Source organism: Amaranthus tricolor, chromosome 16 (genome assembly GCF_026212465.1).
Source record: "Amaranthus tricolor cultivar Red isolate AtriRed21 chromosome 16, ASM2621246v1, whole genome shotgun sequence".
Taxonomy (NCBI): Eukaryota; Viridiplantae; Streptophyta; class Magnoliopsida; order Caryophyllales; family Amaranthaceae; genus Amaranthus; species Amaranthus tricolor.
Genome location: NC_080062.1, coordinates 7,112,327 through 7,183,818, shown reverse-complemented (window position 1 = coordinate 7,183,818; position 71,492 = coordinate 7,112,327). Strand labels below are relative to the sequence as shown.

The 71,492-nt window shown below is 33.7% G+C and overlaps 6 protein-coding genes and 1 pseudogene across 10 annotated transcripts; 3 read left to right on the top strand and 4 right to left on the bottom strand.

Moving 5' to 3' along the window:
* Positions 1–12,607: 12,607 nt before the first annotated feature.
* LOC130802770 (probable glycosyltransferase At5g25310) lies at positions 12,608–14,997 on the top strand. Its single transcript, XM_057666831.1, is given in 4 exon segments — positions 12,608–12,676; positions 12,678–12,705; positions 12,708–12,781; positions 13,669–14,997. Coding segments are annotated over 4 exon segments (831 nt in total). The 5' UTR covers positions 12,608–12,613; the 3' UTR covers positions 14,335–14,997.
* Positions 14,998–15,610: 613 nt separating this feature from the next.
* On the bottom strand, positions 15,611–17,232 carry LOC130802481 (ACT domain-containing protein ACR2-like). The gene is made up of 2 exons (XM_057666500.1): positions 16,942–17,232; positions 15,611–16,048 (listed from the first exon to the last, which is right to left on the bottom strand). The coding sequence occupies exons 1-2, from the start codon at positions 17,230–17,232 to the stop codon at positions 15,611–15,613; spliced, it is 729 nt and encodes a 242-aa protein (XP_057522483.1).
* A 1,972-nt stretch (positions 17,233–19,204) lies between these two features.
* Positions 19,205–30,325, bottom strand: LOC130802769 (uncharacterized). The gene is made up of 10 exons (XM_057666830.1): positions 28,823–30,325; positions 27,704–28,156; positions 27,309–27,610; positions 23,444–24,184; positions 23,085–23,363; positions 22,732–22,893; positions 21,704–22,636; positions 21,409–21,624; positions 20,468–20,728; positions 19,205–19,928 (listed from the first exon to the last, which is right to left on the bottom strand). Exons 1-10 carry the CDS (start codon positions 30,243–30,245, stop codon positions 19,554–19,556), a joined length of 5,145 nt encoding a protein of 1,714 aa, XP_057522813.1. The 5' UTR covers positions 30,246–30,325; the 3' UTR covers positions 19,205–19,553.
* Positions 30,326–35,440: 5,115 nt separating this feature from the next.
* LOC130802765 (CDP-diacylglycerol--inositol 3-phosphatidyltransferase 1-like) lies at positions 35,441–43,403 on the top strand. Of its 3 annotated transcripts, XM_057666825.1 has the most exons (12): positions 35,448–35,692; positions 39,012–39,130; positions 39,260–39,344; positions 39,450–39,499; positions 39,745–39,784; positions 40,979–41,023; positions 41,115–41,180; positions 41,262–41,376; positions 41,462–41,518; positions 41,646–41,744; positions 42,721–42,802; positions 43,084–43,403. In XM_057666825.1, the coding sequence occupies exons 2-11, from the start codon at positions 39,070–39,072 to the stop codon at positions 42,796–42,798; spliced, it is 696 nt and encodes a 231-aa protein (XP_057522808.1). In that variant the 5' UTR covers positions 35,448–35,692; positions 39,012–39,069; the 3' UTR covers positions 42,799–42,802; positions 43,084–43,403. The 3 variants fall into 3 exon arrangements, with proteins under 3 accessions (XP_057522809.1, XP_057522808.1, XP_057522810.1); XM_057666826.1 differs by lacking the exon at positions 42,721–42,802 and having other exon boundaries at positions 35,441–35,692; XM_057666827.1 differs by lacking the exons at positions 35,448–35,692; positions 39,260–39,344 and having other exon boundaries at positions 39,378–39,499; positions 42,721–43,403.
* Positions 43,404–43,518: 115 nt separating this feature from the next.
* LOC130802768 (uncharacterized) lies at positions 43,519–49,889 on the bottom strand (annotated as a pseudogene).
* Positions 49,890–50,029: 140 nt separating this feature from the next.
* Positions 50,030–53,558, bottom strand: LOC130802766 (vesicle-associated membrane protein 711-like). 2 transcript variants are annotated; one of them, XM_057666829.1, is made up of 4 exons: positions 53,118–53,554; positions 51,638–51,828; positions 51,324–51,487; positions 50,030–50,494 (listed from the first exon to the last, which is right to left on the bottom strand). In XM_057666829.1, exons 1-4 carry the CDS (start codon positions 53,332–53,334, stop codon positions 50,404–50,406), a joined length of 663 nt encoding a protein of 220 aa, XP_057522812.1. In that variant the 5' UTR covers positions 53,335–53,554; the 3' UTR covers positions 50,030–50,403. The 2 variants fall into 2 exon arrangements, with proteins under 2 accessions (XP_057522812.1, XP_057522811.1); XM_057666828.1 differs by lacking the exon at positions 50,030–50,494 and having other exon boundaries at positions 50,581–51,487; positions 53,118–53,558.
* Positions 53,559–57,575: 4,017 nt separating this feature from the next.
* Positions 57,576–68,540, top strand: LOC130802764 (protein transport protein SEC24 A-like). 2 transcript variants are annotated; one of them, XM_057666823.1, is made up of 14 exons: positions 57,576–57,807; positions 58,401–59,516; positions 59,648–59,786; positions 60,167–60,357; positions 61,095–61,202; positions 61,287–61,490; positions 61,636–61,867; positions 62,641–62,790; positions 63,063–63,219; positions 63,480–63,607; positions 63,698–64,020; positions 64,106–64,291; positions 65,417–65,666; positions 67,137–68,540. In XM_057666823.1, exons 2-13 carry the CDS (start codon positions 58,476–58,478, stop codon positions 65,648–65,650), a joined length of 3,093 nt encoding a protein of 1,030 aa, XP_057522806.1. In that variant the 5' UTR covers positions 57,576–57,807; positions 58,401–58,475; the 3' UTR covers positions 65,651–65,666; positions 67,137–68,540. The 2 variants fall into 2 exon arrangements, with proteins under 2 accessions (XP_057522806.1, XP_057522807.1); XM_057666824.1 differs by having other exon boundaries at positions 57,582–57,807; positions 67,134–68,540.
* The last annotated feature ends 2,952 nt before the right edge of the window (positions 68,541–71,492 follow it).

The following is a 71,492-nucleotide window of genomic DNA, read 5'->3' as shown; positions in this document are numbered from 1 at the left end:
GGTCTATAAACTTTAAATTTATCACTAGTAATAAATGCATATACAAAAGTGAAAAATAAATAGTATATTAATATGTTTATATCGGTCTGAAAATTTAAAAATTGCCTAAAATAAACTACAAACTTAAATATTGGGGTAAAGTTTAATGCTGAATCGAATGTTGAGTCGATTTGGTTCAAGGGTTGGTGTTGGTTTTTAATGAAAGTCTCGAATTTTTTATAATATTTAATTTCGATTTAAAATTAAATTATATGATTGAATTAAAATTTAAATTTGATTCAAATTTATATGTCAGACCAAGTCAATTTAAATTGTATCCCTAAATATACCTTTGTCCTCATTTACTTGAGTAATTTTATATTGTACCTTTGTCCTCATTTTCTTACCTTGAGTAGTTTTCATTTTTTAATTCTTTATAAATCATGCTACTACGTTTTCCTCCTCTCAAATGCCCGCCCTTTTCCTCTCTTACATTTCACCAAATTTTAGAGAGAAAGCTGAAAAGAAGACATCAATGGAGAAATTGCAGAAATCTGGATTTTATCAACGTCAACAATTACTGTTACATTGATTCTCACATTCTTCTTTTATTAGGAATATTAGGCCATATATCTCGTGCATATATTTCAGGAGTATAATTAGTGATCTTGTGCATATTCTTAGGAGGATAATTAGCTACGTTAATTATGGTAAATATTAACTTATTTTGTTTAGGTCTAGCAGAGTAGGAAGGTTGTACTCTATATATGTAATTCTCTCTCAAATTAATGGGCAAGCAAGTAATTCTTTGGCTTATCATGGTATCAAGCTACATGTCTCAAAACTAAAACCTTTGTTTTCTTTATGATTTTCGACATTCTGTACAGCCAAACAAGGCCTTCTTGTTCCTCTCTCTGCAAAACTAAAATCTAAATACTTTTTTTACAAATCCTGGTCTTCTTTGGCTTATCTCGTTTTACACAAGAATACAGAAAGCCATTTTTTTTTCCTTTCCCTTCTGCTCTTCTGCAACCCTTCTTCTCCATTTTTTTTAAAATCAGTAACCCTTCTGCTCTTCTTCTTCTTTGTTCATTCGATTATGGGGGATCTATCTTCTCCATCACCATCTTTAAAAATAGAACCCAATTCACCATATTATTTAGGGCCTCAAGATCGACCCGGTGATTTTATCACTCCTACTCGTTTGAGTTTGGATAATTATGATGCTTGGGCGGCCGATATTCAAACGGCTCTCGAAGCTCGCCGGAAGTTTGTATTTCTAGACGGTACAATCACGGAGCCCTGTCCTCCTTGCACCAAATCCGACTGGACCGCTCTCAATGCCATGTTAATTTCTTGGATTACAAATACCATAGATCCGAATTTGAAGGCAAATCTTTCAAAATTTCGTGAAGCCAAGCCGTTTTGGGATCATCTTCAACATCGTTTTTCTCAAACAAATGGCCCAAGGATTCATCAACTCCGTCAATCTATCGCCAAATGTGAGCAAACTCGTTCTATGTCTGTGTCTTCCTATTTCGGTACGTTACACTCTCTTTGGCAAGAACTTGAGAAGCATGAACCTATAATTTCTTGCAATTGTTGTTCCAACTGTGTCACTGGTCAATTACATGAGGCTCGCCGTAACTATTCTCGGCTTCATGATTTTTTAATGGGCTTGTATTCTAAATTTTATGGTTCACTTCGAACGTATATATTGTCTCTTGATCCACTGCCCAGTCTCGATCGAGCCTATTACTTGGCAGTCCAGGAGGAACGTGTTCGTTCTTCTTCTGCCAACACTGATGCGGTTCCTTACGAAGCCGTTGGCTTTGCTATGCGTTCTGGCTCCTCGCATAACAGGAGGCGTGGCTCGACTTCATTCGCTTTGCCTCGCTCTTCTTCAGCTTCTTCTGGTCGTGGTCGTAATGTTGTATGTGGTAAATGTACCCGAAGTGGTCATGAAACTTCGAGTTGTTGGTCGGATCTTATTTGTGGTTTTTGTAAGAAGAAGGGTCACCCCGAGCATCGCTGCTTTGAACTTCAACGGGCTTCTTCCGACGCCCCTGCTGGACAGCCTTCTGACAATTTTGCAGGTGCTGGCCGTGGCCAGCCTCGGGCTCATGCTACTACTGCCTTACCTTCTTCCGTTGCTGCTGCTGATTTTTCCACTTCAATTGCCCAAGCTTTCACTCCAGAACAGTGGAAAGCACTATCTATTTCTGGTTTACTTGGTAACACTCACATAACTGCAAATAGACTTAGTGGTAAGTTTGATTCTTCTGCTTGGATAATTGACACTAGCGCTACGCATCATGTCACTGGTACTCTTTCTTGGTTGTTTGATACTAGTACCACCGAGTGCCCAGTTTGTTTATCGGACAATATTGTACTGCATGGTGTTCTCTTTGTTCCATCTATGGATTGCAACATAATTTTTGTTATGCAACTTATTGATAATTTACATGTTTTTGTTCACTTTGATTCTAATGCTTGTGCTATCCAGGACCACACGAGGAAGCTGATTGGAACGGGAGTTAGGAAGGATGGATTGTACTATTTCAGCCGCCCTGGGTTCATATCTATTGTTGAGGCTTCCTCAAACTTGGAGTTGTGGCATCGAAGTCTTGGGCATCCTTCTGAAAAAGTGGTTAAGTTGCTTCCTCATATTTGTAGTAATAAAAGTCATTTACCAAAAGGCTGTGAAGTTTGTTTTCTTGCTAAACATTCTCGAGATAGTTTTCCTTTAAGTACTAATAAGGCTTCTCGTATTTTTGAAAAGATACATTGTGATTTGTGGGGCCCGTATAGACATGTTTCGTCTAGCGGAACTAGATATTTTTTGACTATAGTGGATGATCTTTCAAGAGCTGTTTGGGTTTATTTAATGGATGATAAAGTAGAGGTGTTTTCCGTTTTTATGACTTTTGTAGCTATGGTTGAACGTCAATTTTCCCAAACTATTAACATTGTTCAAAGTGATAATGGCACTGAGTTTAAATGCTTACATGATTATTTTAATGCCACTGGGAATTTGTTCCAAACTTCTTGCATTGGTACCCCTCAACAAAATGGCCGAGTTGAACGGAAACATAAACATATCTTGTGTGTAGCACGTGCTCTACGTTTTCAAGCTCAATTGCCCATTTATTTTTGGGGTGAATGTGTGCTAGCAGCTGCTCATTTGATCAATCATACCCCTACTCCCATTTTACGAAATAAAACTCCGTTCGAAATTTTGTTTCACAAACCCCCATCATTTGATGCTCTACGGGTATTTGGTTGCTTGTGCTTCGCTCATAACCAACACACAGGGGGTGATAAGTTTGTTAGTCGGAGTCGGAAATGTCTTTTTGTTGGCTATCCTTTTGGGAAGAAGGGGTGGAGGTTGTATGATTTAGACTCAAAGAAATTTTTTGTCTCGCGAGATGTGAAGTTTTTCGAGGATATTTTTCCTTATGCTTCTCAGGATATTAATATTGATCCCCATAGTTTTCATGATGAAGTTGTTCATAATGATTTCAATGATATTGCTGTGACTGACTTTGATGATGAAGCTGCGCATGACGAGTCTATGCCTTCACCCACACAACACTCTCAGCCCATTTCTTCCCCTCAAAACACGCAACCCACCACCTTGTTACAGCCCACCCAAGAAAGATATGATCCCTTGGACCCCATGAATCATCATCAAACATCCTCCATGTCTTTTGGGCCGCATGATCCACCTGAATCTCCTTCTTTTGGGCCGACAGATTCTGCTCACAATCAACAAGATGAGCACACTTCTAATTCCAGTTTTTCTGCACATAATGATGACACTTCTCCTGTTTCTTTGGGTAGGGGTTTACGGCAAAAGATTCCTAATGTTCGGTATCGTGACTATGTTACTCATGCTGCATTCACGAATAGTACATCCTCCTCCTCCTCCAATTCTAATTCCTCCTCAGGTACATCCTACCCTATAGCACATTACATTCATTGTGACAAATTTTCTGTGAATTATCAACATTTCCTTGCAGCTATTGTTAAGGGTCATGATCCCAAATCCTTCAAAGAAGCTATGCATTATGTTGAGTGGCAACGATCTATGCAAGAAGAGATCAAAGCTCTTGAAGATAATGGCACGAGGTCTCTTGTTCCTCTTCCTCCTGGAAAACGTGCCCTTGGTAGTCAGTGGGTCTATAAGACTAAGTATTTTTCTACTGGAGAGGTTGAACGTCTCAAATCACGTTTAGTGGTGCTTGGTAATCATCAACAAGCAGGGCTAGACTACAATGACACTTTTGCTCCAGTAGCCAAAATGACCACTGTTCGAGCATTTCTAGCGATTGCCGCTTCTAAGAATTGGGAGTTGCATCAAATGGATGTTCACAATGCATTTCTCCATGGTGATCTTCATAAGGAGGTGTATATGAAATTACCTCCTGGTTTTCACTCATCGGACCCTACTCTTGTTTGTCGTTTGCACAAATCTCTATATGGCTTGAAGCAAGCTCCACGGTGCTGGTTCGCTAAACTTGTTTCCGCTATGAAAAAGTATGGTTTCTTACAATCCTATTCTGATTATTCTCTTTTTACATACACTGTTGGGATTGTTCAAATTAATGTCCTGGTATATGTGGATGATCTCATTATTTCTGCCAACGATTCTGCTGCTCTCCAACTCTTTAAATCCTATGTTAGTGACTGCTTCAAAATGAAAGACTTGGGATCTCTCAAATATTTTCTGGGGATTGAAGTAGCTCGCAGTCCAATGGGGCTGTTCTTGTGTCAACGGAAATACACTTTAGATGTTATTTCGAAGGTTGGCTTACTTGGTGCTAAACCCAATCCGTCTCCTATTGAGCAAAATCATCGTCTTGGTCATGTCACCGACCCGTTTTTCCATGATCCTGAGCAGTATCGCCGTCTTATCGGTCGTTTGATATACTTGACTGTGACTCGCCCTGACTTGGCTTATTGTGTTCATATTTTGTCTCAATTTATGCAAAAACCGCGTTTGGAACACTGGGAAGCAGCTTTATGAGTTGTTCGATATCTAAAGGGTACCCCCGGTCAGGGCATTCTACTTCGCTTTGATAGTGACCTCACCTTGGAGGGTTGGTGCGATTCAGATTGGGCAGCTTGTCCTCTTACTCGTCGCTCTCTTACTGGTTGGCTTGTGTTCTTAGGACAATCTCCTATTTCTTGGAAGACTAAAAAACAACAAACTGTTTCTCGTTCTTCCGCCGAGGCTGAGTATCGCTCTATGGCTGCTATTACTTGTGAGCTAAAATGGTTGAAGGCTTTATTATTAAGTCTCGGGGTTCATCACCCTAAGGTTATTCCTCTCTTTTGTGATAGTCAATCGGCTTTGCACATTGCTCGTAATCCAGTCTTTCATGAGCGCACGAAACATATAGAGGTTGATTGCCATTTTGTTCGAGATGCCATTAGGGATGGTTTAATATCACCTTCTGATGTTCCCACTTCTTCTCAGTTAGCTGATATCTTCACTAAGGCTCTTGGGAAGGCTCAATTTGACACTCTACTTTCCAAGTTGGGTATCTACGATCCTCCACCTTGAGGGGGATATTAGGAATATTAGGCCATATATCTCGTGCATATATTCCAGGAGTATAATTAGTGATCTTGTGCATATTCTTAGGAGGATAATTAGCTACGTTAATTATGGTAAATATTAACTTACTTTGTTTAGGTCTAGCAGAGTAGGAAGGTTGTACTCTATATATGTAATTCTCTATCAAATTAATGGGCAAGCAAGTAATTCTTTGGCTTATCATCTTTGTTACACTATTCTTCTGTAGTAGCCATGTGAGAGTTTCAACTACAAACATCGATCCGATTTATAGCGGTATTAAACTTCAAACGCCTTCTGTTGCTGTCGCTCAACTTCGGAGTGTATCGACTGCTTCTGATTTTTCTACGACCATTCTCCTCTCTAACTCTTCAGCTCATCGCAAATTTTTTCCGGTTTAATTCTATCTTTCGCTCAATCAAATTGCAGTGATTTAGGTTTTGTTAATTTATATATAGATGCTCTGTTCTGTTCGATTTTGAAAATTGATTACTCGAATTTGAATTGAGCTTACTATGAACGTGATGAGTTTAATTGTGACTTACATTGTGAAAATTGAATTTCTATTTTCTCGTCCTACTTTCTTCTCGATTGATAGTGTTTGATTTAATGTTTAACGATTTCGAAAGCTGTTTTTGATTTTCAATCGAATCTATTATGAAAATAGAAATGTTTTTGATTGAGAAAATTTGAATTTCTGTTTTCCTCCAACACCATCTAGGAAGCAATGCATCATTTTACTTCGGGAACCATGAATCCATGATTCAATCACTTATATGAAAATGTAAGAATTTCAGTATTTCTATCAAAATAGCTACAATATAAGATACGATATTTTGATGCTCTGCTTAACAATTTCAAAAAATCAAAATCTTAATATCTGATACTAATATTAGCGAAGTTAAGTTTGATTTTATAATTAATTAGTCTCTGAAATTCGTTTGTAGACTTATGCTTGTTCATTCACCAACTGTTTAATTTTTACAGCTGCAACGCTTTCAATTTGCAGCGAAGAATTAAAACAAACTTCCTTCGAACATTCACATAATCGCTAAAGAACTTCACAATCGACATTTTTGCGCGAACAAAAATTTAAAAGTGAATATTTACTCCATTATTGGAAGCTTTCAAGCTACAACCGCCATTAATTCTTGTTTATTTTGCTACATTATCATCTAAAACTAAAAGCCTTCACGTTATAAAATGTTGAACATTTAGAGTATATAGACCTAGATTTGTATATACTACATACTTAGTATAGTAGTGGGACTAAATAAATATATTATAAGTCCAAATTAAATGCCTCAAAGAATTTGATGAATCATTACTTTGTTTCATAAGCTTTGCTTGGTGAAGCATTACTTTGTTTCATAAGCTTTGCTTGGTGAAACATTACTTTGTTTCATAAGCTTTGTTTGGTGAAACATTACTTTGTTTCATAAGCTTTGTTTGGTGAAACACTTTTGTTTCAAAATGAGGTATTGTTTGATGCATAGCTCTATAAATAGAGGTTGCATGCCAAGGGACATTCCATCCCAATTTCATATGATTTATGATTTCTCTCTTAAGAATACTCTCATTCTTGTTCTTCCTTTCATTAGATAATATTGAGAGAGTAATTAACTCTTAATATCATCAAAGTTCATAATTCACTACAACACTTGTATTTACTTTTTCAATTTCCTTGTGCTAGGATTTTGTTGTGTAGATTGTATCTCATTGTGAATTTCATTTATCATCCCAAGCACCTTTGTGGGAGAAATATCACAATAGGAAAGTGCATGAACGCCTTCTACTCATATCAAGTTTCCGAGCGACTTCTCTGATTGTCGCAACCTTATCTTCATGGTGTCCATTTGGTGATTTACAAAGCAAGGAGTTCCATTGCCATCCACACAAGGAAAATACAAATCGATTTGTTTATTTGTGTTTGCATTATATTTCCAATATAAAAGACATCATAGCAAAATGATTTAGAATGAGTGATATTTCTTTTTAAAATTTTTTTTTTGATAATTCATGTATTGCAGAGGAAAACAAAGGAAAGAGGAAGAAAAGAAAGGGTTAGCATCAAGAGCTAAAAGGAAAAAGGGAGGTGGAGTATAGGAAGGATTAGCAAGAGCAAGAACGAGAGGGGGAGGGGGAGGAGGAGGAGTAGAGGAAGAGTTAGCAAGAGCAAGAGCAAGAGCAGCTATTCGAAAGGGAATTAGAAGAAGAAACCAATCATTATCTATCAATGCTTCAGATTCCATCTCCATCTACCATAATCCCCGCACTTTTTTTCGGTAATTCTCTAAATTCTTCTATTTTTTTTTTCACTTTCTCATGGATATTTAGGACTAATTGCATTATTGCTCATTGTATTTGGGGAAATTCTACATGGTAACATTAAAGTTTTACAAAATATAAATAATAGTATTTTTGTAAAATTTTTTCACATAATAGCATCCAATTTATGCACTATCTAACTGAAGTAGCATTATCAGTTAAATTCTTACCTATTTCTGTTTAATTCACAATTTTGACGTTTCTACCTTTACTAAGTGTTGGTTATCTTTATAATTTGCCCTAAACGATTTTTAAGCAGTAACACAGCTAGCTTTCTTTCCTAAACGATTTTTCTACCATTTTCACCTTCTTCGAGCACCATATTCAACTAAATAAAAATGATTTAGGGCAAATCATAAAGACGACAATAACACTTAGTAAGGATAGAATCATCAAAATGGTGAATTAAACGGAAATAGGCAAGAATTTAACTGATAATGCTACGTCAGTTAGATAGTATATTAACCGAATGCTACCATGTAAAAAAATCTTACAAAAATACTATCACTCACGTTTTATAAAAATTCGATGGGCGAACTATAGTACAAGTGGGAGGAACTCTCCCTACAATTAAAACTTTTTAATATATATATATATATATATATATATATATATATATATATATATATATATATATATATATATATATATATATATATATATATATATATATATATATATATATATATATATATATATGATACCTTTAAAGCTCATATAATAGTAGTTGTTTAGTGGTGAATTTAGTATTTTTATAACTAAAAGGTTAAGATTTAAACATTTACTTCTCTTATTTTTTAACTGATCAAGTTTATTTAGATTCTAAAGTTTTACACCTTTTAAATTTTATCTCAAGTTTCATTGCGCTACATAGACACCAAGCAATCTTAAGTCCCTTTTATTACATCAGCCTTGACAAATTAACAATACATATTTCATGTTTTACAAAAATTCTCGTGATTATTTTTATGTTTAGTTTACGTTTTCGTGTAATAACAAAAGGTCTTTTGGCCTATAATAATAAATGTGATGTATTGATCTCAAAGAAAACTAAAATCATCATCATCATATTCAATATCCCACCTAAAAGCAGGGTCTGGGTGAGAGAAGGTGAGGGACAATTCATACCCGTACTCCCTTCAGAGGGAGGACTAGAGAAAAGCGGTCCGTTTTACCGCCAAAAAATAAGAGCCCTGCAAAAGGAGGATATGAGTGGCAACGTTGTCTCAAGAGTGCAACTATCAGCAGAAAACGACAGCACAAGCAGAAACTAGATCTAACCAAGAAAGAAAATAAAATGAGAAAAAAAAGAAAATAAAATAAAAAATAAAAAATAAAGTAAAACCATGATAATTATACAAAGAAACAAAACAAAGCGTGTAAGAAGCAATTAGACCCTAGGGCAGGGAGGTAATTAAAGAAACTACTAGTAGTCTAAAATATGGATCTGACGTCTCCAGCTACTCCTATTCCTAGTCAGGTCCACGGAGAGGCGCAACTGATTTAAGTTGTTCTTAATTTGCTCCACCCACGTTTTCTTAGGTTTTTCTCGACTTCTCTTACCCTCCACTATAATGCTTTATACTCTTTTGGAAGTCAAAAACTAAAATACATGTGATAAATATTGGGTTTATGTTTACCATTTGTTTTTGGCTTCAAACTGCGACAGGGACATTGGTCCAATATGGCCCCAATGGTCCATCATATATTACATTGGATTATTCCAATGCCAGTAAACGTCACTCACTTAGGGCGTTTAAATAGTTAAATATATGCAATCTTACACTTGTTAGGGATAATAATAATAATAAACAGATTGTTTTTTATTAACCTTTGGTAACAAACATCATGTATAACTTTATATAAATAAATGTGTTTATGATCAGATGCAGAGTAAAAATTAACATTTTTTAGTCCATTATAATCTTTCGTTGTTCATAATAAAGTTAAATAATCAATTTGCCTGGCTTCTACGTTTCTAACCCAGGAATGTTTTGAAGTTCACTAGCCGCCAATGTTCACAATGTTGTACTAGGCTACTAGGCACTAGCTAGTTGCAAATGGACATTTTACCTGTATTTGGATATTTGGTAAGTGTTAATATTAGTGTTACGGCCCAAAATGCATGTAGGGAATGTACCAAAATAATTTAATTGTCGAGGTTGTGGTCCTATAATATGCTTAGTCCTTCGCTCACGATAATGCTAAAGAAAACAAATATAGGGTAAAAAGCTATTAATTATTCCTATTCATTTAATGTGTTTTATTTGACTTTTTTATTATTTTTAAGTAATTAAATAGGATTACATGCGAAATAAAAAGTGTAGTGTTTTTAAATTTTGATAGTGGTAAAGTGGGTTAGTAAGTGCAAAAGCATGAAAAGGTCAAGTTTAGTAAGAGTAAATAGGTAAAATTAACATATCCAAAAAATAAAACTGAGACATTTAAAGTGACTTGACCCGATAAAAAAATGGGGTGAATCGGAGAGAGTATGTATTATCACATAGCATTTTCTGCCATAGATGCTGCTAAGAGTATTTTGGATGAATGCATCAAACTATCTTAAGTAGTTGTTATCATCTATGAAACTGATGGTTGGATGTGGCTAATTTAGTGGAATTATAGTCTGGATGCGATGAGAGGGAAGAATTTTGGATCCTCTAATGGTGAGAAGAGATGTAGGAGAAGAAGGAAATACAGAGTATACACTCACACAAGTAAAAAATCAATACTTAAGTTTTTACGATATGTAGCTTTTTATTCTTAATGCAACCCCCACTTATATAGGGAAATATGCGTACCTATCACTTTTCCGATGTCATGCCTGTCACTTTCCCATGTCATACCAGATACGGAGATACCACCTTTCCCATTTCATAAATTGGCATGGCATGAAATAGATTATAATCGGTTTTCTTTTCTTGGTAACCACCTTCCCTTTTGGACTTAAGTATTTATACTTATTTTGTCCCACTATTTTCATAACACTTTGGTATGGGCTTAAATACTCATTATGCTCTAACGGTCCGTTTGGTTGATGGTAATGAAATAATGGGAATAAAATGTTGTAATGGCAATAGTAATGAAGGAATGGATATGAGAATTGGTAATGAAGATTCTTTTATTTGGTGTACATGACTAAAGAATGGTAATGGAAGATAATATTCCATTAATTACATTTGGTTGTTAGTAATAAAAAATGGTAATGACTCTTAGTTTATTGTATATTTGTATCTAATAATTATTCTATCTAATGATTCTTTTATTAATAATAATATTTTTTGGATAATTACATACATTACCTTTTTTTCTTCATTATTTTTTTTCTTCGGCTCGAAACAACATTACCTTATTTTATTACCATAGTAATACTTCATTACCATTACAGCCTAATACCAGGTTGTTTGATGGTAATAAAAATGACCCTTTTTGGTAATTTCATTACCTTATTTTATTACCATCCATTACCATTGAAGGTATCCAAACAACCAAATTTTTTATTACTTAATTTTATTACCATTACCGCTCTCTAATACCATGTACCAAACGGGCCGTAAATGTCAAACAATATGTTGTGTGATGAAGAAACTTAAAGGCCAAAATTCATGAAGTTTGATAACAAATTAGGGCAGCAAGTGAAAAATTGTATTTTCTTCAAGATTATTGTTTGTATAAGTATCAAATGTTTAAATTACTATATAACAGAAATTTTTTCCATGACTTAGTTTAGTTGATATAACAAATTAGGTTTTGCTGTCATTAGCAAGAACACCTCATTACACAAATTTTCTGTTCATATTACAGTTGAACTAGACTCTTGATCGATACGTACAGCTTGTTAGGAAAAAGCTATATATACTCAATATATATCAAGTACTGTTGCTATTAGAATCATTATCAGGGTCACTGTTGAAGCAGTTGAACCTTTTGAAAAAGATTAATCTTTATTTTTTGGTGTAATTAGCATGTCACCATCTTTGTTATTTCTTCAGTGATTGTGATCTGAATATGTTATGTTAGACAGCAGCTAACTAGCGCGCTATCAGGTTTATTACCATTAACTTTATTTGAAGTCATAGATGATATCCCATACAAATCAGAGTTGGGTGATTTGAAGTCTTATTACCTAATAACATCATGTAACTTTAGATATTAGTACCTCTCCATCCTCTCTGTCATTACAAATTACAGTTTCCACCATGCTGAAAGATAATTATCTAGTAAGTTGTGAATTCGTTATTAGTCGTAGATCTTAATCTGTAAGTTAAAGGGTTTAAAATTATTGAAAAGGTATGATTTGAATTATAAAGCTCTAGTTTAAAAATTATACTTTTGCCCACTAAGCTAATATATTCCATTATTTTTATTGTAATTGTAATGTAATTGTTATAGTACATTTTATTTTTATATATCAATCCAAAACTTTTCAGGGACAAGCTCCCTTTATCCCCAATGAAGGTCCACCTAGCTGTGATGGCCTTTTATGGTCATCACAATTCACACATTCACACTATTCCCCGGCCACTAAACATGCATGTATAACACAATCTAATACTACACTCATCTACAGATATATTGTTTATCCCTTTATAATAATACTATGACCATCCACACATTTTTCTTTTGAAAGTGATTTGTAGCAAATTTAGCATGACATATTACGAAAATTTTAAATTTTGTTTTTCTAATAAATTTTAAGGCAATTTGTACAGGAGGTATCGAGAAATGGAAAGAAGATTGAAAGTATACGTGTACGAGGAAGGTGATGTACCACTTGTTCATGACGGAACCATGTAAGAACATCTACATAATTGAAGGTGATGTACCACCAAGTATCCCTTCTGGAATCTCACTAAAGGGGCTGATCACTTCATGCTCAGTTGTCATGATTGGGTAACTCCCTTTCTCTTTATAAATTTTATTAACACCACGCTTCTACTTATTACTTAACATATAACAATAATGTCAAACCTTAACCTTATCCCAAAACACCAGACTAGTTACATGAATCAATAAATTATTCTACATTAATTCTCCTTTCTTCTATTTTCACTCTTCCCCTTTAGGAGCCTTCTTTACTAATCATTAAAGCTCAAACTTTTCTATTTTCTTAGTGGTTCACCAAAATAATTCATAGTTGCATATCCTTTACCACCTTGGACAAAAGTTTTCATCTTATCCTCAATACCCGCCACACTTCTTTTTTCTATGCTTTTATTTAGAATTATGTTCTTCAAAGCTAAGTATAATATAAAGCTTATATGTTTTCATCATTGGAAAATTTGATTAGCTATGAACAATCAACTGAAGTGAGAACATAAATTCTTTTCATTACTTGTATACTTAATTTAATATCAGAACGGTTGTTTTGATAGCATTCAAGAAGGGACGGGAAGGGAAGAGAAGCCAAGTTGGTTATATGGAGATCTCCTTTTTCATGATCAGATCTTGGTTTGAATCAAGGGAGAGGCATTTGTCTTATTCTTTGGTCCTTGCCTCCTTAGAGTTGGCCTCTTACAGAGATTGGGAATGTCACCTCTTGAATCTTGATCATCGATCACCTCTTGGTTGGTTTTACCCTTCATGGTTCTTTGTCAGCTAGGATCACGAATCGGGGCTTTACCCGATGCATAATCCGATCCCACCTATACTGAAAAAAGGGGAAGGGAAGGAAAATGATGGTGTGTTTTTCATCTAAACATAGTATAACTGTGCTTTTATATCTTACAGTTCTTGCAATATAGAAACCAAATTGACCAAATATGTGTCTTTTGCTGCAGGGACCTTATACCTCACGTGCAAATTCAAACCTATACAACAAATCTATAAGGGTTCTATGCAATGCAAACACCTCCGAGGGCTTTAACCCACAAAAAGATGCAAGCTTACCTGAAATCTACCTTTTGGATGGCAACATTTCTCCAAAACTTATCTCTAGACGGCGAAGAAAAACTACTCATCGACCATACTTAGCTTTCTTCGCTGGTTGTCTCCATGGTTCAATAAGGCCTGTCCTCCTCGACCAATGGAAAGGATGAGACCCAGCCCACCAAGTCTATGAATACCTCCGAAAGGGCTTGGATTATTACACTATTATGCTTCAGTCTAAGTTCTGCCTTTGTCCAAGTGGCTATGAAGTTGCTAGTCCAAGAATAGTGGAGGCCATTTATGCAGATTGTGTGCCAGTTATACTGTCTAAGAACTATGTTTTTCCTTTCAGTGATGTTCTAAGATGGGAAGCGTTTTCGATACAGGTGGATATTGAAGATATTCCTAAGTTAAAAGATTTATCAGCTGTTTCTGAAGAGAAGTACAAAAAGCTTATTGAAGGGATCAAAGCTGTTAGACAACATTTTATTCTCAACAGGCCTGCAAAGAGGTTTGATGTTTTTCATATGATTTTGCATTCTGTTTGGCTTAGAAGACTAAATTTGCAACTTAGGTAATATTTTGATATGATTTTATTTATCTGTCTTATAATTTCATGTAGTAACATGTATTCAGCAGGAAATACTAACTGGCTAGTTTTATTCCATTCAAAAATCATGTAAAATTGCACTTTCTGTCCATATGTAGAGAATTCTCTAAAAAGGAAAATTGTGTTCTGTATTCAGTCTATTAAAAATCTGCTAAAAACTATGATTTACTCTGCTCCATATATGTTAAATTCGGTTATCATAGTAGATGAAGAGTGCTAATAGAGTATATAACATAGAGTAGCCTTGGAGCTTTAACCAAAAGCTTAAGCTGATGGTTAAAGCCATATATTTACTACACCCCCTCTCACGGAAGTTGTTTGGGTAAAAAGTTTAGATTCAACACATGCCATCGCTATACTTGTCACTCTATATTTCACTTGAATCGAAGGTTAGATGATGTTCGAACCCGTGATCTCTTGTCACGTTGGCCTTCGAAATATGTCAAGACAGTAACTTAGCCAAAAGGATAAGTTGATGCTTGAAGCTATGGGATATATTGTATACTCTATCAAAGAGAAACACAGACCGGGTTACAAGCAATTCAGATTTGGTGAACTAAAATGTATGTGACTTTAACAATCAAGCTTTTATTTATTTGCATAGAAATGGATGGAAAGTGGAAACTTAACCTATGACAGGTCTTTACCTATTTACATGAACACAAAAAAAAAAAAAAAAAAAAAAAAAAAAAAAAAAAAAACTCCCGAATGATGTTGAAAGTTAGAACAAGTTAGGACATATCCCTTAAGTCATGAACGAATTATTAGGACAAAACAAGTATTAAAGCTTTATGTCCAAAGCATTTGCTTGTTTGAGCACTTTGTACAGACATGACTTCTCGTGTAGAAAAGCTTTGTTTCGTGATGCATTGTGTTGTTATTACATTCGGTTGTAACTAATGATAACTGGTATTTAATCAGTTATTTTGCATGAAACCAATGGATGAATGATTGCTTAATCATATAATTGGTAACATTATATTACTTCAAATATAAAAAAGATTTACAAACAAATCACTTAAAAAGCGTTGCTCAGAATCGGGCTTGAATAGCACCATTTAATATTTGAGGCCCCTTATTTTATTCGGCCCTAGGCAGTCGGCTATCCCGAATAGCATAAGAACCAGCCTTGAGTATAATTGACCCTTAATATAGCAACACTAGAAAAGCATATGATTTAACGAGTTATTTTACTATAATATAATACGAAACTAAAAAAAATTAAAAAAAAAAACTATAAATCTTTAGCGAATTGAAGACAACATAGGATAGATCATAGAGAAACATTTCCAAACCTGAAAGGCATGTCCATCTCGAGTATTTATGTAACCATGAAAGATCACATATTCCATATCAATGAGTGTACACGAAGTGTCGAATACGACCCTAGCACGGTCCCTGCACTCTACACTAATAATCGAGTAGCCCTTTTCATGGCATCCTTCAATGTATATAATTGCTTTCATCCCGGCCTCCTCGTCACCCTGATGTTCGAGTGGAGATCTAGGAGAAGTCGAGGGCTCGAAAGCTGGCGAATCGAAATCTCGATTCGACAGCATAAGCTGGTGCAATCGCCTCTCAACATTGGTGATCATTTTTATTCCTTCACCAATAACATTTGATGTCTTTAATTCTTGTTGTTTTAAGTCTATTTCAACTAGGGTTGATTTTGCCCCGAGTACCTAGATGTGGGTACCCAACAACCAATGAGAAGATGGAGATTTTCTGTTCGAAAAACGTATCAATTAGAGTTGTTAAAAATTGAGTCGACATGATATAGACCTCAATATATACTTGGTTATAAGTTTTTTGTAAACATGATATACAATTTATTAAATTTAGCATGACGAAAGATAACAAGTTTGTATCTCATCCATGATCCACCTTTCATTTCAAAGTGGAGTACTTAGATTCATGTATAAGAAAACAGTTCTAGCCCAAATGGCTATCATGTGAGGAGGCATAATAGAGTGTATACATAACGTATTAGGTGCCTTCAACCATCATGAGTTTGCTTTGGTTGAGTTGGTTCCTTCACAATTATTTCTCCTATTTTTGTTTATATAGCTAACCTTATACCGATGGATTAAGACTTTAATATTATTGTAAACATATGAATCGATGGATTAAGACTTTAGCATTATTGTAAACATATGGACAAAGTTAATATGTATTTCAAGTATTTCGACACAAAAATGCTTATAGACCTAGCATAGTAGTGAAATTTGCCTCCTACAAAAATTTAAATTTGATTTTTTTTTTCTCTATTCGGCCTATACTTTAGCAACAATGTTAGCGGAAAAAAAATTCTTGGCCACATACATTGGCGACAAAAAAGGTGAAAAAAAGCCTATGACGCCAACGTTGCAACAAAAAGCTTATTGTCACCTTTTTTGTCGCCAAAGTCGGAGACTGAGGCTTTTTATTTGTTGTCAAAGTTTTTTTAGTGTCGATTGTCACCACTACAGAACGAATCAATTTCCATTCTTTTTTCCTGACTCAAAAAATAAAAGAACTGGCCTCCGAAGTACTTACAGAAACACACTAGACTTATCAAAGAACATGAATGCAATACCATTGTAAGGTGTTCTTCAATAGAGGCTAATCGATTGGGATCGTCGATGGGAGAAAGAGAAGATTGATCGGAGAAATGGACAACGGAAGCCAATTGAGCATTGTGACACCAAGCATGAGCCTCAACGATATTACAATAAAGATCAGTAAGAACAGCTGAGATTTCAGAAAGGAGTCCTGGTCTATCAGTTGTCATTTCTATTGCAGTGTGTTTTGATACGAAGCTTTTGCTTGTGCTTGGCTTCACTAGTGTAGGCTTTGACTTGACTCTTGCTGATCCAATGCCCTGCATTCTATGTAGACTTGTGTTATTGATCATTTATTATTATTATTATTATTATTATTTTATTCTCGTTGCTATAAGATAGTTAAAAAATCATTTAGTTTTTTTGATTAAATTTTAAAATTTTAAAAATTGTTTGTATTGGGTTAAAATTAGTCATAATTGTGTAATATTAAACTCAAATAATAAAAATTGACAAAATATTAGTAGGTTACAACTCAAAAATATTATGTAAAACTAAAAAACTAAGAACGTCACACATCAATCTATCAAGTTATTTAGGTTGAAAAACCAAACTCAAACCTATTTATTTATTCTAAATTACTTGCAACATTAGAAATATTGCACTATTTATTAATCACTCTTAGTTTGTGATTAGTTTTAATCTATAAGTTAAAACACAGTCAATTGAAATCTTGTTTGTGATTAGTGCATTTGACTGTTTGAAAAGTCAAATGTTATAAGTATTTTGGAATTGAGGAAGTATAATTTACACTCTCTATTCCTTTAAATTTGCTGTTCAAAGTAATATTTTTCCTCATAATATATCACTTTCAGTAGCAAACTCAAAAGAATATTACATTGTTTTTATTTATATATGGTTGAAATGTTAATGCAACACGTAAGCTCTACATCAAGTGCACTGTGTGCATAACCCATGTGTTGCACATGTTCACATCACGTATAGAATACAATTAACGCCATTTGGAGTGAGCATAAAAATTAAATGGTTGATTTATGTACCTGTTGAATTTTGTTGAGAACTGTTTGGTCCCTAAGCTTGTTACCATTTTTATCCTACAACACCAAATGTGCAAACTATAATTACCCAATTATAGTAAGAAATCAACCACAATCAAGATAAATAATTTCTAGTTAACTTTTTTAATTTTCTTTATATATATTGGGGGAGAAAAAAAACTAAATACTACTTTTAAGCAATGTATATTTGTGGATGGAATTTTATTTGTTAAGAAATTTATAGTTAAGCTTTAACGGGAAATAATTGTTATTTAGGATCATATTGATTATATCCTCATATTTTCCTAATTTTTAGGATCTCTGGGAGTTAATAAATCATGTTATTTACGTTGGTATATTATTATCATTTTAAAAACAAATGTTGTTACATTTAATGAATTATATACATTAATAAATTAAATTAATTAAGTACTCCTAATATTCATTGATATTGACTTTTACTAATTGGAACTAAGATTTTTGATATTTTTCTCAAGTTAAAACAAATTTTTTGATATTTTTTTCAAGTTAACATATAATTCCATAAACCGAGCAAAATGACTAAATTTTTTCATAATTTTTTTATGAAGTTAACTAAACAGCATGATCTATTAATGACCGTCGATTAGCAATAAAAAAGCAGACTATTGCTTAGAGTCTCAAAACTTTTAGAGTCTAAAAAATTTTATGTTCATTTACAAGGTTAATATTGACTTGATTTAAATTTTAAATATAATTTACTATTTACTATTAATATCCACAATAAAAAATTATAAGTATTATATTATTTATAACAATAAAGTTTTTAGTTTTTTTATCTTTGATTCCGGAGCCAAAATAAATAAGACGACGGTTTAGAGTTGTAGATGAATATTGTATATGCATTATTACTCCATAAATGGACATTACTATTTTGACCAATAATCATGATATTACGTTGAGAGAAATATATTTTTAAGGTATTTATTGAAATAAACTTATATATTCCGTTCGTGTTAATACAAAGTTTTTTATCATACAATTTTTATAATTTGTTATGATGCGTAATTAGAAATATTATTGCTTAAAAATTTAATTTGAAAGGCGTGTCAAAAAAAATAAACAAACACCACACGAAGGGAGTACATTTTCAAAGCTTTTTACCATTTTTGTTCATTTTCATTTATTTGTATTTAGAGTTAATTCATTAGAATGAAAATAACGAAGATCCAAACGAAACAAAAAGAGTGCAAAATAATGAGATACCAAAACTTTTGAAGCTTTTTGAATTAACCTTGTGATGTAAAAAGGATGGACCAAAATATTGTAGGCATTTGCAAATGCTAGTTCCATTGAGACTCATTCCCCAATCTCACTCGCAATTACAAATAAAATCACACCCACATTTCTTCCATCTTCGTGCGTTATACGTATGTAATATATCCCCCGTACCCGACCGAAGTGCTAGAGATCAAATGCCAAGGATGAGGCATAATGAGTATCAACCCCGAAAAAAAATGAACAAACCTCGTTTTTACCTACATTCACCTTTGCAAAAGTCGAGGAAGAGGGCCATCGAGAAAATTTGGACCGACGATTTCTTGGCTATTTCAAGTATGCTTGAAAATCCAGGGACCCATTGCACCGTTCATATGATGACCGTTGCTATGAACCCCGGCACCGCTTGTGACAAGGTCAAGCGGCAAATTAACAGACGTTGATGGTAGAGGTGGTGCGGCATGTTGCATTGCATTTGAGAATAACGCATGCGTATGTGGAAGGGCATGTGGGCTAATTCGAGGACTACCTGCTGAAGAAGCCTTGCACTGTTGTTGGAGGGTGCGGATTTGCCTTAAACCGGCTTCATGGATGCCAGCCAATGTCTCGAGCTCCTTCATTGAAAGAGCTTCCAAGCCAACGCCATATAGAGGAGCATGTCGTGACATTTCTTCCTGAAGAGAAGCCTCGACGGTATGGATGTAATGCTGCATGAAAACGAGAAACTAGTAAGATTAAATGAAAGAAATGAAATCAAATGGCAACCGGCTTTTGAGACCTAACTTTTCAAAGGCTTTCTGCATATACTCCATAAACCAAGGACGTGTTTTCCCGATTACATTGTAAACACTAGGTGTTGCTTTTTAAGGGCAATGACATGTAACATTAACGGAGCTCGACCGGAACTTTAAAGGGCTTTAAGCACTTGATTTGCTCTTTTAAATTCTATGTATATCTTTATTCTTTAACAAATTCTTAAATGAGATGGTCTCTATTGGGCTGGCCCATGCATATTTAGTGTATTAAAGTGATCATTTACAATTTTAAAGTGATAATTGGCTAATTTTATAGGTCCGCCTCATGGTGATGGTGAGACAGTCTCATATATGACGAACTCTTAATCTTTTATTTAAATTAAATCTAAAAGCTTGAACATGAGGCAATATTGTCATTGTCACAAAATCATCCATCATAAGCATGAAGAAATTTGAAGTTGCTCTAAATCATCTAAAGTTGAGTCATATACCTCGCAATCCCGCAATTTCAACTCCATTTCATTAATATAAGCTTCACAACGAGCAACTTGCTCTTCCTTCTCTCGCTTCTCCCCTTCAGTTTGCCCAACTGTTTGTGTTAGCCTTCGCACTTCATCTTCAAGGGACTGCCTAATCTCCTTTTTGGTAACACTTTCCGTAGCATATCTTTTCAACTCTTCATCAAATTTTTTCCTTGCAGCTTCAGCGTTTTTCAAACGTTCCGCAAGAGTATTTTTCTCCTTCATTATTTTCTGCAAATATGTCACAAATCGCAAGTCAGAAATAGATCAAAGATTTTGTACGATCGAAGATATAAATCACATCAATCTATGGAAGAAATAGATCACATCAGTCCATGGGTTCAGATTTCAATGCACGTTAAACACTTTGGCAATATTAGCGTGCACAACAATGTCAAAGTCCGAATCCCAGCAATATTGGGTCGGCTTATCAACATGCAAAGACAAAAAAATACACTCCCATCTAGTTCAGGATCTCGAGTAAAATTTCACAGCAGCATCTGCTACACAACCAAAGTATTTAAACTAGTTACCTAGTCAATATCACACTAACATGCAAGCATCACCGAAACTTTTTTTGGCATTCTTAACACCATGATCAAAACAGAGCACATCCGTCCAATATAAGAGAATAAAATAGAAATTCCACACTAATTAATGCATTATCAGCAACCTAAGACAACCACTATTATAAATATAATTTTAGAGCTTTGTCACCACAACGCTTGTTCATAAAACATACTATCATATGATTCAGTAATCTCCTTGCGAATCGCAAATAAAAAAAGAATTATGGTCAGGTTTGGGCTATTTTACAATCATTTTGAGCGAATCGTGAATTCAAAAATCGAATTAACTAGCGAATTATGTTACACTGAATTTCAGCATAACAAAAAGACATAATACTGCACCTTCATCTCATCGCGTTTCCTGGACTTTAATTGAGCTAGTTGGACCTCAGCATCATAAAGACGATCCTGCAGTGCCCTTTTCTCGCTTGTTAGCTTTGTGATTTCCTCATCTCGCTCAGCTCGAAGCCAATCGAGTTGACTTTCAGTATCCTGTAATTGTTCTGAAAGTTCCTTCTTTTCACGAGCAAAACGGTCCACCTCAGCCTTCATTTCAGACTGGAATTTTTTCAAAGGTCAATTATCAAAAGATAGATAATCCTTGCTCAAAAGATGTTGACAAATGCACAAGAAATACCTTAAGACGACTATTTGCAGACTCGTAATCATTCAGCTTCTGTGATATAAGAGCCTTCTCTTCAACCAAATTAGACTTATCAGCTTTCCATTCTTCACGAAGTCTGACAATTTCATCTTCACTAGAACACAGTTGATGCCAAAGTGCTGCACGATCTACGTTTGCAAGTTCAGCAACCTCCCGCATCATACTCAATACCGGTCTAATGATTTCTTGCTCCTCACAAACAAGAAGTATCAGAACTTCCATATATAAATCAAAATCTTGAGTGGCATCTGTACCACAGGTTACATGATCAACCAATCTCTTCAGGATCCGCCCACGATATGAATCATCAACATACCATTTGAACAAAATAGTATAAAGCAACTTGACAAAGCCTTTTACACGTGGATCGCTGGAAAGCGCCAACATCTCTGCAAGGCCAAGGAGTGTCTCAAAGTCATCTTGGGTGGCTCTAAGTAGATCATTGATCTGTCTCTCTACTGTGATATCCGTAGTCTGTTCTGCAATGTATCTAGCATTATAGCCAGCTCTCTGAGAATGTCGTCTCTCTAAAACCATTGCTACAGATGGAGCCATTATGGCCCCACGAGCTACAGCTCTCTCAAAGATCTTTGACGCATCAACCGCAAGGCAAGGTATGGATAACATTTCAATCAGTAGGTAGATATCAGAAAAATGGTGACTACCACAGAACGAACGCTCATTCATCACATTTAAGATTTCAGAAGGGGGGCCATTTTCACCAAAAAAGAATACCCCATTAGGCAACGATGAATAATTTGCACCACAATCATCATCAGAATCAATATCTCTAAGTATAGCTTCCGAAACATCTGCCCAACTATGTACAGTCCTAGTTAGAAAGTCAAGAACACAAGGAGAAACATCTGGTCCCAACTGTTTTAGCCTTACACGGAGAGACCTAACCTACAAAATTGGAATAGAAAGCATTTATACATGAAACAGAAGCATGTGCACAACTATAGAGTAAGTACAAAAGGGTGTGGAAACAAATTGCTCACAGCTTCTGGAAGACGATGGCAATGCGTTGCAGCCTTCAATATAAAATTTATTGTTGCTGCCAGAGGTTCGTCATTTGAATCTTCAAGAAGTGCAACAGACTGAAATAAAATATGTTCCCAGACCTCGCTACCGCACTCCAATTGACTTAAAGCACCAAACACCTAGTAATAAAGCCATATTCAAAAAGATGTACTCCCTTTGCTTTAAATAGATGTCCACTTCACAATATGTGACTCACACTAGAGTCACAAATTGTGAGGTGGACAATCTTTCTTGAAAACAGAGAACTTCAACAAAGTTTAAAGTATTTTGACCACAAAAGAAAGAGAAGCACTCAAAAAGATTATCTTACAGTTAGCCTCAATGCAGGTTCCGCATCGGGCTTCTGAAGCCTTTCAAGAAGCGCAGACGCCGCAAGAGGATGCTCGGAATGCTCAACCAATTTTGGAACTAAAGCAACAAGTTCTGGTTGCAAATGCTTTGGTGCTTTATCCAAAACAAGAGCAATCTTTTGGGCAGATTGAGGTCTTCGCCTTGGCTCGGGACAGCCTTGAGGCACAGCTCCATCCAGAGCTCTCAGAGAATTTACAATTAGTCCTAACAGCTCCTCTGATTGCTCGGGCCACTTGGACTTGAGATGAAATAAGAAATCAAAAATCTACTTTTCCAACACTAAGTTAAACAGATTTTTTTTATGAGAAGACAATTTACCTTCGAGCGGAAAGCAGTTTCAGGTGGTCCTCTAGCAGAAGTTTCAGGAGGGTGCGTAGGCTGTCCGGGAACAACCTTTTCAACCACATCAGTGTTCGTAGCCCCCATACCTGCGTTTGTCCTTGTGCTTTGAACAGCTGCAGCACTGGCACATCCACTGACTGATGAATCCAATCTCTCAAACAAAGGGTGTTCCATTTGCTCGGCTGCTCTGTTCTCCCTTCCCTGCTGTATAGAGGAAGTAACTTCACCACTGTCTGGAGAATCCTTTGAGTCTGCATTGCACACATCATCACCAGGACTTTCTTCTAAAGGCCGGCAACATTCAACCATTATATCCAAGAGTAAATCAATAATTGCCTGCTGCAATACTTTTACGCCCATTAACAAATTCATTAAACTAGGGGAAGCTTCCTCATTCTTGGAGGCCTTCTTTCCATCATTGGAACCAGAAAGCTTTGTAGGAAGGAGTAAGCGCTTCACTTTTTCAGGATCATCAAGATAAACGCGAAGCCCAGTTAAGAAACCAGCAATAGCACCAGCATCCATCAAAAGCTTCTCTCTTAAAGTGACTTGCGGCTGTGAAGGATTGTCCCCATATGTAAGATGAAACCCCGCTCTAGATAAAAGGTTTCTAAATATATCTTCTTCATCACCACTGATTACTTCACTGTCTTCAGAGTCAATCAGATCATCAGGGTCTGTTGTCAGAGCGTCCTGATCATCCTCAGAAGCAAGAACCTGATAAAAGTTGAGATTGGATTGCAATAGGTTACGACATAACAAGTAAAAACCAAGTTTATTCCAACAAACCACCTCTTTCTAACACCACCAAGAGAAAACCTTTTAAGTAAAACCTTCAAAAACCAGATATACTATTTCATAAGCTTTTCCCATAAGACCTTAAGCAAATGATTGAAAAAGCAGTAATTTAAATACGGGAACCAAGCATTTTTCCCCCAGTCTAACAAATTTATTGCACCAAAAAAGCCCTTCATCAGTAGAGTAAGTCAACCCAAAAAAATCCAGCAATGATGTAGAGACCAAGCAGATAAACTTTTGAAATACATAAAAGTATCGCTCTGCCACCTTGAGAGTTTAGCATCATTCATTCACGAAGATATATACATCCTACATCCCCTTGATTTTGCTACACTAAGCAAATTGAAGAGCTTATTGAGTATAGTGTAGCAATTCAAAGGGAGAATGGAAGTATAGTATTATTTTTGAGTCTCTCTATAACTTGCAAGCTCAAGATAATTAAGCAATGACAAGCAAAAAGTACAACAAGGCCTACATATTTTATTAAAAAAAATGCGTTAACGGTCACGATCGTTGTGATGGAACGGTGATGTGGTAACAGGAGTGATGTGCTTATTCTAATGCCTAAATATCGGTCAAAGTCATAAGATATCCCGTGATACACTCTAAAATGCGTGTTTTTTTTACATCTTTACAATGCGGGAAATGTCTTTCTTTAATTTTGAAAACCTTTATAACACGCCCAAACAATGCAATGCGTCCTTGTTTTACACTATGGCTCACATAAATTTAAGAAAGTTCTGACTTACGAAGTCTAATAAGTAAAAGATGTTTTCAATTGAAAAGAAAGAAATGTAAGTCAGTTTATGAACGTGATATGAACAGTTATCATTACTAATACTTCAGTAATCAGTACCACTACAACCCAGGTTAAGATAAGAAAATTATTATTACTAATACTTCGGTACCAACTACCACCCAGACAAACTTGACCCTTCTGTAGTATATAAAAATTGGGAGCACAGGGACTCATAAGTTACGCTAAGTTCTCAAACTTTTGGCCATTTTGTCAATCCACATTTACTCTCACTAGATACAAACAAGACATGCTATTCCTCGTTATCTTAATAATTGCACCACTTCTTCCTTGAACACGGGAGCTTTTGGCAATAATTGTACAAATATCAAGAAATTAAAAATGGCGGAAATTTGTAAGCTTTCCCAAGCAAGCAATAGTAACACAAGAGACACAAAATGCCAAACATTGTAATGCAAATAGAAGAGAAGGCACTATAATCAATGCCAAATGGACCCACGCATTGTTCCCTTGGAAAATATATTACTCCCAAGAACTCATCCTCAATAGCTTAAGCTAGCCAAAACAATTGCTCAGAAATTTAGAGGACCTCTTCGTATACATTAAAAGAAATGTTTGTTATCACTTTGCCACAAGTGATCCTTCCACAACAAAAATAATGTCAAAAACTTAATTCCAAAAGATTGGGGTTGACTATATGAACCAATAAATCATTATGTGTGGTCATCCACACGAATGCTTCCAATTCCATTCATTCGAATTTCTACTATTTCAGCATGTAAATCTAAATTCCTCATTTCCCACATTATGATCCCTCCACTTTCCAATTATTTTAACACTTCCCATTTTAGTTCGTTTATTGCTCTTTTAAAGTCATTTACTCATTTTCTTCCAATGTAAGGGTTTCTTCCACTCCCTATACCTTTCAAATGTTTCTTCTCTCTTTTGTCTCTCCCCTTGCTCCAAAAGGTGTAACATCCTTACCTTCAGCTTTCAAAAGTTTAAACCTACAAAGTTCCCACTCTAGAAATTTTCTTTAATAGTGTAACCCTTCATAGAATAAAGACAACAGTATTTTAACTGTAATATGTACAATGAAAAAACTAATACGAGTGAATTCTGATAAATCCACTCATCATTGGGCAGTTACAAAAAATACTTAAAAGAGTCATTCCACATTGTGATACATCTGTCGCCAACTTTTAATCCTAGAAGTTTCCAACTAAAGATGAAAAGTATCTAATGAGTAAAAAAGGAATAACTCATTAAGAAAGGCCTTAATCTTTTCACCTTGAAAAAATCTTTGAGAGAAAAAAAAAAGATATAAACATATAATTAGGGTCATAATATTGGATAAGGGCTACCAGTTTCATTTTATAACCAAAAAATAGCTCATATCAATTCCAATTATTCCAATTCTGGTACGGACCAATAAATCCGATAAGTTCACACAAAAGGCCTCCAAATGAAAAGAACGAAGTCTAAGCCAGCTTGTCAACTAGATAAAAAAAATTACAAACCCTAATACTACAATAGTATGAGGTGAATTTGACCCTACAGAGTTAGAATATGGAAACACATGTAATCATAAGCTAGGATGAGTCCTCAAGATTTGGGCATTTAGGCAGTCCATATTTATTCTCACTCCAAAATAATACTAGCTTTACTATAGTCCGCCTCCTTCAGGTGGTAAACAAAGACCAGGCAGAAGAATCAGAAATGGAATTAAAATATTAGCCTAGTAGGATTCAAACCTTGGAAAACTATAAAACTTGGATGACCACATTACAGAGCAACAACAGGAGCTAAAGATATCAATAAAGAGGTATGCGTCAAATTGCGTAGCTAATTTATTCCTTAAAAAGCAGATTTACCTGAAGAGAAAATATTACCCCATTTGAGGAGTCGTAGTTACTACTTTTACCCCCTCCCCCACAATGTTACCCCTAATTCCATCCAAGCATGCCATGGGAATATATAGTTTTTTTCTTCCTTTTCTTCGAGGAATGTTTGATGAGGATGGGAGCAGAAAATGTACATTTAAATACAGATATTTCCCCTGCATCATATACTTTTTTTGTTTACAATTATGACAGCACAATCACAACAAGCAAAGCTTCAGATTGAACCAATAAACATATATTTTATTGGCTATAATTATTCAGTGTTTCTATTACCTTACCGATAAGAAAAAAATAAGAGTAGGTTCCTACGTTGGACAAAACAGAGCTAGAGTGCAAAATCAATTTATGAACACAGAAGAAAAGGATCAGATTGCCCATTTACCTCCAAGTCAGAGAACTCGAACCAAGGACAGCAGTCCAAGATTTCACATACAAAAGCCACAGTATCGCGCAAAAGAAACCCAGCATCTGGTTCTAACATTTCAGAAACCTTCATAAACTGGAGGACAGAATTGTTCCAAGTTTTGGTGCAAATTGAGGACTCCTTCCAAACAGTCTTGGCAGGATTCTTCTGGTTCACAACCGCCATCCTGTATCTAACCCAAAAATTCTTATCGGGATCACTTCCAACGGATTGATCGCTCTCAAGATATATGCAAATGGTGTCAAAGGACTCATAAACACCTGCACCATGAAAGTTAGGCCAGCAACTAATTAGCATCAAAATGTAGAACAGAACATTAAATAGGAAGAAAATCTAGAAGTTTATGCACCTACCAATGCGTAGCTCACATCCACCAGCCTGAAAAAATTTGCTAAATATTTTCCGAGTTTCCATTATCTCTTTGAAGGACAAGAAGTTTTCGACTTTCCAGGTAAATGAACTTTTCTTCCTTGAGCAATCAATCTCAAAACTATTATCAGAGAAGTCCTCCATGATGGATGTTTCCTTCAAAATTAGAACCTCAGCAGAGAATATAACACTGTCCTGCACAAGGAACCCGGAGTCTTGATCAAACAAGCTTGTAAGTGTAACAAACTCACGCCATCCCCAATCCTTAGCAGCTTTGGAGTAGCGATTCTGAGACTCCTTCGTCACAGATTTCTCCTCCATCTTCTGGTTGACAACCGATAGTCTATGACTAACAAAACAACTCCAATCACTGGAGGTATTTCGTGAATCCGTAACCTCGAGAAATACAGAGAGGTGACATGGAGGTTGAGACTGCCCTGGTATCAAAAAAGTATAAGGTTTTTGCAGCAAAATAATATGAAAATACTATCAATATAATCGAGAACCTAGTACTCTGAGGAATGAAACTTAAGTTACCAACAAAGCTAGCAATTTACAATTGCATTAGTCTTTTCCAAATAACACAAAAAGGGCGGGAATTAGAGAGACAGAACCTTAAACTACAGTTGGGTCCAAAATGCTTTCCTCTAAAATTTTTAAACATAAAATGACCCATTTAACTTATGCTCTCCTAACGATAGTTTATAATTGCCCGCTGATTTGGACAAAAAGTGCTCTTTGTTTTAGGCAATTGCTTAAGAACACTGACACATGACTCACTAATCTCCTTGCGAATCGCGAATAAAAAAGCAAATTATAGTCGGTTTTGGGCTATTTCAGGGTCATTTTTTGCGGATTGCAAATTCAAAAAGCGAATTGACTGGCGAATTATGTTACCCTGCTTAAGAACATACTTCATATGATATACATGTATATTGTATAAGGAAGGAATTTATGACTAGGAAAATGCTTCCCCATATCTTTGAAAAAAATAACAATTCCAATCAACATTTACAGAAATTGTATAGGGAAAAAGGTATTCCATCAAACAAAACATAGCCTACATATGCAATAGCAAATATTTTTTAAAAAAATGCTCATACCTCGAGGATAAACAATAAGGCGACAATCACGATTACCAATTTGAAACCTCCTGCTCTTAATGCATAGTCCGGTAATCTTCCTTTTCTTCAAAAGATCCTTCAACCTGGTAAAATTATCAATCCTCCAAGTAAACTTCCCACTATGAGCATCTGACTTCCTCGAGCCACCACTCCCAGCCCTCGCTCCAAGAGCAATTCCACTCTTAGAAAAACTACTAAACTCCTTTATAACATGAAAAGAAGTACTAAAAACAGCTGTATCATCCACCAAAAACCCAGCATCCAAACCAACAAAATCCGACATTTTCATATAATCATTCCAACCCAAACTTGTATTATCCCCACTCTTATTATCAGCCGCAAACCTCCCATATGAATCCCTCTGCAAATGATTCAATCCTGGTTTCTGATTCAATACTGACATCCTAAACAAACACCAACAACTCCTCTCCGACATTGTCATATTCCCTCCACTATTCTTCTCTGTATCCTTACTCTCTAAACACATTGACAAATACTCCACTCCATTCACTGAGCTCTGATACACACTAATCCTCAAATTACACTCCCCTGCAGGGAAAACTGGACTCATTATCTTCTGTGTTTTAATCATTTCCTTAAACAAACTAAAATTATGCACCTTCCATGTAAACTTCCCACTTAAAACATCAGACGACGACAAAGACCCTACATTCCCTGCCCCGCTAACAACCCCTCCTCCACCTCCAACTCCACCGCATTGCAGCTCACTATTACTACCATTATTACCATTGTTATTACTATCTCTAGTAAAATTAACAGTTTCATTTAGTATCAAAATATCAGCCAAAATCAAAATAGAATCACCACAAAAAAGAAACCCAGTTTTAGAATCCAAGATAGAATTACAAGGAGTGAAATCACACCAACCATGAGATTTCTTCTTACTACTAAACCTATGCCAAGAATCTCTATGAATAGATTTTGAATCATCAACAACATTAACAAGAGATAACCTGTAACTTGTAAAACACTCCCATCTAGATGAATTTGACGGAGATTTTGTTGGGTCAACAATTTGAAGATAAATTGAAATATACCCAGGTAAAGCTTGAGAATCCCCTTTAGGATAAATCAACAAACGACAATCAAAACCACCCACTTCAAAATACTTGCTCCATAACGCTCTAGCTTTAATTTTCGACAAATTTGCAACCGTCCATTTACAAATAACAGAAAAATCTCCTCGTCTTTCGACAATAATGGACTCTTGACCACCACTTGCTGTTGATGGTGCTGATAAATCCTCTGTAGAAGACATGGCTGATGGAGGATCGATTGTTGTCGGCGCCATTAATGAAAGACCAGCTGCTTCCAATGAAGAAGATGATGATGATGATGACGATGATGATGAAGACGATAGGTTTTGTAGTTGCTGCTTCATATCTATGGAGGTTTGTTTGATTTTGCTAAAATGTTCTTTCTTAGGTTTTGGTGTTCTTGTTTATTTTCTTACATTACAACAATACTAGTACATCCTTTTTTGGGTCTTATATATTAATTTTTTTTTTCTTTTCTAATTTGTGTTCTTTTTTTTCTTTTAGAGGAAAAATGTAGGCATTTTGGCTTAAACAACTACTTTTCACAATTTATGTGTCAGCGATCAGACCCTTTTTATACATAAATTAAATAGTTTAACTAATATAATTATATAATTTTTAAATGATACAATTTTATGATGAAATTATCTCTATTGTATTAGCTTATATATATTTAGCATGTAGAAGTGATCACTTAAAATTTTAAAGTTATTAATTACAAAAATGGGCTAATTCATGTGTCCCATACAAGACGAGTTGATACAATTATTAGTATATAGACTCCTTATTTTAATGTCATCTTACCGGAAGACGATCTTTTATAAGAATGGCTCATTACCTTTTCTTTTAAAGAGGAATAAAAGACATCAAATCTAAGACCTTACAAAAATTTAATATTTACTCAAACTAACATAAAATTCAAATATTATAATAACTAAAAATATTAAACTATAAATGTTATTAGGGGTAATTTTGGGGTTTTGATAATATTGTTATTAATGGTGTAAAAGGGTAAGCTCTAAGAAAAATAATAAACCATATTTATTAGAAGTGTAATAAGTGAATTTGGTGAGTGTTCTTGCCTTATTGGGTGTTGAATTGGTGTACTCAATAAACTTATGAGCTAAGCCATTTGTATATTGTGGATGCAATTTATTTAATTTTTTTGGTTATTAGAACTTTAAATCATATGAAAAGGAGATTTGAAAAGATAAGTAATAGTGTAATTAGATTTAATGAGTTCAATCGAGTCTAGTTGAATTTGAACATACGAAATTATTATTATATAATTTAATTTACAATAATTATAGTTAAATTTAAATTCAAGAATGAAGTTGGAGCTTTTACAAGTATAAACTTTTCTAATATAAACAAGATTTGATCCCACATCATAAACAACTATGCTATATAACTTTATGAGGTATGACAATTGTCTTGAGACAAAATGCAAGTATACTTCATATTATTATTTTCCTAATATTATGATAGTATTAAATAATTCCTTTTTGGGAAAAAGTTCATAAATTTTTAATTTAATTCGAGTATTAATTGCAATGAATCAATATAACAAAAATCTATAATATATAACCATTACTAAAGTAAGTTTTCAAATCTGTATTTTCTTTTTAAGTAAGCTCATAAATTGCAACTTACAAATTACTAAAGTAAGATCTTAAATCCACATTATTAGGTGTTAAGGACTATTTCTTTATCTTTATATTTAGTCTTTGATCCATAAAATTCCGTCTAATCCATCTCTGAAGGTTTGTTTGGATTTTGGAAGATCAAACAAAGGGGAATTTAAGTGATATAATTTTTTTGTTTGGATAATCAAATTTGAAGGGGTGATATAGAAGGAGGGGATTTAACAGGATTAATCTGAATGTTATTCATATCCAAATATATCTTCAAAAGTAAAATTTGAAAATAAAATAATTTTTTCTTCTCCTTCCTTAAATAAACTAGAGCACTTTTTCGTATCAACCTCTGTTCGTTTCATTTCCTTTCTTCCTGTTCTATTCCCTTCCTTCCTGTTCTATTCCCTTCTTTTCATTTTACTCCTAAAAGTGTGCTTGGATAATATTTTAAAAAAGAAGGGAACGAAGTGGAGTGGAGGGGAGGGGAGTGAAGGGAAGGGAAAAAATTAAAGAGAATAAAATATTGTAAGTTTTAATTGTTTCAATGTTAAAAGAATTTGTTCATTTAGTGTAAAATATAAGATACTTTCCCTTTAATTCTTTTCCCTCTATTTTTCCCCTCTTCTTTTGATATCCACAACAACAACAACAACAAAAACAACAATGTCATAGTCTTTAGCCCAAAGATTTGGGCCAACTACATGAATCAATATATCAGTTTATTCGATAGTCGTTCATATGGATTCTTGTTCTCCATTCATTTCAATTTTCTACCATCTTAATTTGTAAGTTATCATTTTCCTCTCCTATCCTCCAAGTCATCTTTGGTTTTCCTTACTCTCTTTTTTAGATTCTGAGCTCTAACTTTCGAATTTTTTTAACATTTGCTAATACCCCATCTTTGGATATACTCAAATCATCTTAAACAATTCTCATTCATTTCTCTTAATATTTGCAGCTCCTAAACCCTTTCTTATATCTTTGTTTGGAATTCAATCCCTCAAGGTACGCTCACTCATTCATCAAAGCAATTTGCATTTTCGCTATTCTCATCTTCATACTATGATCATTTCTAAAAGTTTAACATTATGATCCATATAGTAGAGTTGGTTCAATGGTCATTCGATAAAACTTGACCTTTATATTTGAAGGCAAACCTTTATCACATAATATATTAGTAGCTGCTCTTCATTTTTGCCACCCACACTCAATTTAGTATTATACCTTGTTGGATGTCCTTACTACATACTCTGAAATATGTACTCGAAGTATTTAAAGCATCCATTTGTAGCAATTTCTTTCTCTTCTAGCTTTATAATGATTCTCAATATCGCGTTTGTGCTAAAATTACACTCTATATACCTTGTCTTACTCCGACTTAATTTGAAACCTTGTGATTTCTCTCCTTTTAATATCTTAATGAGAGCTATTCCCATACTTTTCTTTTTCTCTATTTTCTTTCACTCAAATATAATGTAAATTCTCATCTAAACAAAGCATAAAATTTTTTCGTTGCTAACCACATCCTCCATTTTTGTTTGATATATGCACACTTTTCTTTTTTTTTTTTTTTTTTTTTTTGCATACTTCTATTTACCCTACTTGCAAAGTATACCCATTAGAAGTCATATGGTAACAATTGGTTTTTAATATTTTTAAAACTAAATGTAAATCCCTTTTCAACTATTCATTTCTTCGAATAACATTTTAATTTAGGGTGTCAATTGAAAATTTTATCTTTTTATCATGGTAATACTAAAGGCAAAAACTATAATCATGGCAAAAATAATTAGCAATGGTCTTGTACATAGATTTAATGTCTCTAACTATTTTATTGCTAGTCAATTAATTGTTGATCCTGAAATTTTAAATTTGCGACACGTTTTCTTAGGCCTATCACAACTTCTTTTCCATCAATCATTTTAGTGAATTCGATATTTCTTTGCACATATTGAAACCATATTAATCTACTTTCTCGCATTTTTACGGAAATTGGTGCAATCTATACTTTTTTTCTTAAAATCTAGTTTTTAATGATATCCATTTTTGTGATTCCACACATACTAGAAATATAATTAAATTGTTTTTTTTTTGAACTTTTTTAACATCAAGAGGAAATATCTCCAACAAACACGCACAATGAGAAAATGAAATCCACTATAATATAGGTTTGGTATTATTGGGATTTATTCAATTATTAGAGGCTAAAATGTAACAAAAGCGTTGAGATGGCCGAGTTGGTCTAAGGCGTGGGTTCAAATCCCACTCTCAACAATTTCACTTTTTTTTTTTTTTTCTCAAATTATTTTAATTGCTTTAATTTCATTAATTGTTTGTGTGGCAGCCTTAATATTGTTTAAATAATGTATGTTTTACATTTTTAGTATATGTATAAAAATATATTTTACTTCTATTCACAATCTAAGATATATATCATTTTTGACTTGTCCAAACACTCAAATTATCGGATGTAAATCTCTAGCTAGCTGTAATTTGCCTATTGATTGATAAGCATTTAGAATGAGGATGAATTTATTTGATTGGGTTGATGGGAAAAATTATTAAAGACTTATTCATAATGATAATAATAACATAAATAATAATCATTTCCGGTGTTAAAAAAATCTTACCATTTTATCAAGCATACTAATCACCTTGAATGTGGTTGGACTTTAAGATTTACAACAATATTCGGTTTGTATTGGAATTAAATTAAAATTTAATACTACTTCTGTTTTTTTATTATAGCTGCACTTTACTTTATGCGAAAGCTTTTTGAGTGAAATGTAGCAATTAATAAAAAAAAAAAAAAAAGACCTTAACCTTTCAAGTTAAACTACCAAGATCAACAAACAATATACGTAGACGGCTTATCGTTCACATTCCTTAATTATGGAACACATCAACCATGGTGATAAAGAGCCAAATATTCATCATATACTCGTTTTCTTGTCTTTTTATTTTCTCTTCTCATAATCGAATATCCATTGTCAGAGATCAAAGGATCATGAAACACCACTCAAAAGAAAGGCAATTCATTATTAACAAATTTTAGGCAATATGATCCCATCTATAATCTATCTATAATGACTAGTTACAAATATTTCAAAACAAAAATAATACTTCCTCCGTTTTATGTTAGTCGTAATATTGGTAAAAATAACTCTATTTATTTATCACTCTTAATTTATGATTAATTTTTAATCTATAGGTTAAAATATAGTCAAGTGAGATCTTGTTTGATTTGTCTCATTGCAAAGATTATTAATATTTAATTTTTATAATTTTTTATTATACATAATTAGAGATATTAAAGATTGAATTAGTGCATTGAACTGCATGAAAAAGCAAACATTACAAGTAAATTAACATAGAGGAAGTACTCCTTCCAATTCTAGATAGTAGGTGAAATGTAATTTTAAGGGTAAATTGGTAAAAAAAAATGGATACATTTTAAAATTAAAGTGAAATTTTAAGGATAAATTGATAAAAAATAGGTACTATAAATTAAATTGAGAAACTTAAGGTGAACTTACAAAAAAAAAAAATATTTCCTTTAAATTAAAAAAGTATGAATAGATGAGTTTGATTCTCGCGAGCCTTCTATTCTCTTGAACTCATCAAAGATAAAAGAAACACTTCCTCCGTTCTAAAAATACTTGCACCAAACACATTTTTGCGCAATGCAACGTTTTGTCGGATTGTTTATATCACACATAACTAAAAATTATAAAAGTTGATATTATGAAAATATGCAATGAGACGAATAAAACAAAATCTTACATAACTATATTTTTCTCGTAATATATCCGAAATATGTAAATTACCATAGAGTAATAAATAGTGTAATATTTGATTTGGTGCAATTAAAATGGACCCAAGAAGTATGTAATCTAAACAAAGCATAAAATTCAATCAAACTTTGAGCTTCCATCGAATCAAAAAAGTGAAGATTCTTAAAAATCATATAAAAGCACGTGATTAACCAGTAATTTTAAAAATTAGAAAGAATAAAGCACAAAACATAAAAAGCAAGTTGCATATTTGGAGTATTCTCTCAATAATTCTGGGTGCTACCGAATCCTGCAATCGCAACGAAGATAGTCGCCGGTCTTCTTGGAGCTGCCCAATTTGCTGGTGCTCACTGCTTACTGGTAAACTTTTTTTTTCTTTTTTTTTTTGTAAAACCTATTTTTTTTTATTAACTCGATCTTAGATTTCAATCTTAACATTTGCTTCATTTTTTTCTTGAATTTGTCTAATATTGTTACATAATTAACTGGGGTTTCTATTGGATTCTTGGTTTTTGATGTTGATTTGGTGGATTACATGTGGGTATTTTTTTTTGTTTTGTTTTGTCTTGATGGATGTATCGATGGGTGGGTGAGTGGATCATGAATGGCAGAATGGGAATGGTTGTTTCAACATTTGTACGGTGTGGTTTAAGGTGTTTGGGAATTGAGATAGGTAATGTTTCTAATTGGAATTCGTTAGATGGGTACTTGCAGAAATAAGTTTTGATTAAGAGTTTGAATATTAATTTTGGTCATCTATTGGGATTGTTTAAAGCCTTGACTTGCCTACATGAATAGTGTACACTATGGCCTTATGGGCGTGTAGTGTGTTTGGCATCACGTTTTGGTTGACTTTGACTTTTGTCGTATTTTAGTATTTTAGTTAATGACTTTTAAGTCGGTTGAAAATGTTATCTTTTAAAAAGGAAAAAGCTAGCTTTTTGTCTTTTGAGTTTTAATGCACTTTTTTTCGATAAACTACCAACTATTAAATTTTACGCAACATTTTCACAACAGCTATCAACTTAACAACTAGCAAATAAAGCCAATACTTGTCAAATTAGCCAACTGCTGACGCTATGTATTGTTCATTGTGCCATCATTAGACTATTGTTGAAGTGTTGGGTTTTGAGTTAGCAAAGTTTACAAGCCACAAAATTTGGTAGGGATTTTGAGTCAATGTGGAGAACTTTCTCACCTGAGTGGATCTTTGTGGTTTCCAACAAGACAAATTTTTATAGTCGGGGAATGATGATTTTGAAGCTTATTGGGATTTGAAAGTTGAAGGCATGTGGAAGTACTCCTAGGCTCCTTCTATCTTAACGAGTGATGCAATTAGTAGTGTGAATCTTTCCCACCACGAGAAGCTTTGGCGTGGCATATGATATGAGTGGTGGAGATCGTAGAGTGACTTCTGACAGTGGCGGTGTGATAAGTATTAGATGAGGAAGGATTGAGGCTTGAGGCCTTTCATGGGAATGATATTGTTCATGTTAGAAGGGGTAGTTGAAGACAAAAGTAGATTTTGTTGCCTTCCTAAACTTCTTCAGGCCTTGGTTGTTCTGGTGTATCATTAAATTTACCATGTGATCATCCTTTCAAATGCTTAATTGCTGAAGTATGTGCTCACATACATTTTATATTCTTAGTTGATCATACTTCATATTTCAAATTCAAAACATTTTTCTACCATATATCCAAATTGATTTTCAATTAATCGAACTGAGTATGAAACATAACTCATTACACCCAATGAAAGCACAACTCCTAAGTCCCAACCAATTGTCATCCTTCACAATTTCCTCATCAGAATTTTTCAAGAGCTGACACCTCGTGATATCTCCTTTACTTGTTTTTTACTTAAATCAAATTCTCACAGTTGGTATAAAGCCAATTATTGTGGACTAGGCAAACCTAGGTTTTGGGTAGAACCTTACAAAGAGTAAACCAAGCAACTTATATGTACAAAAATTCAAACTACCCATGAGGATGCTTTCTCAATGGACATATTTGCAAATACACACAATCCTATTTTGAGGAAAAAACAATATTACTTCTATTTTCATTAAACATTAGTCCCTAAAAAATCAATAATACCCATGCCACGCTCTTATAGTATTACTATTCAAGAAAGCTCATTATCCTAATTCAATTTCAAATTACAATTCTAAGAACGATTTGGTTCACAATATGGAAATGGAAAGAAAGCCCTACTAAAAAATTTTTTGTTCAATCTATTAAGGTTTCATTGATTTCATAGCCATCTGTCTAGTGGCAAAACATGGACAAATTGTTTGGAGGACAAGATCAAATTAGAAAATTTTAATTTATGAAAACATGGGAGCAATAATTACAAAAACTATTATATACAAGTTTGTACTTGAAATAAAATGAAACATTAAAACAATTCGGAACATCGTCATTTTTTCCAAGTACTAAAATTCATTGCATTAGTCCCACTATTTCATTTGATAGTATTTTATTTTAATTAGGTTTGATATTGAACTAAAAGAATTAAAGATAGCCTTTAATGGAATGGATTTGAAGCCATTACAAGGTTATGAGACTTTGTCCCATATCAGTTGTATGGGCAACTAATGTGGGGTTTATAGAGTAAATGAGCTCTTTTACCTGCTAGGCTAGTGTTTTGGGTGAGTTCTCTCGCTTGTTCTATAACATATCCCTTTAGAGAAGTTGTGATCTTGCACTATGAAATCACATATTAAGAGAAATATAAAGAAAGAAAATTAAAGGCATGTATGAAAGGAGTTAGGAACAAAGCGACATTAACTCCATGGTCACTAATATATGTATTTCGTTATGAAAATGAAACTACTAAAAATGTATCTCAAACGGTATGGAAACGCAATTCGACCCATGTTTATTGTTTTGTAGCTACATTAACACCATGGTCACATCTTCACATTTTGTCACGGCAAACTGTATGTTGGTATCTCAAACATCATAAGTGAGACCCATCCTTTACTTCCACTCTCTATTTATACTTGTATTTCCTTCCCCCACCCTCCATCTCTCTAATTGTGCTCTCTCTCTCACCATCACTTCTCTTTGTAGTTGCTATCTCATCTCAATTTCTGTACAACTAGATAAGGTGTGCTAAATTCATGTTTTTGATTGTGAAAATTGTTGTTCTCATATTGGAGACCTTCATGGAGACTGAAGGATTGTTCAACCCTATCTATGTCCCTTTTCTGCCTATATTTAAAGAAGTAATATAGTATATTAGACTTGTTCACTTGAGATAGGGTTTAGGAGTGTCACACTATTCACTTCCATAAAAACGTGAATTTCAGTTCCATATTAGGGCATGCCCCTCCCAATTTTTCTGTCATCTTAAATGGGGCGTTACCCTGCTTATTATTAGTGACGTATAAGAAATGAAGTTAAATTTTTCTTTGTTTTTCTACATTCTAAAAATCAAATTAAATCCTAATTCATCTTCATTGTGATCTTATTTTGAAAAATGACTAATCAAATTAAATCCTAATGCATTAGCCAAGTCAATGTTTTGAAAAATGCATTTGGAACGAGTGGTTTTGTTCTGTAGTATATTGTTGGAAGAGTCTGCTTTTTATTTTTGATTTGTTTTCTGCCTAAGGTTTTATAATATGCATCAATAATTGACCTGGTTTTATGAATGTATATCTATTTTTTGCAGATATCCAAAGATAGTTCCTACAATTTGTAGAACATACCGTATTATTTTGTAGAAAAGGATGTCCGACAGAACAAAGCCGAAGATGTTGACTATATATCTCTATGTGCCTAACATTATTGGTGAGTCTGACTTATAGTATTGTCCTCCTGAAGAGGTCAGGCTTACAATGTCCTCTGTTCAATAAAGGAATTTGAGTAGGATGTGCTATGTTTTTCATGTTTTGCATTAATTCTATATATGGTATGCAGGATACATTAGAGTTCTTATGAATTGCTTAGCATTTGCAATATGCTTTTCTCATAAAGGCATTTTCTCAATTCTGTACTTTGTAAGGTAATTACCATTTACCTCTTACTCTCAGTACAGATGCATGATGAGTTCAATTTTCGATGTGTTGATTGGATCTTGGGTGCTAAATTTTACCACATGTGGTTGCAGCTTTGTATGTGATGGTATAGATGGCTGGTTTGCTCGTAAACTTAATCAAGGTATTTTACTCTTACTATTTTTATAGCTGAGAGTGATTTGAAATAGGTTCAAGTTGAAAGAGCCCCAAATATATTTAAATTTGGATGTTTTTCTGTCTTGTTAATAAAGGAATCATTTCAAAACCCTTTCAAAAAGAACATTAAGTGGAACTCGAATTTTTCTATGTGCTTAACTTTAAGATATCTAACACTAATAAGTTACTTCAGATCTCATATCTCTGACTTCATGCCCATTGTCTCTCCAGTATCAACATTTGGTGCTGTCTTGGACATGGTGACGGATAGGTTAGTGTTCTTTCTCTTTTTCTCTTTACCGATAATTCCCTCTTCCGTTCTAATTGATTTGTTCACCATGTTTTTTAAATAGTCTTACCTAGTTAGCTTTTATGGAAATGCTGTCGTTCTTAATTCCATCACAAAACTTTTTTTAGCAATCTGTTTTGCCTTAGCCTATTTCTTTGAATTTCATGAAGCTGTGATCTGAGTCATGCCGTGAATACCCGATTGAGTGCTTTGAACTCGGATGCATTGAAACTCTGAGTAAGGTCACGTTTCCCATTTATGGAGCTTAGAAACTCATAATTTTGAGGTAACTCCAGGGAAAATGTATCCTTTAAATGATAGCCAACTTTTTCTTCTTCATGGCTTTTAATATCACAAAATGACCTGTCCTTATCAAAATCTTTTCAAATAACGCAAACAAGCTGTTATGATTAAATTACTAGCTTACTGCAGTAACAAGAAAAAAAGAAGCGGAAGAAGAAGAAATTAGTAGCAGAGAAAAAGAAAAGAAGAGAGATAGAAAGAGAAAAAAGGTGGTATGCTTATATTATGATAATAGAGAGCAATGTACTCCCCTGAGCTCTTTGAGTGGCCCAGTAACTCCCACAAGGTACTACAAAATGGTACTGCAAGCCCCCCTGGATCTTCCTCCCCTTAGGCTATTTAAAGCAAGTACAGTATTCTAGAAAGCACTCAAAAAAGTACAGCTCAGCATTCATATAACAGAAAGATTCTTTCCAAAACAGAATGACAGCCTGTAAGCTTCTAATGTCTCTCCCTCCTGGTGTATGTGTGATGTATTATGGGCCTTGATGCAGCTGGGTCCATGACACTAGCTTTGGTGCTTACGGGGTTTTTTTATGCCGGAGAGGTGCATTGGAGGTCCCTTTAATGTTTCTTGTCTCTTCTCAGAGACTTTGTTTTATCAATAATATTTCCCAATTTTCAAAAAAAAAAAAAAAAAAAAAAGCTTTGGTACCTCTGTATTGACCTTTTTTTCTAACATTTAACAAAACCATGTTAGATTTCATAAAAAAAGTTTTAGATTATTGCTTATCGTTTGTGTTTGCACATTTTCTTTTTCAATGAATTTTGGGTTTCCTTGTTTACCTTTCCTGTTCCCTTGTTCAACATTTATCGATGGAAAAGTTATTTTAATGCATTTATCACTTATGTTCAATAATTTGGCAATTACAGGATTAGTACTGCTTGTCTTTTAGTCATACTGTCCCAAATATATAGGTAACTTTCAAATTCCTCTCTTGTTTCATACTTTTTTGTGCTAGTTCATTGCATTGTGCATACGATTGACATGATCCGTATCTGTTTGTAGTCCTGGTTTGGTCTTCTTATCATTGCTTGCGTTGGACATTGCAAGCCATTGGTTCCAAATGTATAGGTAATTTCAACTACCTGTTCAGCACTCCTTCTGAAGTATTTTCCTGTAGTTTTGATTAACTTCATCTATTACTTGCTGCAGTACTTTTTTGTCAGGCAAATCTAGCCATAAAGATGTGAAAGATAGCTCTAGCTGGCTGTTCAGGTTATATTATGGAAACAGAATGTTCATGGCATTCTGTTGTGTCTCATGTGAGGTACCGAGAATATTTTTTGCTTGTCAATTGCTGAAGTTTGATACAGCTCTATTTTTTACGCTAATAATGCTGAATAACCCTACAGGTTCTATACATAATCCTTTTTCTGCTAGCAAAGAGACAAAGTGAAGATTTAATTGATGTAAGTTGTTACAAATTATTCCTTTTATAAAACAAGGACAAATTCTGATATGTTCAGCTATTAAACCATGATATTGCACATGTTTGTGAAAATCCCTTGGTCTAACACAAGTGCTTGCTCTCCATAGGTTCTAGTTTCTTCTGGAAGACAAAGCTTGGCTCTTTTTATCTTAATAGTTCTAGCTCTGTTTGGATGGGCAGTTAAGCAAACAATCAATGTAATACAGGTAATTACTTTCCCTGGATTGTATAAGCCCTCATTTTCACTCCTGAAACCATAGTGCAAAAACAAGGCCGTATCATATCGTATTTGCCGTATCGTAAAGGTTTACAAACTTACCGAACCGATATTACCGGTATCGTAAAGGTATAAAAAATGCATTTTAGGCTGTTTAAAGCGATAATTTCGTGGTTTGGGCCGAAATTTGACGATACGATAGCCGCATCACCCATTACCGTATTACCGTATCCATTACCGCAACCGTGACTGTTTTCATATTTTTGCACCATGCCTGTAACCAAGTTATTACATTATTGCCTCAGTACAATCCACTACCCCACGTTTCATCACCTCAGCCGTTAAGTGACTCCCACTAGGAGAGTTTGAGGGTTGGATGTATGTAACATTACCTTTTAAAAACAAAGAGGTTGTTTCCTATTGACCCATAATAGCAAACATCATTCGGAACTTCACTTAAACCAAAGATGAAAGAACTCTAAAGCTTTAGATCCATAAAGAATAGACAGAACTTCATTGGCTCTGTAAACTTTCAAAATTGGATCGGTAGGCCAAATGCTTACGACTCTTTTACCAAAAATTTGTGGCTGACTAATCGTTGAGTGCTCTTTCTGAATATAGGACATCTTTACGTACTCTTCTATGGGTAAAATGCCGCCAAAGACAGACGTATATAATTTTCTTATTCGAAGTGCCAGGCAGAATAACAGAGCTTCTTATATGCTTAAAACACATTTCACTCAACTTATCATCACAATCTGTTGTCTACGTTTATTTGCAAATTGCAGCTCACTTTCTTTAATGAAATTGGTATCTAATGCTCGAAATAATATGTTTCACCCTTTCTTGACGCTTTCACATAGGCATACCATACCTAGTTAACTTTTCGGTGTGTGTATTTGCAACTAAAACGGCACTTTTCTTGCTCATGTCCGAAACCCTGATCTTATTCGTCGTGTTTCCAGCTAAAGACCGCAGCTGATGCATGCGTTCTGCACGACATAAACAGAAAGCAGAAGCAGAAGCAGAAGCAGAAGCAGTAAATTGGTACTGTTTTTAAGCACAACGATTATAAGGCATTGCTCACCACATCAACGAACCTGCTAGATATTTCCTTCTAAAGGCATGCTTGAATTGGAGATAAACGTTAAAATGAGGAAACCACGTCAACTGAAAAATTTAAGCTACTTTGAGTAGAAATCAAAGGATATGGTTGTTGGCTTGTCGCAAACGGGAAAAATGCTTTTATTTCAACTCAACTTAAATTTTTAGTCGGACGTCATTTTCCCATCGAGTATTTACCGCTAATCCAAGCTCGCTCTACTCAGGAATGCTCAAACAGTTTCTCTCGGCATGGCTGATGCAGCATCCAAGACTAGCCCTGATGAGTGTGTATTTGTGGACAGGACATCGGTTAGTTTGATGCTAATTTAATGTATTTATGTTTATTTTTGCTTTGGTCTAAGTATGTTTTATTTCAAAGCTTGATTGGTAGGTTGCAATGAACATATTACGTTAGATTTGATCGTCTTGTTCTAAAAAGATTGTGACGCTTTCCCTCTCCTACGAACGATTTCTTACTCTTGTACTAGTTTACTGCTTAGAATTTGCTGAATTTTACAAGCTTTTGACGTGATTCACCAGTTAATTCGTTTTTTGATTTGCGATTCGCTTAAAATGACCCTAAAATAGCCCAAATCCAACCATAATTTGCCTTTTTGATTCGCGATTCATAAGGAGATTAGTAAATCATGTGACAATGCTTTTCTTACGTCGAGTCTCGAGTCTCGAGTCTCTCAAGTCTCTCGAGTCTCTAATTTCTCGACTCTCGAGTGTACCACTCAAAAGTCCGTTGCAATTAAAAGTAGAATCATACATCATGAATTGTTGCTGTTGTCTGTACGACGGTAGAAACATAGAATCATACATCATGAAAAAACAGAAGGCTTTTATGAGCTTACAAGATGATTTTAAGAATCACACACAACTTAAGTTCTTTACATGTTCCTGTTGTGTGTACGATGCGGATGCCTTGAACCACGCGAGCCTAGGTAAAGACTTACCGATCTTCTTAACCCAATACTTCACAGTTTCTACTAGTTGTAAGTAAAGAGGGATATACGACAGCATAAAAACACAGATGGGGAAGAATGCAACTGCATATAACGCGAATTTAGTCCATCTCTCTCGGTTATTCACCATTAGAAGAATCGTTGCTGCGAAGGCGGTCATCATCATCGACACTGACACAAACAAAAGTGAAAACCCGAGTAACAGTTTCTGTGGAAGCGACCTTCGAAAGTCTTTTAGTTGATAAGGTGATGTGAGGATCGCGAGGAAAACAACTACGGCTGTTAATGCAAATCCAAGGGAAAGAACATCGGTTATGGTGAAAACTAAGAAGAACGGGTTCTCCAAAAGGACGGGAACTCCTGTGCTTTGATTTGGTCCTCCTGGTACGGTGTATGCAGCAGCGAAAGCGACTGTTGCGATCAGGATTATAACTACGGTGCTATGTTCTGCTGTTCGTTTTAACCATTCTTTTGCTTCAACTCGGAGTTTTTCATTGTTCATGGCAAATAGTTCATCGGCAGTCACCATTTGGTCGTTCCGGTGATTCATCAAGTAACTCGGACACAAGGTTTCTAGGTACTGCATTTATACGAGTATTCAATTTCTTAGAAAAGTGGGAGCAAGTCGAACAACGAAACAAATGATATATAAATGTATCTAAGATTTGGTTAAGTTAAATTTTGACATAGTATTAGTAGCCTCATTGATAGAGTATGCTCCTCCGTCTCTTTGAATTTGCTCTTTAGAGGATGACACAAAGATTAGAAAAAAGAGAAAGTGGGCATTTAGTGAGATATTGTAAGTGGGATCATACCTTTAGTGGGGTAATTATAGATATTAATGTAAGAACGAGAAATAAAGTATAGGCTTTAGTGGGTTATTATAGATGAGACTAAGTTTAAAATTAATGATAGGAAAACTCAATAGAACAGACTAAAATAGTATATGAGGCGGAATCAGAGAACCAAGAAAGTATAAGATATCTTTGGATTTCAATCATTAGCTTAAACTTTTGATTTTGTTAATTACTTAAGATGATGTCAAAAGCTAACACTACAAAGGGTAATGAGTTCGTATCACATGATATCTAATATATAGTGCTATATATATGGAGGGTTTGTGCTATATCTATATTTCCAGCCTCAAAGAGCTCTCGTGTGAAGGAAGTTTGGAGCTTCAACCAATTAACTAATAGCTTACAATTTTGGTTTATTCATCTCTTAAAATCCACAGTTTGAACCAAATATATCCGAAGATTGAGATCCCTTGATACACCATCCATCTATCATATAAAGAAGATGCTTACCTCTAAGAGCCGCAAATCATCTGATAACTGCAATACAGGACTTTTCATCTTTGTACCAGGAAGAACTTCCCTGGGTATTCCAACCATATGCAAAACTGAGTTATTTTTGTTATCCACCGCCCCCAGTAATCCCCTAAGAGGCGATTCACCTCTTTCGACAAGCTTAAAAATCTTCAAGTTACGACACTTAATCGCAACATGCAGCACATTCTCTTGATCACGATTCAGATAATGCACGGCTTGAGGAAACTTGTGGAGTATCTCTTCAATAATCTAGATACAACCTTTCCTAGCCGCCAAAATTATTGGAGCTTCATCGCTGTAAGGAACACTAATTCTATAACTCGGCTCTCCTTTTTCTATGTCATAGTAATGATCATGTTGTTTTTTGTTGAAACTTGTCATCCTAGTTGATGACGAGCCTTCTTTTAGCTGATCTTCGCTCCAAGATTTAGATGAGCTATCTATTATCTCTCGACTCCATGGTTTGAACGAAGGAATAAGAGGTGATCGTTCTTCTCCGGACTCATCACCGAATATGGGAATGGCACCCATGATCACCGGAGTAAGCTCAGCGAGTGGCTCGTGGGTGTGCTTCCATGAAGTATCTTGTTTGATTAGAATCTTGGCTAGTTTTAGTGCATCTTCATGACCCCTTTTTATCTCTCTCACTTCTTCTATTAAGGGTAGTATCCAGCAAGATTTACCTTTGGAACAAACATGTACAAACTAAGGAGTTAATGATATGATGCACAATTTCACATATTAGGCCAGTTTGGCAAATATTTTCATTATTTTACTTTTTGATTATCTCTTGGCATAAAAGAGTTAACGTTACATTTTAATTGCATTATCATCATCATCATACCCAATGTCCCGTTTGGAAGCAGGGTCTGAATGAGGGGAGATAATAGACAATCCATACCCTTACTCCCTTCACAAGGAGGACATTTTAATTGCATAGACAAGTATTAGATCACAATAAATTTAAGCGACAACAAGGGTATAGTACGAGAGTTGAGTGTATGCAACTCCATCCTTACACTAACAAAAACATCATTATCATCATCGTATCCGGTGTATCCCTATAGGAATTTATGATTAGAATCTAAAGAGGAAAGGACGGCGATAACCCATATCAGTAAAAAATCGCATATTAGAGAAACATTCAACTTTTCTGGCTATAGATGTCACACCATGTCTTTTGTCAAATGGCATTTTTTTAATATATTATTAAAAAATAAGATGAGCTAATTGAAAACCTCAAGCTTTCTCTATTTTCCTACTACTATCGTTTTTTTACCATCCACATTCCTATAAATAGCCTCAATGTTGGAAAATAACTACATAACTCACTTGTGATCGCACGTGTAATCTCACATATACGAATTAAGATTGGCTACTCTTCTTATAACCAATTGATTTTAAGATGAAAATTTATCAAATTTATACGGTCAACTCTCTTTTTATACAAATTTTGTTAAGCTCTACAATAAATATTATCATTCACGTTTCAAAGATTTCTTTTTCTTTTGTCAAAATCTTAGATGAAAAATAAAAAAAGTGGAGAAAATAGTTGCATTGCGCTCTAATAATTGCCCTTGATCAAAATCTAACAATAAAACGTTCAAAAAAAATATGATTGTCCAACAAAGCTATTTAAACACGTGTTTAAGGATTCTTATATCAATTACCATTCTATCAGTCTACACTGTAATTAAAAAATTTATCGTTTCTACTTACTGGTTCTCATTATAAATGGAAGGACCTTTCCAAGTATGCATACATCTTTGTTGGTGTCTTGCTCATTGGTTGAGATCACTGCCCATAAAAAAGAAATATTTGTTATTTTTAAAATTTGACTTGAAATAATTTAATAAAATTCCGTGCAATTTCTAATAAAATTGAAATTAATTTCACTTTTTAGGAAGTTTGAGGAACTAAACATAATACTTTCTTTATCTCTTATAAACGTGAATTTTTTTGTTAAAATTAAGATAATTCAAATAAAAGATTAATGTAAAAATTATTGGACAAATTTAGCTTATTTAGGTACAAATAGATAAATAGGTGGTCAAATAATCTAATGTCATTATTTGGTAAATTAGCTGGTAAAAAAAGTTTGTAGTTACGAATTAACTAATTGACAATAACACGTTCCGGTTAGCGTGTTCAAAATCAATTGGTCAAATTAATAGATTTTATTAATTGGTCAAATCAATTATTCCAATTAAAATTATTAATTATTTGTCAAACAGTCCGATAACGATAACATTACATACGTAAGTAGACAATTTCCTTCAAGATCCCTAAGTTAGCTCCACTTTTGAATGCCGTTGGACTGCATGCAAGCATTTGAAGAGCCGTTAGCCCATTACCAGCTCGTGTTCCACATAGAGTTGGATATCTGTTCGCTATCATATAAGCCATATCTATACAAAAAAATATAAAATATAATTATTATTAGTATGAATTAAAAATTTTTTGGATGATAATCATTTTACGAATACAACAATAATAATGTTAAAGTTGTTATTCAAGTATTTATATAGGGTTGAATATATGAATTATGACTAAAATTCACATTATAAATAACAAAAATAAATCTCCATGATAACATTTCTTCTTGATTTATTGAAAAATTATAATCATTATTCATGATAACATAGTTGAATAATAAAGTATTTAATATATCGTACAACTTTAACGTAGCTCAAATTTTAAGTTGAAAAATAATAAATTTTCAGTTGTTATCTTCTCTAAATGTGATGCTCATATGACTCCCATTATTCAATTTATTTTCCTATACATTATTTCAAATAGAACTTTTTAATACCTTATGAAAAGTGGAGCAAAATACAAATCTAAATATATACAACGGAATGTAAATTTTTTGCTCGGGCTCTAAAAATATTCAAGATGGCTCTAGATCACAGATTCGAATTCCATTCATCCTTCACTTTTAGTAAATATTTAAGACTACTCTAAATCACATATTCGAGCCCCATTCATCCTTCATTTTTAATAAATATTCAAGATGACTCTAGATCACAGATTTGGATCCCATTCATCCTTCATTTTTATTAAAACATTCAACGCCACGTATAAGAATCATCTATGCTACATTAAAAACATAAATCATCACCATCATCATCGTACCCGGTATTTCCCGCTCATACAGACATGAACATGACTGAGAAAGGAAAGAAGACAACAATCCATATCCATAGAGAAGGATGCAGCCAAAAATTTCCTCGACTCGAGAAAAATCCACAGAATAATCGCCCGAAAAAGACATTCATGTAATCAAGAGAGTGATATGATTAAATCCAAGATAAACTCACCAAAATTTCTTGTAAGAATAGCCATATGAAGAATACTAGTACCATCATCCCTTTGAAAGAAGTGATCATACTCAAACTCTTGATGCCCTTCACAGAATTCATCAATCCTCTTAACCAAAAACTCAAAGATCTTCCTTCTTCCATATCGACTCGCTCGAAACACCGAAGTTTCACCAGATTTATTCCTCACTTGAAGTAATTCAGGCACTTTCTGCAACATTTTACTCACCAATTCAATACTTTTGTTTGAAGTAGAAGCATCATGAAGAACAGTATCTCTCCAAGCATTTGTTCTTTCAGCTAGTATACTTACTTGATTATCATCCAAATTATCAAACAAAATGTTAGCTAACTTGAATTTTTTTAAGTAACAGGATAAATGAAGAACAGTTGAATTGTTTATTGTGCAGTAATGTAATGCTTTTTCTGGGGTTTCTAAGCAAAGTTTGATTACTTCTTCATGGTTGTTTTTGATTAGAGCGCGGTATAGTTTTGTTTGTAGATCTTTATCTGCCATTGATGGTAGGCTGGGACTATGCGCGGAATTACTGGGTATGATGATGATGAAAATCCGAGAAAAGAATGGAATTGTAACATATTTATATAATGCTTAAAAGAATATTAATTAAATTACCATAAAATGCTTTTCTTTGATTATTTGGGTTGGTAATTTGAGAAGGGGAAGGATTAACAAATTGGGGTTTGGAAAAGAATAATTGTGTTTGATGATTAGTGAGGATGCTAGGCTTCTCCAACAATCTTGGAACTGCGTGTGTGATTCATAGAAGTACTAACAAAGAGTTGCTAATGAGCTTTCCTTGATGCTTATTGGCCCCTATTAGATTTTTTAACAAGTTAAAGCATTGAAAAGACTTGGGGATATGCCCCAAAAAGTTTTTAACTTTTTGCACAAGAGAATGAACACAAGTAGAACATTACAATGTAGTTATTTTTGATTTGGGTAGGTGGCAATTCGGTTCGGTTGAGATTTGGATTGATAGAATTTTGGGTTTAGTTTGAAGTCAATTGCGGTTAGTGTATGACGTGTCATCGTTGGTGTATTGATCTTTTAGGGTTCAAAAAGCTAATGAGCTCCATCTTAGGGTCCGTGAGGATATCAATGGAGTAGAGATGAATTATCAAAATGGACGCGTTGACAATCAAGGACTCACCTAAACAGATCCCTTGACAATCAACAAATCATCTAAACACATGCAAGACTTGGCAAGCCTTCTCTGAAAGCAAGAGAATACTATGTTGTAATGGAATGCATTTGAGACAATTAAAAAGGTTACCGGACTTTGTCCCACATTGATTGTATGGGCAATGTGGGTATTGAGTAAATGGAATCTCTTACCTACTATGCTAGCCTTTTAAATGAGTCATCTCGTTTGTTTAATAACAATGGTATCAAAGCCAACTCAGAATCTCTTACATTCCACCATTTACAAACCAAGCAAAGAAATGGGGAAAACTAGCAATTTAGAAAAGCATTCTACAATCAAACTTAACACTTCTATACAAGATAAACAGCTAAGCAGGCCATGGAAATCAAGAGAAGGCTACAACATAGCCAAATCGACCATAAATGAACCGAGGTGGTAATATTTGTCGAAACATATATACATGAGACGAATCAAAATATTAAAGAGAGGCCAGCGCCTAGCTCACAAGGCTATAAGACGAAGGAACAATTTCTTCTTTACGATACAAGACTAAAACATACAAGAATCTCCTAAAATATCGTACAGAGACACCAACGACATTACAGATCATCGGGTGCAAGACTACAGAAATCCACATTAGGCACAATATAGCATAACATCACAAGGAGAAAGAAAACGGAAAACTCATGTACCACAGAGCAGAGGCATCCGATCGCCATGACTGCATGATTATTAGTTGAATTGGCAGCTATGTCGTCATTACTTTAAACAACCTGGTAGTGCAGGCCCATGGCAGATGAATGCAAGCACCACATATATGATGATCAAGAGAATGAAAATTAGCAGGACCCTGCAACGACCAAGCATTATATAATGTATAAGAGTTTACTCAGATCCTGATAAATTTCCTTAGGAAGCATATATTAGTACGTTGTAGCCATTAATGGTTTATTCTAATAAAAAGATAAGGTATACAATGTTCTTTACTGATAGGAAAATGGCTAGAAAAATCTATATTCAACTAGGCAGGAATCATACAACATTTCACTACCCCAACGTTACTAAATACCTTGGTAGGGTTTAGAGAGGTTGGATGTACATAAAATAACCCTAGTAATAATAATGAGGTTATTTCTGATTGACCTTTGATCGCAAATAATATTTGCAACTTCACATACATAAAAAGTACACATGATTTAATAATGATTTCATAAGTCATTTACCATAGTCCATTATAATTCGTAACCTTTGGCTCCATCGAGAAAGAGAAAACGACACACCAACCTTGAACCATTATCATTATGAAATTATGAATTCACTCGAGCAGCCTCATGAGTCATGACCCTCATAGTTACAAAACTACATGTATTAATCAAAGAAAATAATGCGAGAAACCCTATCCACGACACTAACACTATATTTGGATAGCATTTTTAAAAGAAAAGGAAGGGAAGGGGTTGGAAGGGAAGGGGAAGGAGAAGGGAGGGGAGATCGGTGTATTTTCTATACAAAGCTTTCCTAAGCTGGAAGGATTTATTTGTTAAAATCGTGAAGAAGTTCTTCATTCCAATTCTCTTCTCTCCATTTCACTCCTCCTTTGGGTATCCAAATGAGGGCTATCCCAACATAGTGCAAATGAACTAGACAACACCAAACACCTGAAAAGAATGAGTACATACATAATTTTAACATTTTTCCACCAAACATTGCTTCTAAAACGGCGAGCATGCTTTCGGAATCGTATAGTGTTTCCTTGCAAATTGGCAGTTTTGTCAACCAAAAGCTCCAAGCGATCACCTCTATCTAACACTTTGTCAATGTTCTCGATCATAACGGTCTTCACCTAATGTGATAATTAACAAAGCAAGTCAATAAAATACATTCAACTAGACAAGAAACTGACCACAAGTCTTCAAGTACATGTTCATTTGTAATATATCTAAAAACTTGCATATGATCAGTAATGAATTAAACATAATTGACAGGCTCTAACCTGATTCATTTCGCCTTTCAATCGATTAATTCTGTCAGCATTTGGATCACTTGAATAGTATTCCATTTGCTGATTTAGAACCCTTGAAAACTCTTCATTCATAGCGTAAGCCTGGGCTGTTAGAACTGAACGCCCATAAGTTCTCACAAACCTTTGATGTATGTCTTCAAGAAATGCAAATGGAATTCTACCTGAACAAATCCACAATTATGAGGCAAGTAAATCTCCTCGTTCATTATATATATAACAAAACTATTTTGTTAGCTCATATGGTTGAAAATTAAGGTTAAAATACAAAGCTAACAATTGAGAAGTTAAGAAATTGGAAGAATAATACAAAATTTGGGAGGTAAAAAAATCCTTTAAGCAAATCCACCCAAACAATGAAGGATACTTATATTGATAACTGGTTAATGTTTACATGAGATTACAAGGCCTAAACTACCAACAACAACATTGACCACCATACACTCCTGATCTTCCTCCTCCATAAAAATTCTCCAAAGCCACCATACCATTAAGGCAAGGAGTGTTTTATTGAGTTATTCAATTCAAGGCTATTAGTCTACAAGATACAACATACTCAAGAATCAAGATCATATAATCATCATTTTTCCAATGTCACATACTAAACCACCTATACTTGAATTATGTTTTAGGTTACAACCTTTCAAAATACTATAGTCCAGGCATGGATGGACCTACATGATCCTCAGCACTCTTATCCCCATTTTTGACAGAAATGGCAATCATAGGTGTTATTCATTTAGGGCTTGCTTGGATTGAGCGTAAATATTTAAGTGGATAAAATAGTCAAACTAATGGAATAAAAGTAAGTAGAGATGGAAATAAAGTAATTGAAATAATTGTGAAAGAAGTAGAATGAGAGTAAACTAAAAAAATAAATAAAAAAATAAATAATTCTTCCACCTCTTTAACAATCAAATTCATTTAATTTTCTATCTTACTAAATCAAATACATTTAATTTTCTATCTAACTAACTTCATTTTCCTACTTTGACTGTTATTTACCCTTAAATACTTACGCTCGATCCAAACAGACCCTAACAAAGGAAATAATTTCTTCACTTGTGCAGTCCCATAATCATACAAAAATATCACAAATTAAAATTGGTAGAAAGTTTTCCTATTGATACGAATTGGCATCCAAAATTTTACCACTCACTTAACTTCATGAGATTCCTTAAACCTAAAAAAACAAAATATCCAAACTTTTAGTCAATCATAACATGAATCAGCCACTATTAGTCCCCAAAAATCAAATCCATTAAAAAACCCAAAAGCTAAAGCATACAAAATCAGCAAGTAAAATTACGTCTAGCACACAAAACCCATGATTTCAGCTCAATTACATACAAATTAACAAGCTAATCACTACCCAAAATTCAATCCAGCTGAATTCAACAACCAATTCTCAGTTTCAGTCAATCAATCAAGAAAAAAATATAGAAGAACTTACGTCCAAGAGACTCATCAGCCATACAAAGAACAGAAAGACCATCAGTGCGTTTAAGGTGAAAAATATATCGATCTTGAGAATAAGAAACATGGGTATCATTATTTCCAGGAGTCTTTTCGAGAATTTGTTTCGCAATTGTGCTCGCATTTGTTGTTGTTGCGGAATACTCGGCTAATACAACCGTTCCTCGAGCTACCATACTGTATAAAATCGCCATCTTTCAACAGATTGTTACTTTTTTGAGGGATTTGAGGAGTTTGGGTTGATTGGAGAAGTGTGTAAATGTTGTATTTTGTGGGGTTTTGTAAGAAAGAGGAGACAAACAGAAGGAAGGAAAGAACAGGGGAATTGAGGAAATTGTTGGGTATTTGACTAACAGAAAGTGATTTTAGGGATTTGAAATTTGGATTAGTTGGGGTTCGGTTTGGTATTTGGATTATGTAAGAATATACTTCCCCCAATGTTTTCCTTTTAATTCCATCTAATAAATTTTGGAAAATTTTATCAACTTGTCTTGAACTAGACAGCCTCATAATGAGACCGTCGATTTAGACCGCCTCAATTTGTGCGTATATCAACTTCACAAGTTTCTCTCGTTTTTTATATTTTCTAGGCATTTTTCAATTTTAGTCTTAAAGGTATCAATTTTTGATCTTAAAGGTATCAATTTCAACTTAAAGTAAACTTTAAACATATCAATTAAAATAAAATTTTCAATTTTGACGTTAAACTGATCAATTTTTACTTAAGTATGATTCTGTTTCACAATTTGAGAACGAAGTTAATAAAATGGTATTATTTTATCATTTTATGGATGAATTTTAACAACAAATGAATGGTCAATAAACACTATCAATAATAGTGTTAAAAACATTGTACAAGACAAGTACTTTTATTCAATGCAACATGATGGTTTTAATGGAACATAAGAGTACTTGTACTCTTTAATCATCGATCAATTATAGTGATATTACTCTTTCCTCAACACGTTTATATATATATTTGTAAATAGTTCAAATTGAATATGTTAATAGTTAAATTATGACACATGAACTGACAATTGATGTTTTATGATCTAACTCAATTTTGAACGTATAAGCTTCGATTATCGTTTTCAAAATAATTATTTCAAAGTCTATAAAGATATTATATAGATTTTAGTTCAAATTGAATATGTTAATAATTTAATTATAACATATAATTTGACAATGATGTTTTATAAACTAACTCAATTTTAAACTTCTAATCTTCAATTATCGTTTTAAAAATAAGTATTCAAATTGTATAGATATATTGTATAGCATTTAGTTCAAATTTTATATGTTAATAGTTTTAACACTATTACTGATAGTTTTATTGACCATTCATTTTTGTTTGAAATTCATCCATAGAATGATAGAATAATACCATTTTATATAACTTCATTCTAAAAATTGTGAAACAAAATCATATTTAGGTAGAAATTGATCAGTTTAACGTCAAAATTGATCACTTATAGGTTCAAATTTAAATTTTATACTTTGATTGATATGTTTAAGTATTACTTTACGTTGAAATTGATACCTTTAAGGTCAAAATTGATACCTTTTAAGGTCAAAATTGATAAATGCTTAGAAAATAAAAAAAAAAACAACGGAAAACGTGTGATGTTGTTACACGCGCGAATTGGGCCGGCCCACTCTTGGTCTCAATTTGAGACGGTCTCAGCCAAAGTTTTGGTGAAATTTTATATAGTGACTTATAGTCTTTTTATGTGACAAATAAACGTTTTTTTTAATCTGTATAGTGACTTTAAAGTTCTAACTAATTTACTTGGTATACAAAAGGGTAATGTTTTTTTTAATCTGTATAGTGACCTTGAAGTTCTAACTTAAGCTTTTGGTTGAAGCTTTAAATATGTTATATAGAAGAATTTTATTTACAAGGACATTACACGTCCCATCTCATGCAGGCAATATTAAGAATGCAAATAAATAATAATGCACAAATTCTTACTTGAGACCGTCTTTATAAGAGACGCGTCTTAAATGGCCCAGCCCATTATTACTTAGAAAAACAACTACCAGAAAAACGCGTGCTGTGTAATTCTATTTGGAGTTGGTGTTATAACCTATTGAAGTTGGTATTATAACATGTTAGAATTGGTATTATAACCTATTAAAGTTGGTATCTCCAAATAGGTTATAATACCAACTTTAATATGTTATAACACCAACTCCAAATACCAATTTTAATAGGTTATAACACTACATCAAATAAGGTCAAACATACGCGTCAACTTTTAGTTTTTTTTTTTTTTTTTTTTTTAAATGTTGGACCTGAGCCTAAAGAGCACGTTGATAATAGCCCTACAAATCTGCTCAAACGAGCACTTATCTTGCTATTTATTGTTGATGTGTGTTGTTGCCTCGATCAAGACAACCTCTTGAACCCCTCTCTTTGCTCTTCATGGCTTCATCGTTATGGCACTTCAAAGCTCCTTCTCCAAACCACACATCCTCTCTCGGATTTTCCTCACTTTTTTCGTCAAAGCAAGTTAGTGAATCGTTTAAGATGTGATCAAAGTCATCTCCGTATGGCTGTTGCACTAACAAATTCCATCAAGTTTTTGATATTTTTTATTTTTCTATTTTTTAAAGTAATTATTATTTTTAGTTTTTTAATACAAATATAAACGAAATAGAACGTGATATAAGACTCTTTTAAGAGATAACATGTTTAACTGGTAAAGGGCCATTTAGACTAGTAAAAAACAAATGTGCAAAGATTGAATCTTTATGAAAAAATGAAAAGTCAAACCTATAACACATTAAAAGTGAAACCTTAAAAATTAAAATTTTTTTTATAAAAGTGTAATTACAGATATTAAAATATAAATTATACTCTCTTCTATTTATAGAGTCAGAGAATAGGAGATTTGGGTTTTGCACTAAAACCAAGTAGGGGTGAGAGACCACTTAAAAGTGGGTGAAAAAAACTCTCTTTTTCCATAAAAGGCATTGATATTTATATGTTATTGTGTTGTTGTAGTAAGGATAAAAGGGTAAAAAAGAATGATAAAAATAAAAATGAAATATTTTCAGTAAATTGGCCCAATAAAAAAATGTCCTATTCTCTATAAATAAAAGGGAGTATAAATTTAGCAATAAGATCAACAACGATACTCCATTTTATACGTTTAAATTCTTGTTTAGATGAAGCCTATTGGTGGTAAAAGAACCACCAAAATGGTATATACTTATAGAAAATTTTAAAAACACGTCTAAAAATCTAGTTTATTTTAATTTCAATTCTAATTATAATTATAATAATTTTCTAAAATATACGGCAGATACATATGTTTAGACAATAAAATTGATAATTATTTGAAATTTTATTCAAAATTTTTCTGAAATAATATAAAATGTACCTATTCTAGCATACTTCATTGTATTTAAAATAACAAGAATTCTTACTTGAGACCGTCTTTTCTAAAGATGGTTCTCAAAAGTCCAGTCCATTATGTTAATTTAAAAAAAAAACTGACGAGCGCGTGTAAGTGTAATGTGAAAAGTCACATAATATATATTTGGAGTTATAACATTTATTTGGGGTTATAACATAATATATTTGGTGTTATACCAACATATATTTGAGGTTTATAACATAATTTATTTTAGATTATAACATAATATATTTGAAGTTATAACAATAAATATATTTGAGGTTATAACATAATATATATGGGGTTATAATAACATATATTTATTGTTTTAACATAATATATATGAGGTTATAATAACATATATTTATTGTTATAACATATTATATTTGAAGTTATAACATAATATATAATTGCAGTTGGGTATATAATGGTGTGCGTTTGAGGGTATAGAATTTTTATAACACCAAATATATTATGTTATAACCTTAAATGTATGTTGTTATAACTCCATATATATTATATTATATTATTTCAAATATACATTATTACAACTTTAAGTATATTATGTTATAACCACAAATATATGTTGTTATAACGGCATATATATTATGTTATAGCTTCAAATATATATATATATATATATATATATATATATATATATATATATATATATATATATATATATATTGTTATAACTTCAAATATATTATGTTATAATTCAAAATAAATTATGTTATAAACTCCAAATACATGCTGGTATAACACCAAATATATTATGTTATAACCCTAAATAAATGCTGTTATAACCCAAATATATTATGTGACTTTTCACATTACATATACACACACGTATCAATTTTTTTTTAAATTAACATAATAGGTTGGGCTTTTGAGAACCATCTTTACAAAAGACTTTACAAAAGACTTTACAAAAGACGGTCTAAAGTAACAATTGTTATTTACTGAAATTGTCTAATAATTAATTATAATTATAATAAGTAAAAACTAAAAAGGATTGGAAACTGTTAATAATTATCACATTTACATATTTGCTAAAACATCAAACTCTAATTCTTCTCCCAAATTCTTCAGATTTTTGAAGCCATATCTAATCGGTGTGACCTAAATGACTATCGATTTCTCGCAATTTTCCTAATTTACCGGTTTGATCAAGCGGTTGATTTTGTTTTTTCCGGTAGTCTTTCAATTCCGTTGATTTCATTGGTGAATCACCGAGTTTGATTTTTTTTCCCGGCTTTTATTCAGGTATTTGATTTCGTTAAATTTTTTCCTTTCTGATCAAAGTTGTGAATCTTGTATTTGACGGAGATCTCGTGATGTTTGAGTTTGAATTTGGTCAGCTTTCAATATGTGCATTTGCGGATGTTGCCTAAAATTAGTTGTTTTGTGACAATTTAGGTTTTGTTGCATGTGTTTTGCTTGCTGAACAGTTAAGTTACATTTTTGAAACATAATAATTATAACAAGCGAATTAAAATGGTTGTGGCAATATGTGATTTAAGCAAAAAAGTGAAGGAACTATCATTCTGAGATGCTTTGACAGCGATTTGGCAATGTTGAATCACTTAATTTAGTTTTAGACGGTTACTATGCTAGCAATTTAGCATTGCTGTTTCTATTAACTCCAATGATGAAGTGGTCTAGAATGTGATGTTTGATTTTTTGGACGTCGAGGAATAATGATCCTTTCCATTTGTTGTGAAATGGGAAAAAGAACTTGGGAGGGATGGGGTATGTCAGTTGATGAGGGATATTTCATATGAGGAGATAACAATAGCATTGTTTAGTTTATATAGTTTTTAGTGGAATACTATTTTATTTAGTTATTTTTTGTGCAGTTTTTTCATTAGGTCGAGCTCGTAGTAGAGTAGATTGTGAAGGGGGAAGTAAGTGGGGGTAAAGAATTGAATCAAATGGCAACCGGAAATCTGGGACACCCAAATTTTTCAGGTCGTCCTAATGTTCCAGGCAGACCAGCTGGTAGTCCCTTTGCTGCAGCACCTCCCCCTGCAACGAGTCCATTTTTGTCATCTGGTCCTGCGTCTGGTAGATCAGATGGCCCTAGTGTTAAACCTCCCCCAACATCAGCTCCAACTATTACAACACCGTTCTTATCATCTGGACCAACTGTAGGACCCCCAGTCCCTGGATTTAAGCCTTCTTTACCTGCTGGTAATACTGATGCATCTGCACCCACTGCTTCCGGACCACCACGATCACTTGGTCTGCCTACATCAAACCATTTCCAGCAATTTGCAGCCCCTCAGTTCTCAGGGCCTCCAACAAATCCTCCTATCCATATGCCTGCTGGTGGGCCCCCTAACATGGTATCTTCTGTAGCACCTAATATGCCTCCACCGTTCCAGCGTCCTAGTGTTCTGTCTCCAAATCCACCCTTTACTTTCCGCCCCCATTCTCAGGCTCCTCCTGTCCAAATGACATCTTCCCCTCAACCCTACGCTCAAGCTCCACCTGTTCATAAGGGAACACAACCCCAAACTTATGCCCAGGCTCCACCTGTACAAATGTTATCCCAGCCCCAATCTTATGCTCAGGCTCCAGGAGTATCACCACCCACTTACTATGGACAGCAACCGGTTTACCTCCAGCCTCCCTCTCAACCTGGTATGGCATCAATTCATTCGAGAGATCAAATGCAGCATCTATCAGCTCCTCCGATGAGTGCTATGCAGGGTTTAGTAGAAGACTTTAGCTTCTTGTCATTAGGTTCCATTCCTGGATCAATGGACCCTGGACTTGATGCTAAAGCATTGCCAAGGCCACTTGAGGGGGATGTGCATCCAGAGGTTTTCCATGATATGTTTCCCATGAACTGTGACCCAAAAATTTTGCGCCTTACTACTAGCGGTATACCAAATTCACAATCTCTTGCGTCAAGGTGGCATTTACCCCTTGGAGCTGTTGTTTGTCCGCTAGCTGAAGCTTCTGAAGGGGTTAGTATTACTTATGCTGATGTTTCTATAACAGCTTTATATGTCAGCTTATGATCCTCATCATAAATAGCTTTAAATGTCAGATAATTACTTGCTATATGCCTGACATGGGAATGCCTATATGTTTTCAGGAGGAAGTGCCCGTAGTAAATTTTGGTGCAGGTGGTATTATTCGCTGTAGAAGGTGTCGTACATATGTAAATCCCTATGTCACATTTACAGATGGTGGAAGAAAGTGGCGTTGCAATGTGTGTTCTCTGCTTAACGATGGCAAGTTCACTAGAATAATGCTTGATTCACTATTTTGATAATGTTGTGCATCCCTTAGTTTCAATATTGACCTCTCTTGGTTTCTCCCTTAATAGGGCCTTCTAGTAAATATTCTTACACAACGAATGCTGATTGTTCTATTTCTTGGTTTCTGTACTCTTGCAACAATGTTTCTGAATTACCATTGGTAGGTGATAATAATATACATGCTCCAGAACATATTCACTTGATTTAATTGATTATTGGGGACTTTTCGTATCAGAGTACTTGTTCTTATAGGTAGAAAATATGTTGAAGTTTCACACCAGATACTGTTCATTCGAGATTATGATGTGGTATGTTGGTGAGAGATTGACAGGCTCTTGGCTGTTTTTATGCAGTCCCTGGGGATTATTTTGCCCAACTAGATGCCACAGGCAGAAGAATTGATGCTGACCAACGACCTGAACTTATCAAAGGTAGCGTTGAATATGTTGCAACAACTGAATATATGGTGCGACCACCTATGCCGCCTCTCTACTTTTTCCTCATTGATGTGTCAGTTTCTGCAGTCAGGAGTGGCATGATTGAGGTAAGCCTATAGAGCTGCGAGGAATGTCTTTTTCTTTTTTTTATACATTTTACATGCTTCTTCAGATTATGTTGTCTTCACTTTCTGGGCCTTCGTACTATGTTTTGTTGTTTATTAGTTTGATTTTTCCATTATATATTTTGCTTTTGTGTTCAGCTCTGCATTTTGTTACTCAGTTTAGTTGCTTGAAATGAAAGAAAGGATTTACATATGTTTAGATAGTGAAGCAGTATCTGATAATTAAATAATTTAGACACTCGTAGGTTCTTGTTAATGATATGAGTTGAGCTCTGTTTAATCTCAAGAGTGAGATAGGCTGGGGTACTAAACTTAAAATAATAGTGAATACCTGCTGTTTATGTTATAAAAGGAGTTTGGGTAGAAGCTTAGGCACTTGAGCAATTTGAAGAGTTGTTACCATTTTGTGCTTTTTGAATGGCGGTAGTGCGAGACCGGAGAGCGACGAGATCAGAGGATGTGCAGCAGGATAAACAGTAATATTAAAAAGAAAAGAGGGTGAGTAAAAAGGGGAAATTACGAGGACCCATTTTTTATATTTTATAACAAAATAGCATGCTGAATGCATGACATTTGTGCTCATTTCTTCATTAGTATACTGGACAATCCTTCATTTATCCTCCTATTAGTTATACTGAGGCTTCACTCAGTATTTTCTACATCCTACAACTGCAGCCTTTGGTTTGATGAATTTATGACATACGACATTGATCTTGCAGGTTGTGGCTCAGACCATAAAGTCTTGCTTAAATGAACTACCTGGATCCACCCGAACACAAATTGGTTTTATAACATTTGACAGCACCATACACTTCTACAACATGAAAGTAAGTAGATAGTAGTACCTGCCTTTGATGCTTTCTCTTGTTGAAATTTCTTATTACTAATTATTGCCTTCTTATCAATGCCAGTCAACTTTGACGCAACCCCAAATGATGGTGGTCTCGGATGTGGATGATATATTTGTCCCTTTACCAGATGATCTTCTTGTCAACCTCTCCGAATCAAGAAACGTGGTGGAGTCATTTTTGGATAGTTTACCCTCTATGTTTCAAGACACTATGAACGTTGAATCTGCTTTTGGCCCAGCTCTTAAAGCTGCATTATTGGTCATGGTATGTGTTGTTTTTCGCTTCAGCTTTTTGTTTTTCTAGGTTTGAGATTCTATTTTCTTTAAAGTGACTTGGAGATTATCTTGTAATGTCCTTTGTGTTGGAGATTAATGTGTAGATACATGACCAAGTGTTTATTTGTTTGCAGAGTCAACTTGGGGGTAAACTGTTGATTTTCCAAAATACACTTCCTTCTATTGGAGTTGGTCGGTTGAGATTACGAGGTGATGATATCCGGGTATATGGAACTGATAAAGAACATTCTCTGAGAGTAGCCGAAGATCCATTCTATAAGCAAATGGCAGCGGATTTTACAAAGTACCAGATAGGAATCAGCGTGTACGCTTTTAGTGATAAGTACACAGATATAGCTTCATTAGGTATGAGTTATTTTTGCGTGAAATCATAGTTGTGCTGTTGTTGAGCTTTGTCACTTTCATATAAATTATTTCCATTGAGCTTTATTACAATTTTTTTACTCTTGCCATCAGTGTTCGCTAAACAGCACAAAAATGCATCTTTTATTTGTTAACAGCATAGAATAGCTATCTGGTTTACCAACTACCTATAAGGTTTATAATGACTTGGGGAATATGCTTCCTTAGTAGAGATTTCAGAAATGTGTGGTGAATTCTAATGACATTGTTAGTTTCCACATCAATATTACATGATCTTGTTTAAAATTTTAATTATCGGTGGTAGTTAGCTTAATCCATTGTTCATTTTGTGTTGATAGTTTTTGATGTTATAGTACTTCATTTTATCTCATAATTTTGTAATTTGTGTCGGTTACTTTCCTGTTTATTCTTGTCCTATTGGAAGGAAAACAATCTTTCTGTTTCCCACTCCATCCCATATTGTTTTTCTCCTTCCCTTTTTTAGCGTTTCAGAAAGTGTGAATGGTTTTATTTACATTGCTAAAAAGCAGAAAGTGTGAATGATTTTATTTACATTGCTAAAAAAAATTTCCTTCTATTGCACCTTATTAGCTGCACATTATACAACAGCTTTTGAAATTTATTTCATTTCCTGTCATTGGATAACAGTTAGGATCTCTTTTATTTTTTTAATAAATGATAATGAAGTTAGACACAGTCAGCAGTATATCTGTGATGTATTTAATTTTGAAAGCTAATCTTTCACCTTCATGTAGGGACCCTTGCCAAATACACTGGTGGACAAATATACTACTATCCCAGTTTCAAGTCAAACATGCACGGTGACAAGTTGATACATGAGTTGGCTAGAGATCTCACCAGGGAGACTGCTTGGGAGGCTGTTATGCGCATAAGATGTGGGAAAGGTTGGGTTATATCTTACTTTTGCACGTTCCTTGTAGTGTCGGACCTTGGCTTTGGCCAGCCATCCCTCCCCTCCAAAAAAAAAAAATCTTCTTAAATTGATTAAAATTTTTATTTAGCCCCTAAAATATTGTTTAATGATTTGGTTTTAACTTTTACGTTAAGTGCCCTCCCTATGGAAATTGTTGGAGATCTGCCATTGTTCCTTGTTCCTTTCCAAGTTCTTATTTCGTTGATTCTGATCCTCTTTTTTGATTGGATTTTTCAATTTCAGGTGTAAGATTCAATTCTTATCATGGAAACTTTATGTTGCGGTCTACTGATTTGATAGCGCTTCCTGCTGTGGACTGTGATAAAGCTTTTGCCATGCAATTATCCCTGGAAGAGACATTACTGACAACTCAGACTGTGTACTTTCAAGTTGCGTTGTTGTATCCTTTAATTATGGTATCAAAATATTTACATGTCAAATTTTTTCAAAGGGATGGATTCAGATCGAGAGCATCTTTAGGAAAGAGGTTTCCCATCTCCTGACTAGCTGTTTATAGTGTTTTCTCTTGCCATTTACTAAAATTCTAATCTGTTTACTTGAGGGTTTCTGTTAGCATCTTGTTGACTTTGTGTGCCTATTTTCCTGGACTCAGTTGGGGGTTTTGGGATATCGAGTTTTATTTTTCCTGACATTTTCTAGATATACTGCATCATGTGGAGAGAGACGTATTAGAGTACACACAGCTGCGGCACCAGTGGTTGCTGATCTCGGAGAGATGTATCGTAGAGCTGATACTGGTGCCATAGTCTCGCTGCTTGGCCGGCTAGGTATTATGTTACAGCCTTCCTCTGGCCTTTTGTTTTTCAAATAAAGAATGAAATTAGCATTTATTACTGACTAATCATCAAATCTCTCAGCTATTGAGAAAACTCTATCAAGTAAGCTAGAAGATGCACGTTCTTATTTGCAAATGAGGATTGTTAAGTCCCTTAAAGAATATCGAAATCTGTATGCGGTGCAACATCGGTTGGCTGGAAGGATGATCTATCCAGAATCGTTAAAGTATCTGCCTCTGTATGGGTTAGCACTTTGTAAATCAACACCTCTTCGTGGAGGGCATGCAGATGCCCAACTAGATGAACGCTGTGCAGTTGGTTCAACGATAATGACATTGCCTGTTCAAAGTCTATTAAAGTTTTTATATCCCAGCTTGATTCGTGTGGATGAGTTTCTACTCAAGGTACTGTTAATACATTGAGTTAGGATTTTGTATGATGCTGTTGATTTGATTAATATCTAAGTCCACGCATCCATGTCTTCTCTAGGCATCTTCTCCAGTTGCAGATCTTAAGGATGCCGAGAAGCGCATTCCCCTAACGGCAGAAAGTTTAGATCCTAGAGGCCTTTATATTTTTGATGATGGTTTACGCTTTGTCCTTTGGATTGGCAGAATGCTTTCTCCTGAGGTGGCAAGGAATTTGAATATTGATTTTGCTTCTGATCTTTCACAGGTACATTGTCTTCAACTCTTTGTATTCATATACATGTAGCTGTACATCTACATTTGTCACAAAAAATGATTTGGGAGGTTTTTTTTAGAACTTCTTGCTGTAATGTGTGATTGATTTGGGGTAGGAGTGGACAGCATGAATGGGTCTGCATTACTAAATCATTGGTCACTCTATGAAGGAATTTATGATTGAGATAGCCACAGTAATAGTTTTTTACCTGTTTGTGGGCATCTTTGATCATCTTAAGGCCTTTGATCTCTTCATTTTGGTCTTTTAGATACCCCCTTCAGTACTTTTATTTGAGTATCCGGTATGCAAAAACATGGTTTTTTCTTGGTATTATTGCCTTTTTATCCATCCATCTTGACCCAATTGCAAAATAATAGATAACAAGAATTTTAGTAAATACTTCATGTAATAAAATGTTTTAATCCTCTGCTCCTTTGAATTTTCTATATAACGTAAATAGAAGTGAGAAGTTTCAAGATATAATGTAGCAAAGTCAAAGGGATAATAGGAGTAATTTTTTAAGATAAACTGCTATGAGTTCTTTATTCTGTTGCACAACAACTGGAGGGAGAGGGTAATCCTTTTATTTGAGCTACCTGTATATTAACGGTGTCTGTTGCTAATTTCACCTTTGTTTCTGGTTTCCATGTCATATGATGTTTATGATTCTTCTCAATCTGTTGATAATTTGGGTTTTATAGTGATTACTGCTTATTTAAGATAACTTTTCCTTCAAATTATCTGGTCGAGGGCTTCCTTTTCTGCAGTGCATTGAGTTGGTCCGTTTATGGGATCTCTCTCGAGTATCAATGCCTCTGTTGGAATCTCTTGTAGGTTGCAAGTCTAGGACTGTTTCTTGTCTTTTGGGTAAATGAATCAGTCTTAATGTCATCTCTGTAATGCGTTACACAATGTTATAGGTGGAATTGCTGTGTTTATTATAGAAAGTATTGATGTACCTGTGAATTTTTGGCACTTGGCTGTGGTAGTCTATGATTGAATCAATTGTTTGAAAATTTTGCTTGAAATTGAACTTTCTTTCCTGCTTTCCTAAAATTCCTACTTGTTCCAAGGGAATGCTGATGGGCTTTCATGATTTTTCTATTGAATTATTAGGTTAACATCTATGAAAGTGATAATGAAATGTCAAAGAGGCTAACAGGGCTGCTTAAGAAGCTGAGAGAGAGTGATCCCGCTTACTATCAACTTTGTCATATTGTAAGGCAAGGCGAACAACCAAGGGAAGGGTTCTATTTTTTGGGAAACCTTATCGAGGATCAGACTGGTGGTGTAAGTGGCTATGGTGACTGGATTACACAAATCCATCGACAGGTTCAGCAAAATGCATAACAAGCAGATATTCAAGGTTTGTGGGGCAATTTCTTGATTGTTAATGTCACTTTAACCTTTTATCTCTTCCTCAAGCAGATATTTTTACATCAAATTGATATTCTAACATAACTCCGCTGTTGGCAAGCTAATTTTGAAAATGATTTTTCATATGAAGGTATTATTGTTATTGTGAAGATTTTGGTTTGGCTTCTGCATTACTTGACTGTCATGCATAAAAAACATTGCAAAGATGGGGATAACAAAATGTTTGACCTGCTACCTATCTTTTTCTATTAGTAACTTGTAGTCTTGCACATTATTACCAACTTGTGCTGGTTTATTTAGCAAGGAAAGAAGTGTCTCTAGAATAGCTATTTATCTATTTGTTGGTGTTACTGATTGAATTCTCAGCAGATGATCGTTACCTATTACCTTGTTCAGTCTTGGGTATAGAAACCTCAATCTCTCATCATTTGATCGAGGAGAAACCATGTCTCTTCATGTCCTTTAAAGTTCAAATTTGGAGTGTTACTTTGAACCATGTTTTTTGGTTGATTCTCAAAATATTTTTTCAGTCTGGCAAATGACAATTGACTTCTTTATGAGGTCTTGATGCTTGACGCTTACAGAACTATAGAAATGTTGTGGTTGTTAAACAATAGGGGTCAAGGGCATTAACTGAAGTAATATAAAACCGAATAAGTTCAGTTTGACACAACCTGGTTCTTGTATTCCTTTTTGTTTTAGATCTGTTTCTGTGTTAACTGCAGTTGAAGGATCATACCAGATACTTTGGTTGGTTGGTTGCTGCTTGCAACAGAAGTTTCCTTACTTAACTCTCTAAGTACTACTCTGCCCCAATGGGTTTGCTACAATGTGTTATATCTACTTTCTTAGGTTTGACATTAAAAAGAAGCTTATTCATAACAAATAACAATAACCTGTTTCAACCAGTTAGCATTAGATGGTTTGACCATTCAATTATTTATTTGTGTCAAAATAAGCTAAATTGACCAATAAGCTATTAGCTATTTTGCCAAATACCCTTTTAATAATATGACATATATTGTGACTCTAACTATTAGGTTAAGCTTTTGGTTGAGATGATTCCTTGACATGCTATCAGAAGTCAATGTGACATATGGTTATGGTTTTGAATTTTACCAGCCTCATTTCGATTGAAATATATGAACCAGGTATAAGGAGGGTGAGGGTTTGTGGTGCATGTACACTTTTAGGCTTCTAGGTCTAAAAATGATTACATGTGATAAATCTACAATTTTTGGTTGAGATGGTTTCTTGACGACCTACTTTCTTACTATGCATTTAAATTTGAACCACATCTATATTTAGTTGGTTTTCCATTCTTTTCGTTCTTGGTCGAGCATTTTTATGATGATGATGCATCTATACCCGTGAGATATTTGCTTCTTCACGTCTACTTCTCCGACCCCTGGTCGTGCTGTTTTGTTCGGGTTTTTGAGTCCAACTTTTCTTGCAGCAGGGATTTATCATCTAACAAGATATCATCAACTCTCAGAAAACTAATTGTCTGTGTATGCGCACATCACGGTTAGTAAAATATTTTTGTTGTGAGCAAATATTTTTCATTTTTTAAATTATTTTTTGATGAAAATAAATAGTTTAGGAGTACTTTAGTGAAATCATATTTTGTTATTTTCAGATTTTCTTAGTAAAATTTATTTTCTTTTTTAGCTTTAGACAGGAACCAGGACATATATCTCATATTTGTGTGATCACATTCCTCTGTTGCCTTACAGATTTTGTTCTTTTTGTTTTAGAGGATGTGTGTTGTGAAATACACTAAGAAATGGATTATTATTTATTAATATGTTCCTTCTTGAGGGCCTTTCATTTCAGTGATTTATAATACTTTTGTTTTTTTCTTTTCTTTTTTTTTCTTTTTATAATTTTATTTTCCCAGAAGTTTGCTGAGTTAACACTCAGGGTAAGTTGGAGAACCCCTACTAGAGTCCTTTTTGTATATGGTGAGAATCTAACCTTGTTACAAGAGTAAAAGGGAAAGTCGTTGGTTGTACATTTGATTTAGTAAATATAGCTTTTCAAATATTGGTGATTTAGTGAATGGGCAAATTTTAGAATAATGGGTCGATTAGCAAACAGTTTTAAGTTCATAGCTGGTTGCACGGATAGGTTTATATATATCATTGGCTGATTTGAAAAATTATTTAGATTAGTTTATATAAAAGTGTGTGGTAAACTCAATGATTCATGTAGGCCAAAGTAGGTTTTGATGGGTTTAATAGCAACTTTTACCATTTTGATGATGAACAATGTATATTTTGGGTATAAATGAATTTAACTAAATCCATTTATCAGTAGTTAAGTAGAAAATTTAAAATAAAAATAAGATTAATTATTAAAAAAAAAGCACAAAATAAGAGCAAAATTAACTTATTTTCAGATGTAATCGCCTCTAACCCTAGAGCTCAAGTTCGGTGCTGTTCGTAGTTAGTAACTGCGAATAGAGACAAATTGATAAAATGAGAAAGAAGGGACCTGTTGTTGTATTTAGGCACGATGGTGTTCGCAGTTATTAACTGCGAACAAGATATTTGGTAAAAAAAGTCAACACCCCTGTTCGCAGTTAGTAAGTGCAAACAACTTCTTTGGCTTTTTTAAAATCAAACCACTTGTTCGCAGTTATTAAGTGCAAACAGATTCATACCTCAGGTTTGGGAATTAAGCGCTTATATCTGGAAATAAGTTGATTTTAGTCTTATTTTGTGCTTTTTTTTTATTTTATAATTAATCTTATCTATTTTAAATTTTCAGTTAAGTACAAATAAGGCTTTCTAAAATGTTGTATATCAAAACATTGTTACTTATTTGCCACACAACAAGTTATTTTGCTTAGGTTAAACTCGTAATGAGTTATAGAGGTGTTCAAAATAGATTCGATAACATGATATGCACTTGTTGTCACAAGATTTGATTTCAAACTGATTTGAAAAGTTGATTTAAAATTGATTCCAATCACTTGAATGAACACTTCTAGCTAGAATGGCGTTCATCAAACATTGTGACTTTTGGTGTAATTGTTATTAAAATTTTTTTTGTAATACTCTTAGTTTTAGACGTTAGTTTATATAGCTTGTTTTGTACGAAATTGTTTCATTATGAGATAGGTCTATATAATTAGCTTATTTCTCTAATTGATCACTTATGTAAGTGATATTTTCATAGATTAAATGTACAAGACTTTGTCTATGAAACCGTCTCATAATCTTATCTTATTCTTTTAAGAGTTTGTTTTAGCAAAAATATACTCCCTCTAATTTGCTACCAATGTCCCATTTGCTTTATGTACTCTATCCAATGCACTTATCCAATCATTAATATCTCTAATTGTGCATAATTAAAAATTATGAAAAGTCGATATGAATAATCCTTATATTGAGACGAATCAAACAAGATTTCATTTGACTATGTTTTAACTTATAGATTAATAATAAAATACAAATTAAAAGTAAGAGATGAATAATTTATCTAAAAAGCAAATGAGACGTTAGTGTTAAATTGAAAAGAGTAGGAATTTGACCAAAATAAAAGGTTTTTCTAATTGATGTGTTTTTGTTTTAGTTCAACGCACTACAATTTTTTTGAAAGAAACGCACTACAATTAATAATTATACAAAATTGATTTTACAAAATTAATATTTTAAAATGAATTTTATAAAATATTTGATAAGTTGTGTTTTTCACATACATAATGAACAACTTATTGGAAGATTACTAATAAGTTGGTAAAATAGTGTAATTTACTCTAGTTTGCTAATATTTCTATTTTGCTGTGTATTTTGCTTAGCAACATTTTCATTTTTGATAATATTTCCTCCACTTTTTAAAACTTTTATCAACACAATTTTTATCTCTTCCTTTTAATTTTTTCAACACAATTTTTATTTGTTAATTTACATTTCTAATCTTTCTATCATTTGTCATTATATCAATTTGATAGAGATTGAAAAACTATCAATGTGTAGCATCTTACTACTTGAGATAAAATTATTTGCTCTTCCCATGTACCATATAGTTCAGTTCGTATGTTTCAATTTACTTGCAATATTTATTTTTTTCACGCAATCCAATGCACTAATTTAATTCTTAATATCTCTAATTATATATAATAAAAATTATAAAAATTTGATATTAATAATCTTTGCAATGGACCATCAAATAAGATCTCACTTGATTATATTTTAACTTATAGATTAAAAATTAATCACAAATTAAGAGTGATTAATAAATAGTGTCGTTTTTCCTAATGTTGCAACTAATATGAAACGAAGAAAGTACGAAGATTTATGCTTCATGTATTATTTGATAAAATAATTAACTAAAATTATATAAAATATTTCAAACTCGAAAATTTCATTCGACCAATAAGATTTGATGGACCTTGATTTGTTATATTTTTTCTTTTTCATTATACGTGCTACTAATTGTGACATTTTCTCATATAACATGCCAGAATCAAATATGAGTATTTTAAAATGGAGGAAGTATTCCTTCACAAGTTTGGGCCCAGGAGAGTGGCTACCAGACATTGACAGGAGTAGGGCCATGATGTGTGTAAATGGTAATGTTAGGCAGAAAGTGTTACAAGGGGCAACAAGCGGAGCTCAAGATTCTTCAATAATTGAAATTAGAGTAACAATCTATAAAATAGTTATCATAACTATATTATGATCACAATTCACAATACAATCTTAAAATGATTAATTATAATCTTAAAGTGATTATTTATAATATTAAAATGCTTACTAATAATTTTAAAGTAATCAATTAGAAAATTAGCAGATTATAAATCCGTCTCATGGTGAGGCAGTCTCATACAAGACTTGTTAAAATAACACTCCTCATGCGACCATATTCCTCTCATATTGCACCTTCTACAATGTGGGTGTAATGTACAGAAATTACGTTGAAGAATAAGATAAAAATATACAAATAATAAAAATGTGTTACTAAGATAAAGATAGAAAATAAGTTTCTGAATAAGATTAGAAAAAATGAAACTAATGAGAAAAAAAAATCAGTAAAACAAAGTAAATTGAGAAATAATGTAAATTTTTAGCCATAAGAGAATAGAACCTTATTTAAAAATGAGACATGGAATTGGAAGGTCGCATTCATGTCTTCTAATGAGAAATTTTAATCAATTAGAACTTGTCTTTTCATAAGCTGGCAAATTTTATTTATACTCCGGTAGAGTACGAGTTGTATGTTACTCCGTGACTCTTTTAAGTCGCTTATTAGTTATTATTATACTTACTAGTGATAGTGATAGTTTCCTATATAATATATTACAATCGAGTATGAGTATATTAGAATCTAACAAGTACTTTGTACTTTTGAATATACTCCGTCTTTTTTAAAGTTGTTTTTATATACTATTTGGTTGTTTTATTTGCTAATCTAAATAATCTATCTCTTTTTATATTTTAATTTTGGACATAATTAATCTTGTTGATCCTTAGTTTAATATTTATTAATGCTTATGATTTTCACATATTTTTCATTAATTTCAAATTAATATTTTTATATTACTTAAAATTCTTATATATTTTCCACTAACTTTATTTAAAAATAAGAGGATATAACATGATAACTTAAAAAGTTGTTATGGTATTTTATGTGTTCAAACTTCAAAGTGAGAAGTGTAAAAAAGGACGTGACAACGACTTCACTTAGTAAAATTGGTTGTCAAAGACAATGAGTTCGACCTTTAATCTCTAGAAATCCATCTTTCTAGCTCATTCTGGTTTAAACTCTACGACATCGACTTTTCTAGATGTTTATTTTTTGAAATATT

What these genes read in the sequence shown, in the direction of transcription:
- LOC130802481 (XM_057666500.1), bottom strand. Translation starts at nt 17,232, where the DNA reads ATGCAGGGCATTGGATCAGCAAGAGTCAAGTCAAAGCCTACACTAGTG. An exon ending in TTGAAGAACACCTTACAATG is followed by an intron (nt 16,049 to 16,941) that starts GTATTGCATTCA and finishes ACCCACATCTAG; the next exon opens with GTACTCGGGGCAAAATCAAC.
- LOC130802769 (XM_057666830.1), bottom strand. Translation starts at nt 30,245, where the DNA reads ATGAAGCAGCAACTACAAAACCTATCGTCTTCATCATCATCGTCATCA. An exon ending in TGGATGTGAGCTACGCATTG is followed by an intron (nt 27,611 to 27,703) that starts GTAGGTGCATAA and finishes TTCATGGTGCAG; the next exon opens with GTGTTTATGAGTCCTTTGAC. An exon ending in AACCTGCATTGAGGCTAACT is followed by an intron (nt 22,894 to 23,084) that starts GTAAGATAATCT and finishes CTTTATTACTAG; the next exon opens with GTGTTTGGTGCTTTAAGTCA.
- LOC130802765 (XM_057666825.1), top strand. Translation starts at nt 39,070, where the DNA reads ATGTCCGACAGAACAAAGCCGAAGATGTTGACTATATATCTCTATGTG. An exon ending in CTATGTGCCTAACATTATTG is followed by an intron (nt 39,131 to 39,259) that starts GTGAGTCTGACT and finishes TATGGTATGCAG; the next exon opens with GATACATTAGAGTTCTTATG. An exon ending in ATACTGTCCCAAATATATAG is followed by an intron (nt 41,024 to 41,114) that starts GTAACTTTCAAA and finishes ATCTGTTTGTAG; the next exon opens with TCCTGGTTTGGTCTTCTTAT.
- LOC130802766 (XM_057666828.1), bottom strand. Translation starts at nt 53,334, where the DNA reads ATGGCGATTTTATACAGTATGGTAGCTCGAGGAACGGTTGTATTAGCC. An exon ending in GGCTGATGAGTCTCTTGGAC is followed by an intron (nt 51,829 to 53,117) that starts GTAAGTTCTTCT and finishes GGATTTGTTCAG; the next exon opens with GTAGAATTCCATTTGCATTT. An exon ending in TGAAAGGCGAAATGAATCAG is followed by an intron (nt 51,488 to 51,637) that starts GTTAGAGCCTGT and finishes TTATCACATTAG; the next exon opens with GTGAAGACCGTTATGATCGA.
- LOC130802764 (XM_057666823.1), top strand. Translation starts at nt 58,476, where the DNA reads ATGGCAACCGGAAATCTGGGACACCCAAATTTTTCAGGTCGTCCTAAT. An exon ending in GTGTTCTCTGCTTAACGATG is followed by an intron (nt 59,787 to 60,166) that starts GCAAGTTCACTA and finishes GTTTTTATGCAG; the next exon opens with TCCCTGGGGATTATTTTGCC. An exon ending in TTGCTTCTGATCTTTCACAG is followed by an intron (nt 64,292 to 65,416) that starts GTACATTGTCTT and finishes TTGAATTATTAG; the next exon opens with GTTAACATCTATGAAAGTGA.